The sequence below is a fragment of the Vigna unguiculata genome, chromosome 3 (assembly GCF_004118075.2).
Source record: "Vigna unguiculata cultivar IT97K-499-35 chromosome 3, ASM411807v1, whole genome shotgun sequence".
NCBI classification, from domain to species: Eukaryota; Viridiplantae; Streptophyta; class Magnoliopsida; order Fabales; family Fabaceae; genus Vigna; species Vigna unguiculata.
Window position 1 is genome coordinate 49,101,734 of NC_040281.1, and position 72,089 is coordinate 49,173,822.

At 30.4% G+C, this 72,089-nt stretch overlaps 6 protein-coding genes and 1 pseudogene across 13 annotated transcripts; 4 read left to right on the forward strand and 3 right to left on the reverse strand.

The window, feature by feature from the left end:
* The first annotated feature begins 1,023 nt into the window (after nucleotides 1-1,023).
* LOC114176869 (E3 ubiquitin ligase PQT3-like) lies at nucleotides 1,024-9,008 on the forward strand. Of its 3 annotated transcripts, none has more exons than XM_028062049.1 (16): nucleotides 1,024-1,790; nucleotides 1,908-2,092; nucleotides 2,555-2,651; nucleotides 2,839-2,920; nucleotides 3,000-3,166; nucleotides 3,799-3,875; nucleotides 3,980-4,045; nucleotides 4,148-4,304; nucleotides 4,382-4,530; nucleotides 4,731-4,895; nucleotides 4,989-5,288; nucleotides 5,374-5,415; nucleotides 5,555-5,801; nucleotides 6,145-6,264; nucleotides 6,627-6,702; nucleotides 8,149-9,008. In XM_028062049.1, exons 2-16 carry the CDS (start codon nucleotides 1,927-1,929, stop codon nucleotides 8,749-8,751), a joined length of 2,514 nt encoding a protein of 837 aa, XP_027917850.1. In that variant the 5' UTR covers nucleotides 1,024-1,790; nucleotides 1,908-1,926; the 3' UTR covers nucleotides 8,752-9,008. The 3 variants fall into 3 exon arrangements, with proteins under 3 accessions (XP_027917850.1, XP_027917851.1, XP_027917852.1); XM_028062050.1 differs by having other exon boundaries at nucleotides 1,024-1,753; XM_028062051.1 differs by having other exon boundaries at nucleotides 1,024-2,092; nucleotides 3,989-4,045; nucleotides 8,149-8,751.
* Nucleotides 9,009-12,515: 3,507 nt separating this feature from the next.
* LOC114179705 (60S ribosomal protein L15-1) lies at nucleotides 12,516-14,768 on the forward strand. The gene is made up of 4 exons (XM_028066122.1): nucleotides 12,516-12,624; nucleotides 13,201-13,367; nucleotides 14,014-14,211; nucleotides 14,302-14,768. The coding sequence occupies exons 1-4, from the start codon at nucleotides 12,621-12,623 to the stop codon at nucleotides 14,545-14,547; spliced, it is 615 nt and encodes a 204-aa protein (XP_027921923.1). The 5' UTR covers nucleotides 12,516-12,620; the 3' UTR covers nucleotides 14,548-14,768.
* A 1,394-nt stretch (nucleotides 14,769-16,162) lies between these two features.
* LOC114176350 (inositol 2-dehydrogenase) lies at nucleotides 16,163-18,835 on the reverse strand. The gene is made up of 7 exons (XM_028061370.1): nucleotides 18,514-18,835; nucleotides 17,730-17,900; nucleotides 17,449-17,613; nucleotides 17,206-17,370; nucleotides 16,873-17,007; nucleotides 16,661-16,758; nucleotides 16,163-16,547 (listed from the first exon to the last, which is right to left on the reverse strand). The coding sequence occupies exons 1-7, from the start codon at nucleotides 18,691-18,693 to the stop codon at nucleotides 16,340-16,342; spliced, it is 1,122 nt and encodes a 373-aa protein (XP_027917171.1). The 5' UTR covers nucleotides 18,694-18,835; the 3' UTR covers nucleotides 16,163-16,339.
* A 5,915-nt stretch (nucleotides 18,836-24,750) lies between these two features.
* LOC114179030 lies at nucleotides 24,751-25,616 on the reverse strand. 4 transcript variants are annotated; one of them, XR_003603420.1, is made up of 3 exons: nucleotides 25,463-25,616; nucleotides 25,220-25,368; nucleotides 24,751-25,042 (listed from the first exon to the last, which is right to left on the reverse strand). XR_003603420.1 is itself a non-coding variant. In XM_028065219.1 (2 exons), the coding sequence occupies exons 1-2, from the start codon at nucleotides 25,372-25,374 to the stop codon at nucleotides 25,024-25,026; spliced, it is 174 nt and encodes a 57-aa protein (XP_027921020.1). In that variant the 3' UTR covers nucleotides 24,751-25,023. The 4 variants fall into 4 exon arrangements, 2 of the variants coding, with proteins under 2 accessions (XP_027921020.1, XP_027921021.1); XR_003603421.1 differs by having other exon boundaries at nucleotides 25,216-25,368; XM_028065219.1 differs by lacking the exon at nucleotides 25,463-25,616 and having other exon boundaries at nucleotides 25,220-25,374.
* Nucleotides 25,617-33,079: 7,463 nt separating this feature from the next.
* On the forward strand, nucleotides 33,080-36,052 carry LOC114177287 (VAN3-binding protein-like). 2 transcript variants are annotated; one of them, XM_028062566.1, is made up of 6 exons: nucleotides 33,080-34,101; nucleotides 34,377-34,755; nucleotides 34,983-35,162; nucleotides 35,300-35,349; nucleotides 35,426-35,509; nucleotides 35,693-36,052. In XM_028062566.1, the coding sequence occupies exons 1-6, from the start codon at nucleotides 33,829-33,831 to the stop codon at nucleotides 35,798-35,800; spliced, it is 1,074 nt and encodes a 357-aa protein (XP_027918367.1). In that variant the 5' UTR covers nucleotides 33,080-33,828; the 3' UTR covers nucleotides 35,801-36,052. The 2 variants fall into 2 exon arrangements, with proteins under 2 accessions (XP_027918367.1, XP_027918366.1); XM_028062565.1 differs by having other exon boundaries at nucleotides 33,082-34,101; nucleotides 35,452-35,509.
* A 983-nt stretch (nucleotides 36,053-37,035) lies between these two features.
* On the reverse strand, nucleotides 37,036-40,668 carry LOC114175659 (formyltetrahydrofolate deformylase 1, mitochondrial-like). 2 transcript variants are annotated; one of them, XM_028060433.1, is made up of 8 exons: nucleotides 40,381-40,665; nucleotides 40,169-40,281; nucleotides 39,352-39,502; nucleotides 39,192-39,265; nucleotides 38,936-39,095; nucleotides 38,598-38,696; nucleotides 38,394-38,480; nucleotides 37,036-37,465 (listed from the first exon to the last, which is right to left on the reverse strand). In XM_028060433.1, the coding sequence occupies exons 1-8, from the start codon at nucleotides 40,501-40,503 to the stop codon at nucleotides 37,319-37,321; spliced, it is 954 nt and encodes a 317-aa protein (XP_027916234.1). In that variant the 5' UTR covers nucleotides 40,504-40,665; the 3' UTR covers nucleotides 37,036-37,318. The 2 variants fall into 2 exon arrangements, with proteins under 2 accessions (XP_027916234.1, XP_027916235.1); XM_028060434.1 differs by lacking the exon at nucleotides 38,394-38,480 and having other exon boundaries at nucleotides 40,381-40,668.
* A 4,394-nt stretch (nucleotides 40,669-45,062) lies between these two features.
* On the forward strand, nucleotides 45,063-52,385 carry LOC114176391 (annotated as a pseudogene).
* The last annotated feature ends 19,704 nt before the right edge of the window (nucleotides 52,386-72,089 follow it).

The following is a 72,089-nucleotide window of genomic DNA, read 5'->3' on the forward strand; positions in this document are numbered from 1 at the left end:
TAATATATACATCAAATCGTTTCACCTAAATACTTAAATTATTTTATTTTTTACATTTTTTACCTTTGTAATTTTTTACACATGAAATCTTTTACACTTGTAAAAAATAAAATAATTTGAATATTTAGATGTATTGATTTGATATATAAATTCAAAACAATTATCTTAACATATATATATATATATATATATATATATATATATATATATATATAAATTATAATTAAACTTAGTTACTAATTTGGTTTCAAATTGGAAATGACGAAATTAGATCATTTTAAAAAATTGGAGTATTAAATTGAACCAAAAATTTAAATAGGGGACTAAATTGAAAACAACTATTACCACTGCCATGTGTCATATGGTAATCTGCCACGTGGTGGCACGATGGTAAATTGACACGTGATAGTTTTTAATTTTTCTTAAAAAAATTATATATATTTTTTAAATATTAAAAATAATTAAAAATTTCATGGCTTATATGACCATATTGAATCTTTTTATATAATTGATATACTAAATTGAATAAACAAAAAATACGAGGACCAAATTAAACTTAACCAAAAAATTGAATACCAAATCAGTAATTATATCTTATTTTTTTAAAATAAATCTAATAATTTTTTTTAATTAGAAGATAAAAAGAACCATGTCATAAACTAAATATCTTAAAATCACATGATAAATTTGTAATGAGTTAATTTAGATAAACATTAGATAGATTACATAAGGTTATATATATATATATATATATATATATATATATATATATATAATATGATCTTCTTGTTAATCAAATCAATAAAGTATGTTTTAATTAATACGACTTTGAACTGAAAGATTTTAGACTAATTAATATATCTTGATTTCAAAGATTTTGGCTAATTTAAAAAAAAAAATGATAACAGTAAAACTATTAACGAGTGGAAATATTTGAAAAAAAGGACGGGTAAGAGTGCTAATTATGCAAATCCAAGGGAATCAATTCATGGTTTGATTTGATTCATTAAAGTTATAAAAACCAGGCATTATTTCTAGGTTTGTTTGTCTGTAAAATCCCCAAAATCTCAAACCCGCATCCAATCCAAACCACACCACAATCGCACCCCCATTCCTTTTTCTCTTGCTCCTTTTCCCACTCCCCGCTTCTCACATCAACCCAACCCTAGCCACATCCTGCACCTCCAATCGCTCTAAACTTATCTCCCTCTCTCTACAGTCGATCTTCGATCCACTTCGTCGTTCTCCCAAATCGCTCCAGATTATCGGCTGATTCAATCGTCGCGAGGAGGAGGAGGAGGAGTTCTTAGCGATTCGCACTCGAAGCTTCCGACGGCTCATCGGAGAGATTCGGTACGAATCTCAACGCGCTTTCTTCGACTCGAGCCGTCCACCGAAGGAACGAATCTTCTTGTTCATCTTCTTCGTTGGATTGCACTTTTATGCCCTAGCTGTTGCTGCGGCTTCTTCGGATTTCTGATTTTGGAGGGGTTTGGTTCACCGGATTCGGATTCGTCTGATTCGCAGCCTCGATCGTTTGATAACGATCTTGTTGCTCTGGTTCCGAACCTTTGGACGGAATTTTGTTTCTCTGGATTCCGAGTGCGGTCGATTTTTATGACGAAGTGAAGATTCGCCATCCGGTTGCTCGTGAAGAATTCTGGAAGTGAAAGTGAAATCTCCTTGTTGTGGTGGTTCGATTTGTTCGATTTTAACCTTAGTAATCTGCAAGTTGAGGGGGAAAATTGAAAAAGTAAAGAGAAGAGAAAGAAAAAGAGCTTTGTTATATTGTACTGTTTTATTTTCATTTTAGTTTTAATACGAGGGCCATTTTTCATATTATTTCAGAGGCCTTTTTGATTATCCTCCTTTGTTATTGTTGGTTCTAAGATTAATTTTTTTTATAGATAGAAAGAGAAATATACCATGGCGGTGTATTATAAATTTAAGAGTGCAAGAGATTATGATTCAATTCCCATGGACGGTCCTTTCATCTCTGTTGGTACATTGAAAGAAAAAATATTTGAATCCAAGCATTTAGGGAGGGGTACTGATTTCGACCTTGTGGTCACCAACGCCCAGACCAATGAAGGTTGGTTCTGATTTTGATTAAACTATTCTCTTTTAACTAGTGTTTTGGGGGCGATAATGAGTGTGGGTTTTAGTCTTTTATTTTAATTCGGGGCTTAATTATAAATTTAATCAATGAATGTGTTGCATATTCTTTAGCTTTGAGGAGGGCTCTCTTTGGATAAACTCGCAGTATTTATCCACTGCCTCTCCGATGACAATTTACTAGTTCTATAACCTTATCTGTCAACAAAACTGAAATAAGTTTGAGCTGAAATTTACCTCACTCTCCTACAAAGAATAACAATAAAAATAAAACTGCTTAAAATTGAAAGGGAATGGGGTGTTGATCTGGGTATTAGGATGAAGTTAGGCTGCAATTACAGGTGTCCAACTTTGCGAAATCAGTATGGTAGTTCATATAGTAGGCTTTTGTTGAATGACATTTTTACAGTATTTTATAGTTGTCTGTTTGGAATTTCAGAATATCTTGATGAAGAAATGTTGATTCCTAAAAATACCTCAGTCTTAATTCGCCGAGTTCCAGGACGGCCACGTTTACCAATTGTTACTGAAATAGAGTACTACCCCAAACCTTAAATCTTATTACTGTTGTTGAATTTTTCACAATTAATCAGTCATGGTGTCTGTCAATTTTTTAAAACTCCCAGTCATCAATTTGTATATAGTGCCACAGTCAGAAACTACATTGTTATTTTGAGATGATTTATTTTCGTGTGTTGCAACTATCTTTTTGTTCTTTTGCAGACAAAAGGTGGAAAGTAAGGTTGTGGAATCTGAGTCTGGAAACAGAAGCTTACCAGCTGAAGATGTATCTGCCATGAAATATGTCAGTTCCTTTCCTTTTTGCTTTTTATGAACAATTCAACGCAATCCCTTTGAAATTGACCTCTTCATACACTTGGCAGCCTGAAGATTCAGACTGGGATGAATTTGGCAATGATTTGTATACAATTCCTGATCAAGTGCCTGTTCAACCAAGCAACATAATTCCAGAGGCTCCGCCACCGAACAAGGCTGATGAAGACAGTAAGATTAAAGCCTTTGTTGATACTCCAGCTCTCGATTGGCAACGGTTAGTACAGTATTTTCCTTTCGTTGGCTGTGTTGTTTGACGTATGGAGTCATTGCAAGGTGGAAAGAATTGTAATGATAATAGTTATTTCCATTTCTTCAAGAGGAAATGGGGATTCCTTAACTCTGAATGACTTATATCGGAATAGTTATTCTATGTTTTTTCCTTCCAAACTAATATCATGTTAGGATATCTAACGATGGGGAGAATAAAAAGAGTGGGAATGGACATAATAGAATAAATTGAATGTTGAAAGTTTTCATTTTATTGTTCAAGGAATCATAATTGAATGGAAATTGTAAGAAGATCAGTACCAATATGTTAAGTGCATATCATACCTTAAAAATTAGGGGATTGAGGGAAGATAAAATAAAGGTGGATAATGGAATGGGATGGAATAATCTAGATCAGGTTCCATTCTATTTCACCCTTTTTCTTAACACAAGACAAATCGATGGCAACTAATGTCATTCCAGATCCCACCGTTCTAAGAATTCTAATATAGCCTTAGGTATTCCCATTCCGTTTGGAGATATTTTTCCATGCAACCAAATGTGCTCTTGTTTTTGTGAAAACATTTTCATTTTGGCTTTATGATATTTTTGTTTATTCATTTTAATTTTGGCATGCAGTCAAGGTTCAGACTTTGGTACTGGTAGAAGCTTTGGAAGGGGTTCAGGTGGTCGGATGGGGGGTGGACGTGGTTTTGGTGATTCTCTTTGCCTATTCTATATCCATATACTTCCTAGTTATTTGCTGCTTATGATACAAAACTTAATATGCTGATCAACTAATGCTCATTTAATTGCTGAGGTATGGCAGGGATGGAGCGGAAAACACCTCCACAAGGCTATGTGTGTCACAGATGCAAGGTGCCTGGTATGTTGATGCTTCTGAACTTTCTAGTCACCCTCTGCTAGTGAATTTCTGCACAACAATGTCAGTTTTCTCTGCTTACTTTTTTAACCCACTTTTGTCTAGGACACTTTATTCAGCATTGCCCTACTAATGGTGACCCAAATTATGACATGAGGAAAGTCAAACAACCTACTGGTATTCCAAGATCCATGCTAATGGTAAATCCACAAGGCTCCTACGCTTTACCAAATGGCTCAGTAGCTGTCTTGAAACCAAATGAGTAAGTTCATCGTGATTATCCTTGTCCAATTTGTCATATGTAATCATGAAATTCAATTTGATATTCGTTGCAAACAGGGCTGCTTTTGAGAAAGAAATAGAAGGGTTGCCATCAACACGTTCAATTGGGGACCTACCACCTGAGCTCCACTGTCCCTTGTGTAATAATGTTATGAAAGATGCTGTACTGACAAGCAAGTGTTGCTTTAAAAGCTTTTGTGACAGATGTAGGTTTTTCATTCATCTGTTGTATTTATTGTTTTCAGAATTTTAATATTATGGTAATGTTTCACTAGTTTATAGTTCTTCCTCATTATCCAAGTATGGAATAGTTTACATAGTGTTTTCTCTGTTCTTTCTTTCTCTGAAGCTATTGCGTAAAAATCCTTTCTTGAAGTTATGTAATGTTATTCCAAAAATTCTTCAGGTATTAGGGACTATATTATCTCCAAATCTGTGTGCGTATGTGGTGCAACAAATATTCTTGCTGATGACCTCTTACCAAATAAGACACTAAGAGATACTATCAATCGGATATTAGAGTCTGGCAACAGCAGTGCTGAAAATGCTGGGAGCACTTTTCAAGTTCAAGGTTATTGAAACTATCATGATGTCTCTTGAACTATTTATCAACTATCATTGTGCTGGTATTTATATTTTTTTGTTTTTAACTTTGAGTTTTCAGATATGGAGTCTGCTCGATGTCCACAGCCTAAGATTCCATCCCCAACCTCATCTGCTGCGTCCAAGGGAGAACTAAAGGTTTCGCCTATTAATGAGAAAACAACAAATATACTTGAAACAGCTGATGATAAAAAGGCCGTTACTGCTCCTCAGCAGACCTCGGAGCAAGTTAGGAACCTCAGAGTTGCTGATGTATCTGAAGCTACTCATGAGTCTATGAGTGTGAAAGAACCAGCCTCACAAGGGAGTACTCAGCAGGTTGAGGAAGAAGTGCAGCAGAAATTGGTTCCTGCCGATGCTGGTATATATTGTTGAAACCTATTTTTATCGAGTATGGTTTAGATGGGAAAATATTCTCACTCGTATTTGTATTTTAAACTTCTCAGGAAAGAAAAAGAAGAAGAAGAAAGTCCGTTTGCCTCCAAATGGTAAATCTACAGTTCTGTGACATGAATATCTGTATTAGCAAATGTTTTTCCTGGACTCAGTGACATGACAACATTTAGTGGTTGAGGGGCATACCGACTGTTTCTAATAATTTGAAACATTTTTTTATATATGTTGCAGATTTGCAGTGGAAAACTCCGCATGACTTTGGGGTTGAGAACTACATGATGCCAATGGGTCCACCTCCAGGCTATAATTCATACTGGAATGGCATGCAACCAATGGATGGATTCATGGCACCATATGGGGGTCCAATGCAAATGATGGGCTATGGTCTTGGCCCCTTGGACATGCCATTTGCGGGTGGGATGCCACAAGACCCATTTGGCATGCAAGGTTACATGATGCCTGTTGTTCCGCCTCATAGGTACATATTTTTAAAACTGAAATTCAGCACTTTCCTGCTCTCATGGTCACAACAGAAACATGTCCTGGACATTATGGACCTTTTTTGCGAACTTATTCACAAGTAATTGCAAGATAGAAAAATATGAAGGAAGAAATAAGTTTTTCCGGAAGTAAATTTGTTGAAGCTATCTCTTTTTCTTCTCTTAAGAGATGATTTTTCATTCAAACATAAGTTTATTTGTTTATTTGAGAGTTGTAGGTTGAATTTTTCTGTTGAATTTGGTTGTGTTTGTCCAATCCAATGTCGATACATTGTTATTTAGAATGTCTAATTGTAATATAATAATTTATGACTTATTCAGGGATCTTGCTGACTTTGGTATGGGAATGAATGTTCCACCCCCAGTTATGAGTAGAGAGGAGTTTGAGGCCCGTAAAGCAGATATGAGGCGGAAGCGCGAAAATGAGAGACGGGCTGAAAGGTATGTAACCTCTTTTTGATGGCTGGCTTCCATGTTCTGATATATATTGTTAAGAAGTTTGATTCACCTTTATTTGTCCAACTAGTAGAAATAACATTTTTATTCCAGCAAATATTTAACACATCATCAGTGTTTCACATTAGCAGAGTTTTCGATATTGTTTCTTGACTGAGGAGATTAGATTGATTTTAGCCTTTTTTATAATTCTAGAGTGAATTTATGATTACTGTCAAGTCCCTACCGCCTAAAATAAAGAAATCATGTTTTATCGTTTCTTAAAATATTTAAAGTAGTTCTCTCGACTCATCCCCAAATTTTGTTCGTCATTGTTTTTTAATGAGTTTATTTTCTTCATTGAACAGGGACTTCTCCAAAGATCGAGACTTTGGTAGGGAAGTGAGCAGTGTTGGGGATGTTTCTTCAATGAAATCAAAAACTGTATGTGCTTTTTATTGTCTTAATTTTGCTCTTTTTCTACGGACTTTTATGTGCCATTTACTTTCCTGGGTTTTTCTACCGGAACTTTGGCCAGAAACCTCAAGCCTGCAAAAGCGCACTGATTGCACAGATAATCTCACTTGTTATCATACTAAACTTTGGAAGTTAATTGTTTTTTCTTGATTTATTGATAAAAGATTTATTCAAGTGACACTCTGGTTGATCATAAAATGATTGAGTGAACAAACGCTCACGCGTCTCACCATAATCCTGTGGTCAAGACAACCATACTTATGGTCATGATTTTAACCCTAAAATAGATTAAAATAATTTAAGCCATAATTTTATCTTTGCAATTGAAGTTTTTTCTTTAGGCTGTTGGGTGGGCCTGTCAATGATAATAGCTGTTTTCTTTTTCTGTATTTGGCATTCCTATTTGGTAACGATGCTTACTGAGGCTGATGCAAAAAATTGGATCATAAAATTGGGCTTTCTATATTTGGATATTTGATTTTGAATCTGTAGGTTGCATAGAATGTGTCCAATATGTATATGTATGTAATGTAATATGGACTTTTCAAGTAAGTCTTTTCTTTTAATACTAAATGGGCTAAACCATGGGTGTATGGTTCCAGCGGGAGTTAACACTACATTCTCATTCAAGGATTTGTGGCGCATTAATTTCTGGCGATGTTTCGCCGTATTAGGGGCCACGTTTATATATTTTGGGTAGGTGGTTAACGTCATGTGGCGATGGATCAGCTGGGCCCTGCGAATTATTTTAGATAATGATCCTTGTAATGTTTAGTTGAACATTTTTTTTTTTACTTTTTGAAATACTTTTTGGTTCGAAGTTGCTAAAAAAGCTATAAAGTTAATTATAATTACGGTTGAGAGGAACACGTTTATGGAAGCTGGACAATTTATTTGGTGTGGATTACCATGATGCATAAGTGGGCTTGGGTTGGGCCACTTGACCAAAAATAGAATGAACCCTTAGTTATGAGGCTTTAACGTTTTATTTATGACTGACAACGAACGAACCTTGGTGTTGTCATGGCTATCTTTTATAGGTGTACTTTGCTTATTTATTTGGTTGTTTTTATGATTTCCCAATAAAGTTATTGTAAATTGTTAAGATAAATTTAATTACTACTTTTGGGTGCTCCAAAAACTACAGTAAAAATGTTGGGTACTTAGCGTGCATTAGCTTTTGAAAATAAAAGAAATTATTTTTCTTTTAAAATCGCATACTGTTGATAATTTTAAAGCTGTCCTTTTGGAATAAATGCATTTTATTTTACTCTTTTTTATGTGTTATTTTATTATTGGGTCTAGTTGCTAGTCTCTAGTGATGTGTTTGTCATTTTTTATTTACTCTTTTAGTCAGTCAAATGTAACTGAACAAGATGGTCCTAATATTTCGGCGTTTTTATTATGGTGCAGAAATCAATTCCACCTTCCTCCGGTAGCGATTACCATCATCATCGTTTCCGTTCGGAGAGACTGTCACCAGAACGATCTCCGCGGGAGCTCGAACCTCCGCGTCCTGCCAAAAGAAAGTCTGACCACCCAGATCGTGAACGCGAAGATAGGGATCGCGACTACGAGCACGACCGTCACCATCATCACCGCCATCACCGGTCAGAATCCTCGTCTAGAAGGTCATCGGAACCAGTGACCAAAGCTCCTTCCAACGCGGCATTAGCAGCAGCTGATCGCAAGCAGAAGGCCAGCGTGTTCTCCCGCATAAGTTTCCCGGCTGAGGAGGAACCCCCTAAGAAGAGAAAGGTCAGCTCTTCTTCGACAGCAGAACCGGCCGCCGCGGCCGCCGCTCCCGGTGGGTCTTCGGCACACCTGAAGGCAGTGTCGAACGGGTATTACGAAGGAAGGAAGAGCAGCGCCGCTGCGGATTACGAGTCGAGCGACGATGAGCGGCATTTTAAACGGAGGCCTTCAAGGTACGAGCCGTCTCCTCCGCCTCAGGCGATGGAGTGGGAGGAGGAAGGAAGGCATTCGAGAGGTTCGAGAGAGCGCAAACATAGGTGACATTTTTGATGCAGTTGTGCCGGCAACCATTAGCCTACGACGAAGTAAACAGACACTTTTAACTGCTAGCGCTGTGCTGTGCCTGTGCTCGCTGAGAGTCGATTGTTATCAACTTCTCTCTTCCAAACCTTGAAATAAGCTTCCTTTTGGAAGGAATTTATTTCATTGTAACTTTGCTTCCCGTCAATTTTCAATAATTTCGCCGTGTAAAATTATCACTTTTTATTCAAATCTAATGAAATGGATTTCTTTATCAATTGCTTTGGGTATATAGATGGTTTATATTTCATTTTTACCCTATTCAGTGGAGTGAGACGGATAAGAAATTAAACTTAAATTTCTCGACTTTTAGCTGCACTACCAATTTTACAATATCAACAATACGAAATGATTAGTTATTATGTCCTTTAATATTAGTAACAGACTACTTTAAGAATACATCTTATCCATTTCCCTTTCTCTCCATTTTATTTTCTTATCAAATCTGTAGTGGTCACATATTTAATATATACATCAATTCACTTATCTCCTTGATGTTTCCTTCTTATGGAAATGAAGAAAGCCATGAAACATATAAATGGCAGAAAGGTTAAAAATATATGTAATGAAAAAAAAAGTGTTTGAGAATAAATACTTTGTATTTTTAAGAAAGTCAAAAAAATAAAAGAAACAAAAAATAACAAAAATCATTATTATAATATTTTAACTACTTTCTTTCTATTATAATATCATTTTAAATATGATATTAAAGTAATAAAAATAATAATATCAAAATAAAAAAAGTTATCCTACTTTTCATTCATTTTTTTTAAAATCAAACAAACTTACATTTTTTTCTCTTTTACTCACAAATAGTTTCCTAAACTAAAACAAGAATCAAGTGATTATTCAATTCTATGAATACTTTTTTCTTACACAAAAGAAAAAAAGTTATGTGGAAGATAGTTGAGATAATGACACATATTTTAAAACAATTATCTTAATTTAACTTTTATATATAATATTTGTTGTGAGATTTTTTTTGTCATGTAATTACACAAAAATACAAGAGTGGTTAGATGTATTTATGTTTCTAAATGCAACATTACAATAATATAACAAGCACAAAATATAAATTTTTCATTATACAATGTCATTGAAACACATTTTTGCACAAATACCTTGTACTTGCATTATATTACATATTATTGAACTAATGACCCTTCCAACATATTCATACCTTTAAAAAATTACACATCGGTATACCCTGCACATTGTTCTCCTACAACACCATAACTTTTTACGTAATGATAATGTTTAATTATTTGGATGGTTTTCACTTTGACAAGGTATGTCAATTTGGTCTTCGTTGGTATTAAAATGTCAATTGTATTCTAATTTTTGAAAAAGTGTCTTAACTGAGTCTTTCAGATAAAAATTACTAAGGTCGTTAACGACATGCCACGTGACAATAAGTGGTTTTTGTATCATTTTTTTATTTATTGTAATTTTTTTTTTTGCAAAAAAATAAATAAATCTTGTCACGTGTTAGGTTCCTGGTGTGACCTGTGATATTGTCAATGCCACGTGGTAAGATTATGCTACGTATCAGTGTCACTTTCACGGTTAAATGTTATTGTTTTGATTTCAATTTAGTCCTCATATGTTTCCTTAATTCAATTTAGCCCCTACTTATGTTTCTTTAATTAAATTTTATCCCATTTATTTAATAATTAAAATATTTTTTTAATCCATTTTTTATAAAATTAAAATTAATTAGCATAAATATTTGTACAAAATTAATTAATATAAATTCGTAGGCAATTGTTGCTTTCACATTACTGTCTCTAGAGCTACTTGCACAACATGGTTGTTGAAAAAATTTCATTCAGGTATTGGAAAACTTACACCAATGATTAATAAACCATTTATACATTTTGTTGTAACATTGACAAGATACCAAAGTCAGGTCAACTATTTAGTGATATTTTTATTTTACTTTTGTTTAATTCATTTCATATTCTATTGTATTGTATTTAGGGATGTTAACAGGATGAGTAGAGTACGGGTAGTAGCTCCTACATACCTTATTTGATGGATAAATATTTGTCCCGTACTCGTATCTGTCGGATATCCGTTATATGGGTATCTGTCTAATTTTTTTATATCTGCAAGTATCCACGGGTATCCGCGAATATTTACAAAATTATTTAAAAAATATATATTTAATCATAAATTCAAGTAAAATATATCATTGTCATAAATTTTAAATAAAGTTCAAACAAATTCAAGTCCATACAAGTCCAAATAATTATAAAAATATATATATAATTACGTTCAACACAATGGAAATTCTTTAACTAGTCAAGCTCACTTTCTCCGTTTGATTTCTGAAAAATAATCAAATAATAAACCTCAACTGCCATGTGCCAAGTATTCTTATTTTGATTCCATCATTTGACAACAAGCATACCATAAATGTCATTGTCTATATAGTGTTTGATGTATATGCCCAATTTCAAAAAAGGGTAAGAGAAGAATGTCAAGGGGTATACTTGGAAGAAAACAACGTACTAATTCTTGAATATGAAAGAATGAAGACAAAAGACAAGACGAGATGTGCAACTTAGTAAAAATTAGGTCAGAATGTATTTTACTAATATATATATATATATATATATATATATATATATATATATATATATATATATATAGGTATTTTTATGAATTAAAGTTTAACAGGTACGAGTATCCACGAGTACGGATACTATGATACTCGTACCCGCCCCATTAACATGCGGATATAAAAAATACTCGTACCCGCGGGTAGCGGGTATTTATTATTAATATCAGTTTCCTACCCATTGCGAGAATTATCCGCAGATACCCACAAATACGAATATTTTTGACATCCTAATTGTATCTTATTTGTTTTATTGTTCTAATCACTCACGAACAATTTTTTGTTGCAAAAGATGATTTCCCAACATCATGAAACCTTTCACGATGGTTTTCTGAAGAATTTCCACATATATAAAAAATCACTTATAAAAATATACAAATATAATAATAGTATGCTAAGCTACAATAAGTTGTGATTAAACAAAAGAGGATAAGAGCCATGTTAAAGTAAAAAAATATGAGAACACATTGATAATAATTAAACAATGGAACGTAAATTAAAAATAAAGGAATAATGTTAAAAAGGATTCAACATAAGAGAAAATGTAGATAATACTAAAATAATATTTTTTAATGCTTTTAAAAGAAAAGTGGTGCAATAAAGCATATGTAAATTACATAAATTATTCAACCATTTATAATTAAATTTAAGGTTTATTGGCATTCACAGTGTAAGCAGAGATTTATATCTATTTAAATCGTTTGATTAATTATTTAATTAAAAGAAATATATTTTTCAAGGTATATTATAAGATGAATTATTCAATTAGATATATATTTTTATACAATTTAACATACCAACAATATATTGTTAAAATTCAACGATTATATTAATTTAAATCACATTCTATATAAAGTTATTGAATAATGTAGTAATAATTATTATTTATATTAATAATTAAAAAAATACGCAATTCAGTAATGTTTTAACATATTAGAATAATACTATTTTTCAAAATATATATTAAAATGTGAATCTTCATATATAAGAAAAAGGGGGTGAAGAAAGAATAAATAGATGACGATAGAAGCCCTTTTCAGTGGTCCAATTTTGCGGGCTCGACCCGTTCTAATGCACTTAGGTCATAAAAATTTAACGGACGGCTGAGATCTATCGCCTTGGCTTAAGCAGGGTGTGGTGTCTATAAAAGTTAAAAGAGGAACCCAAACCCTAGCACTTTGCTACTGCGACTGCGCGTTTCCGCACGATGGGTATTTTTTTCTGTCTATCTCTTTTCTTCCTTCGTTACTACCTTTCGGATTGGTTTTCTGATGAATGTATACGTTCGATGTTCTATTTTCCAATGAGAAGCTCTGTTTATAATTTTCACCGTGACGTCGTGTATGTGAAAGTGAAAATGGTCACTGTCTCATTCCTTCTTGGAAGTTTTTCGAATTTTATAGCAAGATTTAAGAAACCGTAACTACTGGAAATTCGCTCTAGGAATATGCTTTTTGTTTTTGGTTATGAATGCTTGTGTTTCCTCTTCATTTTTGGTTTGGTGTTGATATAATTTTGATTCATTGGACTGACTGGATTTTAAATTGACAATTTTAGGCCTAACTTTTCCTTTATCAACCTCAATGGAATGAATGAATGATAATGTATGTTTTGTTCATTTTTTTGAGTGGCGGCGTTTTGCTTTCTGTTCTTCTTATTTGGTTTTAAGGCTTATGTTTATAGGTTATGCTGGATTAGTTTGTCATCATAGCAGTTATTTATTATACAACTGCGTTTCGGATTTAGTTTGTTTTAATTGTTGAGCTGTGTTGATTTATGTGCAATAGGTGCTTACAAGTATGTCTCGGAGCTCTGGCGCAAGAAGCAGTCCGATGTTATGAGATTCTTGCAGCGGGTGAGGTGTTGGGAATACCGCCAGCTGCCATCAATTGTTCGTCTGACAAGGCCTACTCGCCCAGACAAGGCTCGCCGCTTGGGTTACAAAGCTAAGCAGGTGGGGAATTTTGTTTATGTTAGATGCGATATTTTAGTTGTTTATTTCTTTGCGTCGTTCAACCTTCTGCGTTCACTTTTTTCACGGGGAAAGAATTGTTTATCAATAAACAAATGACTTTTTTATCTGGATGATTGCAAAACAGTGTGACTTCTATGTAATTCCATGATGTCCTTATCTAATTTAGATGTCCTTGGAAAGTGTGAATGACATAGTTATGTGTAGTTTTAGGTTAGTTAAATTTCGAACTGTGATGAAACAAACATTTTGAAAAATAGATAGCAGTATTTGGTAAATTTCGAAGAAATTAAAGAACCATTATATTGAAAAAATTGTCCGGATGAATTTGTATTTTTTGTTGTAGAACTTCCATATTTACGAATGATTGGATGCATTTCTAGACGAGCTATAGTAAAATTACCAATTGTTGGTCATGTGACGCAGTTGTTTATCTTCTTGCCAACTGTGCTTTTCTAACAGTCAAAGGAGTTTTCATTGGCAAATATAGATTTGTTACTACCTTGCTAGTTTTCATTGGCATAGACCTTTTTTCATTACTATGAAACCTGTCCAGTCCTTGTAGTGGACCTGTCTGAACTTGGTTCACTTGAATCGGGATCGTGATTATATTATTGTGTTATTTCAGGGTTACGTGGTTTACCGTGTGCGTGTCAGGAGGGGTGGCAGGAAGAGACCAGTTCCCAAAGGTATTGTTTACGGTAAGCCAACCAACCAAGGTGTTACTCAATTGAAGTTTCAGCGCAGCAAGAGGTCCGTTGCTGAAGAGCGAGCTGGAAGGAAGTTGGGTGGCCTTAGGGTCCTCAATTCTTACTGGGTGAATGAGGTTAGTTAACATGTTATATCATTCGTTGAAGGTGGAACCTGCTTATAGATTGCTTATTGGTTGTTGTGATGCTATTGCTGTGTGTTACAGGACTCAACCTACAAATATTTTGAGGTCATTCTGGTGGATGTTGCTCACAGTGCTATAAGAAATGATCCAAGAATCAACTGGCTCTGTAACCCAGTCCATAAGCACAGGGAACTTCGTGGCCTTACTTCTGCTGGGAAAAGTAACAGGGGTTTACGTGGCAGAGGACATCTCTACCACAAAAATCGCCCATCACGCAGGGCAACCTGGAAGAGAAACAACACACTTTCTCTTCGTCGTTACCGCTGATTTTATTACTGTTATGGTATCTTGCTTCATTTTCTGAAAATTTGGAGTGCATTATATGTAAGACTATAGGAAATTATCAGTTTTGAACGCCTGAATCATCTTTTTTTTTCACCCCGAACCCCGTTTTAGAAGTAAAACTTGAGAGATTAATCATTGTAAGATTTTTGCTATTTGTTGGTATTGTTTGTTATTGATTTTATCGTACTACCTCATCTTTGCGATTCTCGTGCTATGATTCTTTTGGAGTCCGTTTATATTTGTTTGGCGTTGGATGTTTTACTGTGAGCTAAGAGTGAGTGAAAAAAAATCATAACCGTGTTGCGATAGTTAATTTGTAAAAGCCTTTTTTTTATTGTTTAATTCCTTTTTGAATTATAAATTATTAATAATATCATTAAAGTATGTTTTAGGGTTTCCCTTTCGAATATAGCTTCGGAATATATTTAGTGTAAATTTTAATTTTAATAGGAGTGTCTATAATGCTTGTAATTTCAGATTAAATACTTTGTATCTTTACTCCAATTTTAATTATGTTTGAGATTTTTCTTAAACGATCGTCTTCGTTTAACTAACCGATTTATACTAAATTTACATTAGGGGATAATTGTGGTTGTGGGCAGTAAAGTTACAACAGGACGAATCATAGTCATATCTTCATTTTAAAAATATATTTATATGTCTAAGAGACATTGATATTTTTAAATATTTTAATAGATTTTATTTTATGTTTTTCATTAAGTTCTATTAATTTTTCTTATCTTATTCAAAATGTATTTTATTTTATTTTTTAAAAATTATATTTATAGTTTTACTTTTTTTATTAGTATATTCATATTTCTTTTTATGATTTTAGTAAATTACATGTCTTTTTTTGTACTTCAGTAAAATGGCTTTTGTTTCTTATTTATAAATATCATATTTACAATAATATAAGCAAAAAGTTATGAAATTAGAAGATGAAATTTTAAAAGTAAATGTTTTTCCATAAATAAAAATTTGAATTTATAAATAATATAAGAATCGTTAATATGATTTTATTAAAATTATAAAAAAGGTGAAGCTCTTAAAAGACCTTGGAGTATATGTTGTTTAGTATATAATCTAGTAATTATTGACGCATTTATTGACATATAATTTAACAATATTCTAAATATTATATTACACTAGAGTGGAGTGGTCCATGTGAATATGATTTAAAATAAATTGTGGTCTGGTCTCCATCTTGGATTATGTTCAGTACTAACGTCAAGGAACTGCACTTCATTACTAGCAATGTGTTTTTTCTAAGTGTTACATATGTTTTTTTGGAAGAAACCTGATGTGGATGCCCAAGTCCTTTTACAAATACCTCTTCACAGTTTGCATACATTCCCTGACGTGAAGGAGGCATATGCTATATTTTGATACTTTGACAGTTTTTGTTAATGACAAACTCTTCACCAAACCTTTCTTTCATTTTTCCAAATCATGATAAATTATTAAAAAGAAAAAATATCGATCCAATTGAATGTTGTCATGTGAACATTGTTAAAATTTTGTCAAAAAAAGTTTGTCAAAAAATCTTTTTCCATATTAATTGTAGAAGAGAGAGTTGGATTTTCTTTACCACATGGACAATGAAATGACCATTACCTTTAATTGTTCTTTTCTTCATCATACCGACAACATTACAAAAGCACTTGTTTGGTTAATACATCAGAGTGTCGATTTAAAAATGTAATTGTTTATTTGGCCATAGCTTTCAGCTTTCACTCATTACATTCTATTTCAGATTACAACGGCAGAAACGCCATTACTTCACTTCCAAGTGTTCATTCATAACTTCCTGAATAGTAACAAATCGACCATATTCTATAGAGAGCTGTGCTGCAACTCCTATAGCAACAGATACTAATCCATCTTGGAGATCTACACTTGGACCCTTTTCTCCTCTGCCTCTGATTGCAGACAAGAAGCTAAGGTGTTCTAGATAGCTAGATCCATGGTGTAACCCATCATATCTGTACAGTCCACAACACCAAAATGAAAATTTAAATCACTTTCATTTCATTTCACCATCTCAACAAAGCTTAGCTCATTTATGACATTTAACAGATAGAAGGAAGCTACCCACTTTATTCTCTGATCCTCAGCTTTCAAAGTCTGGACACCATTTCGCCCCCCCTCTCGTGTACCAAACCGCACAACACTCTCAGGAACAAAGGCTTCTCCCTGTCAACAAACAAACTCATGCACCTATTGTTGAAATAATAACTCACCAAACTTAATTCTATCTTAATCAACAAGCCACGGCAAGAAATACAATTGATAGAGACAGAGTTTTACCTTTCCAATATCTCCTACAACAGATATTTCTTGCTCATTTTTACTTCCTTCGGCAAACATACAAAGGTCAAGCATTCCTCGAGAACCATTGTCAAATTCAACAATAACATACGCATTGTCAATGATATCGGGCACCTGCCCAACAAACCAGTGAATAGCAGTAACAATATGAAAGCTTAGAGGAAAACTTTGCGCCAATTAAGGCTGCTACACAGAAGAACATATATGAAAAAGTCATAATCTTTATTTCTTCATCAGATATGAAAATCTCGGCTATCTCTTATTGTAACTCAAAGATTATTGTTTCAAGCTTGGTTATTGTAACTCAAGTACCTTTCCATCATATATTTCATCCTTGTGATTAACATCGATAGCTCCAGAAGCCATCACACGAACAGGATTTGAACCTACAAACAGTCTCATCAGATCAAAGAAGTGGCAACACTTCTCTACCAGGGTACCACCTGAGTTAATATTGAACCGATTCCAATTGTTCACCTGTGACCAGTATCACTTTTCAGCTAGCTCACTAAGAGAACACAGAAACATGTAATTTCAAATTGCATAAAATCTAACCTTAACCAAAAATGGAAACCGATGCTCCCGAATTGATACCATTCTGATTCGTCCGAGGTTTCCTCCCTGAACTATTTCTATCAGCTTTGCAACAGGTGGCATGTATCTATATTCCAATCCAACTTGTACCAAAATATCTGGTCTCTTTCTAGCAGCATCGACAACCTAATCCAACGTATACACAACAACATCAAATTAGTTATTAGTTCATCATCATTAAAATTACATTCTAACAGTTAAGCCCATAATAAGCAACCGATTATATGAAAGGAAAGAGAGACCTCTTTGCAGTGAGAGATTGTGGTGCACAAGGGTTTTTCTACCAGTACGTGATGGGGTTTGGAATGATTGATTATGTCCATAAGAATCCTGTGATGGGTCATGTTAGGACTGGATACCACCAGAACATCACAAAGTCCACTGTCCAACAGCTCCTGGTGACCTGAAAAAACCTTCACAACTTTTCAACTCATCATGCTCATTCATTCATTCAATTTAATTCAACAATTCAACACTATACAGAGTTGCCAACTTAATTAAACAAAAAAAATCTCCAATTCCAACCTTGAAGTACTATTACCTTCTCTCCTATATGATACTTAAAAAAAAATAGCTATATCGGTAATCTCTAATCCCTCAAATATTAGAAGTAATGCCAAGAACTTTCCAAGTAGCGATAAACCCTTCAAATTACTCACGGGATCACCTATATAGAGAATTTGGGTTCTCTGGTGACTTTTTCTGTACTGGTTCTCTGCAATGTCCTCGGTGTCTTCGGCATAAATTCACGGTTACAGATTTTAAAGATTTAAAACATATTAAAAAGATTTTTAAATAGAGAAAGAATAATCCTTGGAATCCCAAATTGTTGGTTTATTATTCTTAATTAAACTATCAGCTTAGTACAAGTACTGCCAAGATAATTGCAGATCAAACTATATGTTTCCTAATGAAGCCTGATAAATAGCACTTCTAGATTCAAGTCACAATTATGAAACAACGATATATCCAGAAAAAATTGTTATATTAAACAGAAAGTAAAGAGCAGAGTGATAGTGATAATACCTTGAGAGGCCAACTGAAGGAGTGTCCCAATTGAAGAGCGAGTTGTTGCGAGGGAATATGAGGGTCAGCAAAAGCGACAACCGCCACGCCTTCAGTGCGAAGATGGTACAAATTCACGAGATGCTCTCTACCCATCATTCCAACTCCTATGATTCCGTACTTCAAAACACCACTTCCCATGGATTCTCAATTCTGATTCTTCAACACTATCTAACACGGTTCTTTTGTTTCTACCAAAATCTGGTATTTAGAGTTATACAACACATTTCATCCATTCATTATCCCACAAAATCATCCATGTCACTTCACATCTTTTTGCCATTGGATTTTCTTTTTCTTAATTTCATTCTTTATTTTGTTTCACTTTTGGACATAATTAATTACAATACAACTTTCCTCATTCTAATCCGTTCGCAAATATCGATTTTAAAAAATAGATTCCAAGTAGACGATATTGTAAAAGTTTTTTTTTTTTATTAATATTTACTATAAACTCAAAGAACTTCGCATTTAGAAAATAATTTTAATTTTTTTTTCTATCACATACAAAGTCACAAATCAATAATATTTAACATAAATTTTAATTCCAAGGTATGACGTACGAGTTGTACACGTTTTCAAATTAACAATTTTGTAGCAATTTTAATTTTTAAAATCATTCAACTATATCACCCATTTATATTTTTTATGTAGTAACAAGTTTATAATTTGTTTGCTATTATTATAAAATCTCGTAAGAGTGAAAAATACAAATAAATAACATGATCTTTATTATTAGTTAAAATGTATTAAAAAAATGGAAATGAAAAATTAGAATAGTGATATTAAAAGGGAGATCTATTTGATTTAACTACTAAAAAAAATCATAATTTCTTTTTTTTTGAATTTCTTAGAAAATATTTATAAATTTTGTTATGAAATTTTTTTTACAAAAAATTACTAATTTTTTTTGTAAAATAATTTTATAAAACAATTTTTATAATAAATTTTATAAGAAATACTTATAAATTTTATAATTTTGTAAAAAATAATTATTAATAAAGGAATTATCTGTCAATTAAATTTTTTAGACAAAAAGGTAGAAAAAAAGTATTTTCTTGCAAATTTTTTAACAAATTTACAAAAAAAATATCATGTTAGTATGAGAATTTCTAGTAGTGTTTATTATTTTCAATACATTTTTACCAATGGAAGTATTTTTTTTAAAATAAAAAAAATATGTTAGCACTTTCCAAAAATAATGTCCTCTGTTTGCGCATTAAAATGCACAGTAATTTTTTTGTTTCTTTGGAAATAATTCCATGCCATTGCAAAAACTTTGGACAGTTGAGGAAGAGTTACAAAATATCTTCTTTTATATCATGCCTTTCTTCATTCCATTATGTATAAATTGTGAAAAAAAAAATGATATTGTAATTGGTAATTTTTCTTTAAAAGTTACGTAATAAAAATATCAAGGAAATAATCAATACACAATAATATTGGTTAAATAGTTAAACTAAAATAGTTAAGTAACATTAACTAATAAATGGATTTAGAGTGGCCAATTCAGCTGCCAATGCATTTGTCATCCTATGCTTTATTTTAAGGAGGAAAAAACTCATTCAATGTAACTGAATCTCTAGTGTTAGAGTCAGAGGTTATGAAAGTTTCAAAGCTTTGGATCATAAAAATAAAAAAAAACAAAAACTTTGTTAAACATATATTTTTGTCAACAAATAAATAAATAATTAAAATGAATCTTATGATTGTCTTCCATTAAACTTAAGAAAATATTAACACTAATATAGCTAAGTAAACACGATAGAAAGTAACTAAATTAAGATCTCATTGCAGTAGAGTTTAAATAAGGCAGCGTAATAAATTATTAACGTTCATGAAGTTGAACCCTTTTCACACAATATTTACGAAAGGTGAAGCTTGAATGATTTACAATTATTCGGATTGCACAAAAAGAAATAATTCAGAATTATTTAAACTTACAAATAATCGGTAATAAAATGATAACAACCATTTCTCTAACTGCTAATGAGAGCAGATAATCATACTGACTTTTACGAGAGAAAATAACTTTATTTTTTCAAATAATATTAACAATTAACTCTCTACCATAAAGAATTTCAATGACATGAAGAGACAAAGCTTTGCTTCCTACAAATCATTAGGTTTTGTTAAGAGACTGCATAAGATTGGATTGAAATGGGATAGAAAAGAAAAGAAAAGAAAAAATGAATTTGTTTGAATTGAAAAAAGAAAATAAAAATGAATGAAAAATTGTAATTTATTTCATTGTAATATACAATTATATAATGTTGCATATAAATTTAAATTAAAAGATAAATACTTATAAAGTAATTAATGTATAAAATAAAAATAATATTAAAAACTATTTAATTTTGAAATTGAATATATATAAATAATAAATAATCAACTATAAACGATGGTAATTTTTTTTTCTCACAGGTAAAAATGTAATACAAGAAATTCTACAATATATAATTAGATTTACACATTAATTTTAAACATATAAAAAATAATACCACGGCAAGAATTTAATAAAGTAAATTTTAACAAGGCACACAAAGTTAGTTAATTATGTTCATTACAATAACCAAAATAAAATAATAAATTACACAAACAAAATAATAATAATAACAATGCAATAAAAACAAAATCACTCAATATTTTCCATCATAGTTAAACACGTTTTTTTGAAATTTTCCATCAATTTTTTGATAAACACGTTTCACACCATAACATGCATGCAAGGACGTTCCATACCTTGTTGCAGTCTATGAATACCACTTCATATTTAGTTTAACATATTATCATTCATAAAAGATGAAGTTGTTGTCCTTGACCCCCACATCTTCATCTACGCCCCCAGGATTTTCTTCATCACGGTCACAGTTTATATCGACTAAAGTTGTCTTATTTAGGAATTTTTACCACTCTAAACGCATATCAGTTTTTACCATTAGATGATCATAAAGAAGAAGCATGTCGTTCCTCTTGCATTTTCACATATGTTGAAGGAGATGGTGTCACCAATAAATGGGAATATTATGTTTCATGGCTCGTATTACTAAGAAATCATCTTGTAGGACCTGTGCATAGTTACTATCCCGAGAACTTAGAATAAGATTGTAAATGTAATGCAATAATCTATCTTCGACATTCGTCGTACCAAAATTCCTACACATTGTATGTGAAGGCCCGATTTGATCATTTCAGCCAAAGCGACATCCATCCTTGACATAGTTAACTCTTCAAGGATGTTGGTAAGATCAAATCCCTACCTCTCATATTTCAAGTTGGTCACATTAACCCAATTATTAGGTTTAATTCTAATTTTCTACTGCAAAACCTCAATCACTAACTCTTTTGTGCCAAGGAGTTTAAGATTTTCATTTTCCATGTACCTAGCTCGAAAGATACACAAAAGAGTAAATGACTGAGGTGTTTGTAGAAAAAGAATATAATCAAACTTGATTATTGGATCAATGTCTAGAACTTGAAAAATGAGGGACAAAAGTTTGATGTGACAGACATCCCCGGAGAGCTTAACTATGGCCGGGATATCAGCTGAAATTATGACATTGGGACCTCATGAACATCCTTGTAGGAATGCCAATAATCCCACGTCGTGCTAGATGATGTCTTCATGATATGAAAACATAATATTCCCATTAATTGACCACACCATACCATTTAACATACGCCAAAATACAAGTACAATAACCTATCCCTACCTTATGGTCTTCTAATAACTTAGTATTTTCTTGCATACCACTTCATGTGTGTTTAGAGAGTGGAACTACCCTACGGTAGTTATATCTCCTAAATTAGAGATGTCTCAAAAAATTAAATGTGACCAACGTGAACTATGTTTGGCAGGGGTATCCATGGCGAACAACATATCCCTAATAAAGAAAAATCTGAAAGCGGAAATGAAGATTCAATAACAACCATCTCCTTTTTCTCAAGATGCTAATATATTAAATCATATATAGATCGATATCTAAGGAATGGAGAAGGTATGTCAATTAGGTTTAAACACCTTATCCCAAAATCTTCATCATGGTATAAAACATATCTATCAAAGCATTAATGGAGCCAAAGATAAGGTTCAAGAACTTAAAAATTTGATGCACTTTTTTCCTTGCGATATTTGTAATAAACATAATTAATTTTCATGTCTTATTAAATTAGTTGTTGGTATGTTAAATACATTGTCATAATATTACTTTATTTTTCATATGTTTAAATTTAATATGATAATGCAAGTCTCATTTTTTATTTTAAAAGTTTTTTATTACACTTTTTTCCTTTTTAAATTTGCATGTGAGAAAAAAATTTGAACATTATTTGCAATTAATTTTTTATAAATATTCAATTTAAAAAATAAATAATTTTATAATATTATTTCGATTTCATAAATTAATTACTTCATATTAAAATTCAACCAATAGTATTTTTGTAATTGTATATATTACACAAATACTTTTTTTGTCACAACACTCTCTCCCTCCCTCCTTTTGAAAAATTTCCGTTTCCACTGTCTTTCCTTTTTTTTTTATTACCTCCACCCCAACCCAAACACAAAGGATTACAGTGCCTTGTTTGATCAAACAAGGGTACAAATACCCTAGTTAGCGGGTCAAAAGTCCACAAAATGTTCCAGAAAATTTTATCTAAACCTTTACTAGTTCTAAATTCTAACGCTGTTGGGGATAACAGGGATAGAGCAGTTGGCCGCATGAGTGGCTCCAAGGGTTCTTTCAGATAGGGTAAGGAAGAATAGATACCCTCATACTATTTTACATCTCGGGAAAGAGAAATAAATATAAATAGTATAAATAGTATAAGGTCAAGAGAAAAAAAGAAATAAAAAGTGTCAAACAGGTATTTGTATTTAGGTCTCAACAAAATGTTAACCCTTCCCAGTATAATATTATGAAGTCATTGGCCAATGGAGAAGAAGTTATTTTTTTCAGAGTAAGCACCACATTTTTTGTACATGGTTCTTATTACTAATTTAAATTTATTTGAAATTATAAGTTACTAACCACGAGTGTTAATCTGGTTGGATCATTTTAGACAAGGTTTATTGCCATCGGCAGACACCAATAATCCTTTCAATAATTCTTTAGTCAATGAGGGCTTCCTTTCCGTATTTGTTTACCGTATAATATTGATATATAACATATGATGATAGCCTATATTAATTCATTACACTGTCCTGAACTTTTCCAAATTTCTTTGTCAAATAGTCTACAGTACGTCATGAATTATTTTTGCGGAAAATTTTTTCAAAAAAGTTCTTGACTTCATGTTGATAATCAAGATGCGCCCACAATACAAAAATCGTGGCAACGCTTCTTAGGTACCATATGCACACAGCAAGATGTTTTAGCTGTTGGGGGGAGTGGGATGGTTCTGTTTCAGAGCTCCCACATTAGGAGTGGTCTCCCTACAAGAGACATCTATGCTATTAGTGAAATAATTCTCGAAGGGGGAAATGTTCATAAACTATTGAGCTAGGGTACTTACTAAAGGTTTAAACCTCTTGCAAAAGTTCTCTATTATCACCTCGAAAGCCAAGACCCAAGAGGCACATTGCTTTCCACTTTCATGTCTTTTACAGCTTCTCAATGCAATGTATGGGTTTTATCAGGGGGGATTTGATCAATTTAGATGAGAGCAGCATAACCCATATAAAACATGATCCTACTAAAATTATCATAACTATTCTTGTTATGCCAGACACACTGCAATAGTGGTCTCTACATAAATAAAAAGATTACTGGCCGTATCAAACTTATATATGTTACTAACATTTCTAACCAGATACACCAGTAAATATTTCAACTAACAAGAGTTACCATTATATGAAATCAAGCAAAGAGTGAAAGCCAGTCACTAATGCCATGTTTGGATAAGCATCAATTGATCTGGAATTCACATCAAATAACAAAATGACGCAGAAGCTAATACTACTACTAGCTGCTTCTATTTTGACAGGAATCGAATGCTGTCAAATGAGAAACCAAAGATACATGAAAGGATTCACACATTTGAAACATGACAGCCTAACTTCAAGTTCCTAAATCCCCTAACCAACATAAACTCACAAAACTCGAGTATCCTCACGGAACAAGATCAAAAAAACAAAAATACCCAAAGCCAGCATCAACAATCCCGTCTTTCTTTCCGCTTAAAAGGAACACAAATAGATAAATAAATGAAAGAAAAACAAGTTCATTGAAATTTTGTTGAGCTACAATATTGAATACAAGATAGAGTATCTTAACGGAAAGACAAGCAGCATGTATTAGAGTTCAGAATCAAGTGAACAAACACTTAGAAGATTAGGATGACAAAATGCATTTACAACAGAACAGATGGTAGATCTGTTGAAGCCTCTAAGTTAAATCAATCACCCCCTCCAAACAAATTCAAATCCACTAAACCGGAGGCTTCTCACATCATAACCACCATTTCTCTATATCAAATCAAAACCTTGTTCCTGAAATACCAATCATGATTGATTAGTTCCCACCAAAACCTGTTTCCTACACTTGCAAAATTCAACCCCCACTTTTACATCTAACTGACCACATTGTAACGGATTAACGAACTCTATAGTGAGAGAGGAAATAAGAATATGAGTGGGAGGAATTGAAAAAAGAAAGGGCACACCTACGTCTGTTTGGAGTAGGAGGAAGAGGAGGGAACGCGCTTGTTACGGAACATCATGTAACCGACGGGTAACACCACTCCGATCATCATAACGGCGGCGCCGATCAAGTATCTGAGTGGGCTTGGTGACTCCACCTCTACCAAGCTCCTAATCTGCATCGCAACGTTACGATCCCAATCCGATTCAAACTTCACAACCCCAATTAATTAATAATTAACTAATTAATAAAGATTTACATCTACTTACAGGCATCTCTACCAAACGCAAAATCTTCACACTCGCTGTTCTGTCGTTTGCTCCACTGTCAATCCACAACCTTCTCGTCTGTAACGGAATAAATGAACCATCAATTTTATTTTACACGCGCTCTTTCCGTATATTATTATTAACAAACCTCGATACATACGGATTCGGATCCGAATACATCACGTATACAAATTTTGTATTGGGCCTTACTTTCCCAAACCCAAATGTATAGCATCATGATTTGTGCAGCCCATTAAGAACTTGGGCTACAGTGGCGGGGTTTCAGCCCAAGATTATGTTACACTTTACCATTTTCTTCTCCATCTCCAATTCATTTCGAAATACATTTTTTCTTTTTCAATTTTGAAAAGTTCATTTTGATGTAATAACCTTTTACTGCTCGAAAATGTAATTGCTAGTCAAATACGTATCTAATTTGTCCCTAAAAGTGAAGTAACATCTTCATTTTTAAACTTCAATGCTTAATTACTTCATCTTCAAAAATATAAATGTTTTTCCTCAAAATCTGTGTACAAGTTTTACATAAAGTGATATAGAATACATTCCATATAGAATTTTGACAAATAATATGCAAACAAAAATAAGTATAAATAAAGAGGAGAAAAAGAAAAGAGTGTTTATGCATTCCCGAGTTTTTCAAAAATTATCAAAAAAATTTTTGACTTTTATCCCGCTCACCAACCTCCACTTTTAAGGCTGTTTCTATGATAAGATGGATTTGGGAGATAGTCTGAAGATGGATTTAAAGGAGATAAATATGTATGTTTTTTTGAGTAGATTTAAAAAGTAAAGTGAATGAATTTGAAGATAAATTTTATGAAAGTTAGTTAATGATTTGATTGATATAATAGATTAAATAAAAGTTATAATAGATAAAATTTAAAATTTACTAAAATACCCTTCATAATAAAAATTTAATAAAATTACAATTTATTGAATTAAAAAAAATTAAAATTTAAAAATATTTTAATTTATTTTTATATATATATACATATATATATATATAAATTAATAATAATAACTACATATATTATTAGTTTTTAACAATATTATAATTATTATTAATTATTATATACTTTTATTAATTAATAATAATAATAATCATTTTATATATATATATATTATTAGTTATTATATATTAATATATTAATTATTATATTTTAAATAATATTTTTAATTATTAATGATTATTATATATTACTGATTATATATATTATTTATTATTATAATTTATTATATATATATATATATATATATATATATATGTATTATGATGATATAATATGAGGATAAAAAAGTAAAAATTGATGTATCGGTCCAAATCCTTGCATTTGCGAGAAGATTTATTTATGAAGTATTTTCTTGAATCCGTCTGTGCTTTTCCATTCTTATTTAGTGATACGAACACGATTTTATAAACAATATATCTCTTCTAATTGGTCCGAATAGTACAATCCGCAAAAACGAACACTGCCTAAAACAAAAGATACCAAATTTCAAAATTCGGAAATTATCTAACTGGATTTTGAGACTCGGTTAAAAGTATTATCGAATTTCGAAATCTGATAAAAAAATATCATATTTAAAAATCCCATATATATAATTATAAAATTTCAATAAATATATATATAATTTTTTTGTTTTTTTAATTTTATTTTTATATGTATACGTATAGTTGAAATTCAATATATATAATTATGAAATTTCAAATATATATATATTAGCGTACATACAGACGTTATCGCGTCTATGTATACTTATCTTAGTAAATAATAATAGTGTAATGTTATTAAGTTAATATATAAAATAAATTTATATTTATTAAAAATGAAGTAAAAATGTTAAAAATAAAGTCAAATAAATAGAAAAATTAATTTTTGATGAATAAAAAAAAGAAAAAAATTTAGAAAATAGGTAAAAATAACCATTAATTTTAAAAATTTTAATAAATAATTATATTGTAAAGGATATATATTATAAAATGTGGACAAAATAGAGGCAATACTCTTTATATATTGTTATAGATATTTGAAATCTAGTGTATATATCATTTTTTTTGTTTTTTAATTTTATTTTTATATGTATTAAAAATAAATAAAATTCAAAAATAATTAAATAAAACTATAAATTAACTATAATTAAAAAATAATTAAACATTAAATATAAAAAAATAAGTAAAAAGAAAAAAAGGTAATATATATATATATATATATATATATATTTATATTCTTTTTTCTAAAATTTTTCTTTAGTTTAGTTCTTGATTTTTATTATTGTTAATTTTATTTTTTCGAGTCTTTAATTGTATTTAATTTTTCTAATATATTAGATATGAATTAAATTTAAAAAATATAATTATTTTTTTTATTCTGTTTTAATTTTATGTAAATGTTAATTTTTTTAATTCTAACTGTTATTTTCTTTAGTTTATTTATTTATTATTTTTTTAACGTAATATCTTTTATTTATTTTTTTATATTTTTAAATTTGTTTATTTTTTTTTAATATATATTTAAAATAATGTATATATATATATATATATATATATATATATATATATATATAAGATAAATAATTAAATATGTTAAGACCATTATATTTTATTAGTCAATTTGTTAAAGTAATTTGATTAATTATATCCGGGGCTAAAACCATACAGTTGTCATGAAAATATTAATAGGATAGATGCCAACAATATTCTAATTTGTAATTTGATGAATGAGACAAATTAAGAATATTAACTTTTGAAAAATAGTAATCCACAAAGCTTACACAAAAAGGTTATGGTTCATTTGACATCACACTTATTCCTTTCTCTTATTCTCCATCACGAGAGAGAATCAAGAGGAAAAAATCAGGGTGCTCTGTAGTGGGTAGATCAAATACCAAAATTATGATCTAGTGTTCCCGATGCTCAATTCAAGAACGCTTCCGCATCTAATTCTTTGGGGTATTGAAAATTGCTTAATAATGCTGAAAGTTTATTGCTCTATTATGTTTTCATAAACCAAAAATTGGTGTCAGAGCACATGTTCTTGAGGATCTTAAGTTTGTTCTTGAGGTTCTAAATTTGCTTCATAAAAAGCATTTGTATGAATTGGATTTGAAATTGTCAACGATTCTTCCTCGAAGATGAAGTCTCTAACCGTAGTCTTCCCTCCAAAAGTCTTCCATGAGCATGTTGCTCATATGAGTATTTTAAGTTTTGAGGAATCTTTGGTTTAGTGAGAGTTAGTCATTTTTGTGTTTTATGTTTTATGTTCATTTTTATGTTTGCATACATTGTCTTTTGGACACATTTGGTTCAATAAATATATGGTTTATATTCAGAAACTACACTCTATATATTAAGGTTATTATATTAATCTTATAATTGAAATAAAGTAAGGACTAGTTGAGAATAAACATGTACAGTTCACCTTCATGTAATATTTCATGCTACATCTCTCATGATGAGTCCATGTTGATGATCATTTGGTTATGTCAGCATTAGTGGTCATTGCTAGGTTTATTTGCAATTAATGCAATATTTTGGTTCTATATAGGAATGTAATCAATGAACGTGATCTTTTGAATATACTCAAGGTATATAATGATATTTTTGAGCTCATAAAGTCTAACACATAAATAAATATTATATATATATATATATATATATATTCTTAATTTGATGAAGGGGACAAATTAGAAATATTGACTCTTGGAAGATAGTAAACGACAGAGGTTACATAAAGGGTTATGGTCCCCATCTGAGAGCATGTACAATTTCTGTTTTGTTTCTCATAAGAGAGAAAGAAAAAAACTTAGGGTGCTCTAAAGTTGGTAGACCAAATACCAAAATTACCATTTGTTCCCAATGGCTAATCTAGGTCCACTTCCGCATTTAGTTCTTTAGGGTATTGAGAGAGCTTAATAATGTTGAAGGGTTTATTGCTCTTTTATGTTTTCATAAACCAACACTCATTATTTTGTAAATTTTCTTGAAGATGTTTTAAGGAGTGATTTGTATATCTTATTTAGTTACATAGGTATTTTTTGTAATTGAATAATTTAAGATTATAGTAAAAATTCAAACTCAAGTTACCCATATTAACTCTATGTAGATTTGAAAAGAATCAAACTAGTATAAAAATTCCTATGTACCCATAAATTTTATTTTTTTCTTCTTATCTTAAATCTTTATTATTTTTTAACCTCATTAACTACTACATTAAAATTCTCTATCATCAACAATTTTAAGCAAAATTTTCATTAAAAATCTCATATAGTACTTGTGTATACAAATCAATACGTAAAAACAAATGAGTTTTTAATACCTAAAAAATTTATGCAAACCCATTATAGTATTCATTATGACATTACCATTTTATATAAAATCGTATATTATTGTTCATTCATGACTTTTATTTTCTTTTATTTATAATTCTTTTTATTTTAATATGGTTTGTTATAATTATTCTTCAAAAACTTTAAAACGATGAGTTTGAGTCTTTATTCTTATATATTGTTTTACTTTTTCATTTTTAATCAATATAAAATTTACGTTTACAATTAGATTCTTAATGACATGTACGTATACAACTCATCTCCATCCATGATAATCGAAAAATCGGATCATTCTTATACAAATTCTCGTACCTCCAACTTAAAATCTTAATTTTTTTTGTATGTTACTTTTCTTATTTTTAAACGGTATAAAACTTAGACTGCTACTTAAATATTCAACGCAGTAACAGATACAATTTAGCAGAAATGAACAAGATATACTTTTTCCTAGAATAGTTGCTATATATATACATGCACCAGTTGTGATTTGGTTGAAAGAAAAAGGTGAGATGATATAAGTAATTTGTTCCACCCGATTGGTTTATTGAGATGGAAGCAGGGCGAGGATTGAAAGTTTTGCCCCAGATGAGTATAATTTGTAGCATCAGATCTATACATGCATGCGTCAAATCATGGCGAATTCCTTAGTCTGGTTGAATAATGCATGGGGCCTCTTCTGCTTTTTTGTTATGTCAGAAATGGAAAGTGGGGATGTCTTGATATGATGAGGTTGAAGTTTGTGGAGGGATGCGAGTGTGTATGGTTGGTTATGAGTAACCTTCAAATTTTGGTATGAGATATGTGTCGTCGACATGTAACTGTTCCCATTACATAGACACACTCACATGATCAATTATGTATCTGCCTAACTCCTCTCTTCTGCAACACTCACCAACACCTCTATATATCTCACTCCAGGTTACTCTTGCCTCACTGCAATCATTTTTAATGCCATACGTAGCTACTTTCAGGGATGCGTCATGTTAAAAGATTAAGACCACACTTTTTATTATCATGTATATACCTCAAAATTTAGTAGTAAAAGAGAACAACGATTTATATTCTTGGATGGGTATTCATCAAAGTTCCACATCGAGTAATATAAAGAAAAAAGTAGTAGAAAAATATTATAAAAGTAAAGCGCTAAATAGTTGTGTGTCATTTTTACAATTTTTGCCAAAAAAATTACACTATGAAAGATTTACAATTTTGGTCCATAAAAAATTATAAAAAGATTTACAGGAAAATTGCACTTGCCTGTGTATTATTATTTTTAGTGCGTGATTTCTCGACAATTTCCAACTTAAGGTTTTAATATATTAGATTTCTGGATATTTTTACCTACATATTTCATCCTAGTAACTTTTATTTAACCCATGTTATTGAATTATTAAGAGAATGTATAACACTGTGATTTAGATTCATGTTAAGAAAATCAGTGTACATCTTAGAATGGTTTTTGCCTTATAGAGTGGAGTGAAAACTCATAAATTGAGTTAAATTAGATGACAATTTTTTTATTTAAATTTATATTTATCATTCTTGATCCGATTTATTTGAGAATTAATTTATTTTATAAAATAATTATTATATTGTAAGAAAATAGACAAATATTTTTGTCATAAAAATGTGTATATTTATTTATAATTATATTAAGATAATTAGAATTAACTATATTAATATAATTAAAATTAAAAGCATATATTTTATTTAGAATTAGACTCGTCAATCGGTTTTAGAGAAAATTATCTAAACATTTGCAGCTAGCATGCAGCTAACATGGTACTCTTATCTATTTCTAGAAAGTGCCTTTTCTTATCTCCATTTCTTCGTGATTTAGCCATTGCAACATATATATTGATCATAGCCCCTCTAATCATCGAATGGATGCTTCACATGAATATAAAACAATTGATGGTGGTGGTAGGTAGGGAATCCAAGATGAAGTTTTACATTTTAGATAAAAATGAAAAAGTTAAATATAGATGAAAATCCACAAACTGATCATCGTTGAAGACTTTTTAATTGAAAGTAGTGTTAATAACTTATGTGAATTGAGCTTAAGTCTCATTGATGTTGTATTTTCTCAATGAATTTTTTTTTTCTCTTACGAACTCAAAGGAAATGTACCAATGCGGTACTGACCCTTAAGGGAGATTATTGAGAATTCACATTTGAATCTCATTCATATAAGAAGGAAAACCCATAAATTTATTGTCTTATAAGATTTTTGAGATTATTGAGAATTCACATCGGTTTGGACTATTACTAAGAAACAATATCCATTAGAAGCTCTCTAGAGGATCATAGGCTCAAAATCTCTAGTTTACTTTACGCTCTTTATATTTTATTTTTTTTATCTCTCGTTTACTTTATCCTCTTTATATTTTATTTTTCTTAGGTACATTATTTGTAACTTATTGAAGTTTAATTGTTAGAGAAATTTATAATTTAATTTTATTGTGAATATGTAATTACCTTGGGTAAAACTAAACTCAAATCACTTAAATAGAATCTCATAGTTATAAGGAAACATCTTATTATAAAAATAGTTAGTCTAGATTTTCAACAAACACTACTCACATTAATACATAAAACGTTAATATGAAAATGAAAAATCTTACACAACCAAGAGAGTAGAAAGAGATAACATAGTACAAAATGAAAGAAGTATAATCTTTGAAGGAGAGATTAATCTAAAAATTATTACATATATGGTCCGGGGTGGACCACCTATCCATAGACTTCATCTTAAAAAGATTTCTGGAAAGAGCTTTTTCTCTCATTTATAGTCTTACATGTGCATGTGGAAAATTAAATATCTGGTACAATTCAAAAAATGGGCAGTGACCTAATTTATAAATGTCTTTTTCTTTATTTTGTACACTGCTCCCTTACCTTAATAATAATGGAAAGGAATACTTTTAGAGTGAAAAATAAATGTGGGAATAATCTAAAAATAGAAATGTGGACATATGATATGATATTAATATTGAAAGTAATTTCATCTGCTGCGTAGTCTATGGCAAAGGTTACTGTGAAGCCCCACCCACCGCCGTCTAGTCTAAGGTCCATGGAGTGTCATCATATTCATAGACTCTGCTCCTGCGCTGCAACCACTTTATTCCTATTTTCAACGACACATCTTAATATTCCTTCCATCACGAAATCTTATGTAACCATACTTTAAAATAATAATAATAATAATAATAATAATAATAATATTACCAATCAAAATGTGTCTCTCATCGACAACAGGGTTGTGCATGGCTCTCCTACGAACCAATGCCCGGTTATTCGGGAATATGTCTTGTTAAATTTATAGTATGCTTTGTTTTTGAGCTTCGTGAATACCGGTTTGTCCCCGATTATTTAATCAACTTCAACCTGAATTCATGCTGGTACAAAGCACAAGACTCGGATTAGTGTTCATGTAATCTATTCAGACTCAACTTGGTCGCAAAAGCTTGGTCAAAACTCAAAAGCTGCTGTTAAGGTTGCAACCTCTGTAAAGCGGGTGGTTATTTTTTTAAATTACTTTAACAAATCGGATTATTATATATTCCGGGTTCAGGCTTTTGAAGTTTCGGAGGGACTTAATTGGGTTTTCTTTTTCGTTTCGTGTCTTCCAAAGTTTGAAGTTTGCTAGAATGTTTGTTGTGGTCTTTAATGTATTTTGGTTGATCAATATTCAGTGAGGGGTTTGGAACATCAGGCACGGTCTGCAAAGGATGTTGGAAGTACTTATCTGCTGCTGTTGTGCACAAACACTGAAACTCTGAAACAGCGGTCGTTTCCATAAGCAAGTTCTTTCAAATCACACCAAACTTTTACCTTTACCTTTTTCAGCTCTCAGGGAACCCGAATATACGTGTGTCAATCACAAGTTCGAACTAACCTTCTTTTATGTGCTTTTTGGGTCGTGTGTTAGTTAGTTATCTGCGAATATAATCCAAGTTCTTGAGTTGGTCATTCAGAATCTAAAGGTAGATTGATAAAAAAAAAAGGTAGAAACTAGAATGGATGGTGGTTACTTTCCACCTTGCAAAATTGGTTCATGGCATGGGTTAGAATTAGAGGATGTGCAAGAAAATGATGAACTCAAACTGGTCCCATCGTTACCCTCCATACCTCAGCCACCTACCCCACATGAGCCTATGGAGTTCTTATCCAGGTCTTGGAGTCTCTCTGCTGCAGAAATTTCAAAGGCTCTTCTGGAAAAACAGAAGCACACATTCCATGACCAGAATCAACCCACCTTGCCAGAAGCTTTTTCCGCACCTCAATTAGTAGTAAGTCATATTTCTTCACATGCATCATGCTATGCACATTTTGCATTAATTCTTGATGAATCTCATAATCTCACAAAACTCTGAAAGATAATTGCTTAACAAAAAATTATGTTTTCAAAAGTACCTACTGGTCTCTAATTACAAGTTCACATACATACACCGAGAACATGTGGATCAATCAGTGGAAGAGAATTTTGTCGCTCCTAACAATTTATTGGATTGTGGTTTGGCCTAAGCTCTACAAGCTCTAATTTTTTCTGCTCTTACTTTTGCAGACAGGTAAGATCATAGCTTCTCCTAGAAAGATGGGAACCATAGGAAAATGGTTTCATCAGAGACATCATGGGAACACTAGTGTTGCTGTAAAGAAGAAAGATCGGGCACGGTTAGAAAATGCACGTTTGCATTCTGCTGTGTCCATTGCTGGGTTAGCTTCGGCCTTGGCTGCTGTTGCTGCAGCAGAAAACACTAATGGCTCTCACTCAAAGTTGAACCTTGCTCTGGCTTCAGCCACACAACTCATGGCATCACATTGCATTGAAATGGCTGAACAAGCTGGAGCTGAACATGATCATGTGGCTTCTACTGTAAAATCTGCTGTTGATATTCAAACCCCTGGTGATCTTATGACTCTTACAGCTGCAGCTGCAACAGGTATTTGCTAAAACTTATTTTGAAAAAGTACTTTTCTTTTTAAATTTTATCAGCCTTATGAGAAATTTTAGTGAGAAATCTGAGTCTTCCAGTGTTTATCAAACGGTTCTGATCTTTGAATATGTGAAAATATGGACAGTCTCTGAATCACCCCCAACATTGGGGGTGTTCATCTTTGTTCTTAACAATTTTGGAAAGTGATTTTTAAGACCAGCTTTTTTTTTCAGCTTTGAGAGGAGAAGCAGCTCTGAGAGCAAGAATGCCAAACGAAGCAAAGAGGAATGCATCTATAAGTCCCTATGATAGAGTACTTCTACCACAACCTCAATGGTTTCATGCTTTTGATGGTCAAATGTGTGATCATCATCTTCCTTGTGAGGGAGATTTGTTGCAGCTCTCACGGAAAGGTGATAACAACAAAGACACTCTCCATTATAGTCAAGTTCTGATTCTAAAGAGCAAAAAGTTCAAACATACATGACCAATAAATAATAGGAATTTTGCTTACCACTATTTTTAAGCCTGCATTGATTAACTTTTTCAGGTGTGTTACGATGGAAGCGTGTTTCTGTCTACATCAACAAGAAATGTCAGGTATACCAAATCAAAATTCGAACTTAAATATTCATGTGATGAAGTTTTCGGACACAATACTGTACTGATAATAAAGACGGGATTTTTAATTCTTTTACTCAGGTCAAAATCAAGATCAAGAGCAAGCACGTTGGAGGAGCCTTCTCCAAAAAGAATAAATGTAAGCATTGGTTAAAAACTCTGGCATGTGCATACCCACCACCTTAATCCAAACATCTATTGGCATTGCTAAACTTCTTTACTTTTTGTATTCTATTTGGACATAAAAATTCTATTTTTTACGCAGTTGTCTCTGTTTTTGAAGTTAGGTAGTCTAACTTTGATTGCATAAATTATTATATAGGTGTGGTTTATGGAATGTGTGACAAAGATGGGGCGTGGCCTTACAGAAAAGAAAGGAGAAACTCAGAAGAGTTCTACTTTGGCCTCAAAACTGCACAAGGTCTTCTAGAGTTTAAGTGTGACGGTAAACTCCACAAGAAAAAATGGGTTGATGGGATTGGGTGTCTGCTTCGTCGAGTTAACTCTGTTGAGACAACAAAACTTTCTTTAGATCTTTTAAGTATTAACAGCGACACGTGACTAGTTTGAATTGTATTGTATCACTCTCCGGTGAAAGAGAAAATTTTAAGTGTTGAAAAATAATTGAGAAGACATTTTTTTTTAAATCAAAAGTAATGCATGAATTCACCTAAGTTTTGAAGACACGTAGAGCGGTAAAGAAAAGGATTGGAAGGGCATTTCAAAAAGATATTAGTAGAAACCAAGGTTGTAAAATAATTTCTTTGATGTGTAATCGTAATATGTATGGGCGAAAGAAGAAAAACCTTAAAGGGGAACTTAATTCGAAACTCAAGAAATAATCATTAGTTTAGATGCAGAGCATTATCGTTCAAGAGTTTGCATAATTGCTTAAATGGTAATGTTATTTGTTCAAGTCGTGACTTAATGTTTTAGGTGGGAAAACTATCATATTAATTCTTTCTTTTTTAAAATGTTTATTAATAAGGTTTAGAAGATGTTTTAGTATGAACAATGAGTCTTATCACTTAAGCACTTAAGTGATAACGGACATAAAGTGTCACTAAAGAAATAAAGTCTTAACTTAAGCAATGCAGAGGTCATTATTTTTTTTCTATTTATAAATGTCGTTCAATTAATCAATAAAAGCAACATTAGAGTAATTTTTTATATATGTTTTAGATATGTACATGCTGATAAAAAAAAATAAAGATATTTACATGTAATAATGTTTAATGATGTAATTGTTTAAAATTGAAATTTACATTTTAAATATGTGAATGAAATGAGTTAAGTACTTAACATAATATGTTCCATGTTTTCTAGTATTAAATGCATAAAGTAATAGAAAATACATTTACTTCACCACTAGTTTAAATAATAAAATTAAGATAGATATTAGATGGTGGAAAGTCAAGTGAGATTTTTACACCACTTTTACTCAATAAATTCAAAATATTAATAAGATACTTTGAACGTAAATAATAAAATTATTTCAAAGTATAATATGTGTTATTATTATAAACATTATATATATATATATATGTACGTATATTATTTAAATAATTGTATATTAAATAATTAAATTATATAAAGCCTTAAACATATAATAATTATAAATAAGAATAAGAATAAAAATATATAACTTTGATTACCGCATAATGGTTGCAAATGAAAGCTGTTTTCTTCCCTTTAACGTTAGCATGTCGTGAGAAAGCATTCAGTCATTACAAATGACGATCAGGGTAACCAAGCCCAGCAAGTTGCAGAATTCATTTCACAGAATTAGCAAAGCTACAAGGACCCAAAGAATCAAGTTCAATCTTCTTCTTAAGCTCATATTTTACAACTAAAGAGGGAAATTGATTGAATTTTCCAAGTGATTGAATAGAAATACAAAAGCACCCCATTTTGGTGCGCACCATATTTTGGTGATTTGCTGTTTTCTTTAAAATACAACAGTCTTCTTTTCTTCATAAGGTAACACTCGAAGTTCACAATAAGATCTGATAGCCTTGGAAAGGCATTGCTTCTCTAGGTTTTCTGATTTCTGCACAAAGCTCTGCAAGTTATCTCTATGGGAAACCCTCTCAACCTGCAATTAAATTAAACCATTTTACCCACAGATAAATAGTATCGACCGTACTTGAGGCTGCGCATTAAATATATGTTGAACTATACTTGTGCGCAGTTAAAGCATGCTTGATTTACAGTCTGGCAGATGACACAGAAAAATAGATACAGTGAAAAGTAAGACTCAGATGTATCTGGGAAATTTGGCCTGCCCATAAAGTAACTGAAACAGGAACCTAAAGAATTTCATGCCGCTAGCATTCTTCTGCGGCGGTATCAATTTCTATTTTATCCAAGGGAGGGGTGCTAATGAATCTTAGCACAGCAAATGTAATCTACAGCATTGTAATAGTTATAAAAACTTATCAATATTGGGACAGATTTCAACCATTGATGCAATATCTTCCCACCATTAGTTCCGTTTTTTAACTGCATTGAAATTGGAATAACTAACCACAAATTGGACCCTTCAAAAGTGGGGGTGCCCTGGTTGCTATTATTTTAGAACACAAGAAAACAACAGAAATGTCGATTAAAATCTAAGGAAATTCACCCTCAAAAAACACAAATCTTGCATGGTAACTGGAGTTAGCCTCGCAATTTGATCACCTTATTAATGTCACATATACCATGCTAATTGCACCTACGATTTTGTCCATTCTATGTTATTGTCTCATCTAACTCTAGGAGGCTCCAGACTGGGGTCTCATGGACGATGGATCTGAATTTCAGAAAGCAGATGCAGAAATATTGTAACTGTGTAATGATAAGTCTCCAGCACAAAGTGTAACAAAAAAAAAAACACCATAAATAAATGGCTCTAAACGTGATAATGTTGTTTATTGTCACAAATAGTCAATTCAGATCAACATTAGTGTTCAAATATTATTGTAAAGGAAGCAATCAAATGTGAACTGTAGCGAAACAAGTATGAAAGATTGTATGTTCACCATTTGTTCAATTATAGGTCCAGCATCAAGTTCTTCAGTTACAAAGTGACTTGTTGCACCAATTAATTTAACACCTGCCTCAAAGGCCTGCCAAAATACTCTAGCCTATTAAACATGTATACAAATGAAGAAAAAAATAGAAAGAGCATAACTCATGGTTAAAAGTGGTAACAGTTTAACCTATAAAAGTGCAGGTAAACCAACCTGTTTAGATGGTCTGCCACCTTTGAACGATGGCAACAGGCCATGGTGAATGTTAATTACATCGTTCCCGTAGCTCCTTAAAAAGTTTCCAGACAATATCTTTGCATATAAATCAATGCTGTAAGTATTAATAGTTCAATACTATCAAATATGAACATTGGTTTACTATCCAAGATAATATAAACTACTCTCAGATTTCATAACAAGCATACGCAGAGAAGAGCCAGTTCTTCCCAGAAGAACCCAAATTTCAAGAATAAGCCCAATCATTAAAATCTCTATCAAATAATAGAAATATAATAGATACACTGAGAACATGAATTGTGTACAATATGTACCTGCATATATCTCGCAAGTACTAAAAAATCAGTATTCTGAACCAGCTGCAACATCTCCCCTTCTCTTTTATTTTCATTCGTTGTGCATAAATAATGATAAGGAATATCATGCCTTTCAAGAAAACGAATCACATGGGTGTTTGAACCTCTATAATGGTTACTGGTGATTGCATCAGGGAAGAAAATAAATAAATAAAAATATAAGACAGAGAAAGAAATATAAATCAATATAGTGGTGAAATTACTGAAATTTCACCTTATTACACAAGTAATATCTACTGGAAATCTTCCGTCCTGCCATCCATGTAATAAGTCAACAAGGCAGTGGTCCTACAGAAAAATAACAATATTCACTATTGTATAGATCTCTTTTGAAAACTAAAGGGGAAAAAGATAACAAGAGTGATAATGCCCACCTGCTTTGATGCCAGAACTGCTATCTTATATTTAGGATCCAGGGCTGGCACTCTTACAACAGATCTTACTGCATTGAATGTTTGTGAAAGCTTTAGGAAGTCCTCCTCCATTTGCACACGTGGCCATTTAACAGGATCAAAAACAAAATCACTGCAATAATTAACACAAGTTATTGAAGCTGCAATCATTGTATTGTTTCCATATACCCATTTCCTTCCCGCCATCCCTCTAAAACCATAGTTCCGATGCTTCTTCACATGCACTGGGTTATGGAGCTCAAACACACAAACTGGACATCAGTACATGATAAACCATACATACATGGTATTAATATTTGTTAAGAACTGTCCCTAAGGAGAAGGCTACGAAATTCCTTCATATAAGTGTTAGCACTTAGCAAGATAGAGAGATTCCTTTTATCCTAAAAGCTTAAAGATAGAAATAATATTGGCAAGGATAAACCTTAGATGCTTTTAGTGTTGTTCTCCAACCAAAATTGGCATTGCGTCCTATTAACCATTGCTTTCATCTAAAATTGTCAAGGTTTACTGAATTTGATTAGAGACAATGACTATTGAAGTATATTTAAGTTTTGTTTTATCAGTGACCCAATGAATCAATGCATGCAAATCATAGTCAACTCACAGGACAACATGGGTTATACTTTTCTTTGGTTTTATACAGGTATGCTCCTTCAAAGGCAAAATCTTATTCGATATACGGTTAGACATCAAATATGAAGACATGTATAAGAAAGGATTCGAACACTGTTATGTGTGTGTTAAAAGCATCATGCAAATTAGAGAAGAAGTGTACCTTCTCGAGTAGAAGACCTGTTTATTTTCCGGAACAAAAACATCAGCAGCGAGAATGTTTCCCCCTCTAGAAGCAATACATTCCGATAGTTTGGCAACAATTCCAACCGCATCCTATTCACAAAAACCAATTTCAATTTCCCTTCGAATGATAACACAGTCAAAAATTCACATACCAAAGCATAACCTAAAAAACCATAGAAGGTTGGTTACAGGGCAATGAAAGATGTGGATTCCATGGGTGAGGGAGGAAGGGGGATCCAAAGATTTGAAGGAGATATTTCTGTTCCTGCACATTTTGGCCAATCCCATAACGCGAGGGAATCTTCGGGCCATTGGCTACCCTCTGTCTGAATCGCTAACTCGAGAATCAAGCATCAACCACCAACTTTCCACATCTTCAACCAACACCGCACTCTCTCAATCCACCACTAACCTTTCGCTTGTCGTCTCATATGTTCGTTTAAACGACATGCCGTTTCGTCGTTTTTTTACGCGGTCTGCAAATCGGAAGAATCTTTTGAATATATAATTTATAACCATATATAATACAACTATTCTTCGATGTGCACAATTTACCAATTAGTTACTATTCTATTCTTAATCATAATTAAATGATGTAATGCGGGAAGTGAAATATTGAGTTTATTTATAAAAAATAAAATAAAATAATTGATGAAATAATGCATCTTCTTGTGTTAGTGACTATATAATGATTTTATGTTGATAATATTTCTAGCACCAAGTAACACACACCTTAATTTAGTGTTTGACTTTTCTTATATTATTGTGATATGGTATTGTGAGGTATAGTTAATTTCTTGCTCTAAAGAAGATGGGTGTACTTGGAGTCAAAGGGTTGACCAAAGGATTGGAAGTGTTTTTTGTGTGTTGTAAAGATTTGTACATAGTGATTATTCTCTAACGACTTTGTTATCTGTAGTTGGATCTTCAACAAGTGGTATCAAGAGTTATGGTTCAGTATGATTGTTTCTTAGTATGCATTGTGGTTGCAACTTAGTATGGTCTTCTCCATTAGAAAATATTAATTCCTTGTTTGTTGAAGTTGCAATGAGAAATTTAATGGAAATATCACTGGCAGCAACGTGTTGGCGCGACGAATTTGCAGTCATGTTCTGATAAGTGTCTCCATAACATCAAGATATCAAATTAGGCAACCATCGGTTCTTTTACAAAAATGGGTGGCTTTGACCTATTTATCAGTTTACTAATTAATTACATGGTAAGGTCAGTTTCTTAATGATTTAACTAGTTTTTTTACAAAATTGGGTAATTTTGATTTATTTATTACAAAAATGGGTCAGTTTACTAATTAATTATATCGCATATTTGACAAAGATTTTTTAATAATTTGATTAAAAATATTTTAAATAAAATTTTATGATTGTAAATTTTATAATAAAATGAAACAATAAATTTAAAATATAAGTTTTAAAATATCAAAATTTTTATAAAATTTTATTTAAAATATTTTTAATCAAATTTTATTATTGTAAATTTTATAATAAAATGTAATAATAAAATCTAAAATATTAATTTTTAAAATATCAAAATTTTAATATATTTTTTTAAATATTTTTAATCAAATTTTATAATAAAATGTAATAATAAAATTTAAAATATCAAAATTTTAATAAAATTTTATTTAAAATATTTTTAATCAAATTGTTAAAAATTTATTTTTTAAAAAATATATAAAACTTTAGAAATTATATAAAAGTTAAAAATAAATAAAGAGAAGTCAAATCATTAATAAACTGACCCTGTCATGTAATTAATTAGTAAAATGACCCATTTTTGTAAAGGAACCGGGCACCCATCAAAGGCTTAAACTATTTTTATCAAGGAAAAAAAATGAGAAAAGTGAAAAAAGCAAACACTATGCTGAGCTACTGTTGAAGGAACTCAGCCATGATAGTTGAGAATACAAAACAGGTATAGGAATTCCTTGGCTAAGCAAAAAAGTGTTGTTGAGCTACAAACATGAGTTTGAACCAGTTATGAAGTGCAATACATGGAACACACAATGAAGTGATACCTCAAGCATCAAACTAATAATGTTGAACACAAATAACAGAAAAACTCAAAAAAGAAGTTAATATGGCTAAACCCAAAAAACTTGGTTGAACATCGCTCACATCAATCTATAAAATATGACTTTCCTCTTTGGGTCGATCATCAAATTCATAGAGAATAAGCCTCCTCCCTTTGTGTAAATCTTTAGAAAATTTGTTTAGGGATAGAAAGAGGGGAGAGAGAGTGGATTCGTGTGTATTAGCGGGATTAATCTCCATCATGTGTGGCTAATTTCAAAGTGCAAGGTTGGATGTAATTGAACTGACCCTTTTATGTTCATGATTAATGTTATGATGTATTTATTGCTATTATGATTCATTAGATTGTGAATATAGCTGTGTTTTTTTAAGTTTAAAACTAAAAAATAATTTATCATAATTTAATAAAAAATGAGAAGTAGTTATTAAAAGAAAAATATATGATAATCAAGTCACAATTAAAAATCAGTTATGGGAGAACACATAATACAATATTTTTTCTTCTATATTTATATAAAATAAATATACAAAAGCTCATGAAATAAAAAATAAGACTAACCATTAAACTGATATCTAATATTCAGTGAGACAAAAATTGTTATATTTTTTTCAAAATGGAAAAAAAAACAAATAAAAAATGAGAAAAAAAAATTGTGTTTAACTTCCATGTTTTCTTTATAAACAAAAAGGAAACAGGAGATGAGTGTAGAAAATAAATACAATCCATAAAGAATTAAAAAGACAATAAAAAGGAAAATCTAAATAAATATTTTGATTTTTATTGTATTTAGTTTTATATTTTGTTATTTTATTAATATAAAATATTGTGCTTTGTGAAAAAAATATAAAGATACCAATTTTAGTTTTCATCCATTTTTAATATACACTATATACAATTTAAAAGCATTCAATAGAAAAATAAAATTTTAATATATATATATATATAGTTTTAAAAAAAAAATTGGGGACCATCTCCAGTCCTTCAAATATCGGCCTCTGATTACAGATATGAGATCATGTTTTTGGAGTAGCCTATGTTAGATATGAATCACTAAGGACTGCACTAAACTGCAATTCCTTTATTATCTCCACTGGTTGGATAATTAAGATATGTTGGGTGGTATAGGGTGAGACCCAACTGGAGGAGGAAGCTATGTTGGGTGGTATAGGGTGAGAAACCTGCTACTCCTGGAAATGATTCCACTGGATCATAGCCATTTCAATTTCACTCACAACACTCCTATTCATAGATATTGCAAACTAGGTTTGGTAACAAAGCTTCTTCATCTTAATATTCAACTATATCTTCTCTCATTCCCACACCCAAGACTTATGCAATTATAATTCTCTTTTGAAGTTTCTAAATCATTAAATTATTGCATATATCTTATCCACAAAACACATCCATAATAATAATTGTGAATTAAATATTTCATATTTATTCCAATTAAATTTGTTGTTTCATACATCTATATTTTACCTATTATACATATATTATCTTAAATCAACAAAAAAATACTTTTATAAATATTTATTAAATAAATAAATGTATACATAAATATAAAAAATAATTAATTAATAACTAAAACATAAAATACGACGATAGTTAACATTTACATTACCAACCATGAAAATGCAAATGTTTGAATTCAATATATGGACAAATTTATCTCAAATTTTAACATTCGTAGCTAAAACTATATTGATTTATTTTTTGGAGAATTGATATATTTTAATTCGAATTATAATCAACTTAATTTAATAGAAATAGGAGTTGATTTAATTTTACTCATTAATTCAAAAAATGAAAATAACCTACTTAAAAATATTCGGTAATAAAAGGACAAAATTGATATTAATTTATCTCTTTACCAACATTTTATTTTAATATATAAAGTGAGAAATTATGGGTAAACAATTTTCTTCCAGAAAAGACTAAGATTACTTTTGAAAATACACGTTAAATAAACAAATAAAATACTAAAGATAAATAATTAGTAATGGAAAAATGAGCGTCTTATATTGAAAAGTTTATTACTACTATTTGGTCTTTATATTTTATATATGTAAAATCGACATTGATTATATTTAAAAGATGTTAGGTGTGAAAATATAAAAGATGTCAGATGAGTTTCGATAAACATTTTCAAATTGCATATCAATTTATTGAAATAACAAATTAACTTTATTTAAAAAATATTCAAACTCAACTAAAAAATATATACTAACAAAAAAATTATAAACTTAAATATAAAAATTAAATTATTAATTAAGCCAAGTAAAAATTAAAATAAAAGGAACAATATAGCAATTATGACACTCAGATATGAAAATTTAAAATTGAAAAGTATAAAATTTTAAAAATCAACAAAAAATTATATTGAAATAACTAAATTGATAAGGGACCTGAAACTTAAACTAAAAAACTTAACTAAACATTTCATTAATAAAGCAACCAAATTAAATAACAATAATTAAGTGGATTTATAATTATAAAAATAAGAATGAAAACAGAAAGTTCGAGAAAATTATTTCGCGGGAGTTTTTCGGCCGAGTCCATCTCTCTCCGTGCAAATCCTCCTGCTGTGTCTCCAGCTGGATTTTTTCTACAGAAGAACCTGTGAGGCTATTGATCACATTCTCTCATCGTCAACTACCACTGAATCAACTAATGAATGGTCCAGATTTACAGTACCGTGACCGTAAATAAAATTGACTTTAGAGGATCAAGTACGAGTCGTATTGTCTACGTTTTCAGTTTAAACTTTAAACTATCGTAGCGGGTAAGTGCCAACACAGTAACACACATTGCCGTGAATCAATAAAGTATGATGCATTGATTGAACGATTCAACCCCAAAATCGGAAGCAAAACTCAACCGAAACCGAGTCAAACCAACACTCACTCACTCGTTCGTGTGCTTCAAGTCACTGTGGAGGTTGATCAACGATCATTGAATGCGCTCAACCACCCAAACACCTTCCAATTCAATACCGGGGACACAACCTATCTTGTCTCGTTGCCGCACTGATTCGGTAACCTATCTCACCATTTTTATTTCACACTTCGCATTCACATTCACGTTCTTCTCTTTTTTCAGATTTCATTCAATTCAATTATTCTTCCTGTGGAACCTTCCTCTCTTCCCATTCAATTCACCCAGGCCCACACACTTTCTTTCTTCCACTACTGCGCCTTTGATATTTGTGCTTCTCATTTATGATTTTGCATCCGCTTCAAACTTCGCCTCTTCATACAACATCACATACCACTCTCCAAACCAACAACTCTGCATGCGCATTCTCACAATTAATAATGACCGAGTTCCGCTTTCCAAAACAGAGCCACGCACAAGCGTGCGGACGCGAGGATCACGGAGATTATCGCTACGGCGGAACTCGACACAAACGATCTAAGAGGTGCTTTTCCTTCTTCTTTTTTAATTATTTGTTGCGATATGAATAATAACGGCATTGCCAAATACTAATTTGTTTCTTTCAGTGCTTTGAGTAATTTGTGGATGTCAGTGTAAAATTTTGTCGGTGGAAATTTACGGTTTGCTTTCGTTTCAAATGTAAAAACAACGTGTAAAAAATGAAGAGTGCCAGAGGAGAGTTTTGCAATGTTTAAAGAAGTGATTTGGACATTGAGAGCTGCATTTCCTCGTAAATGTGTTTTTATGAGAAAGCTGAGATCGAGATTTTTTGTTTTTTGGTCTTCGATTTGCCTCGTTTGTATTACTTGCATTGTTACTTTTTCTTCCTTTAAAGTAACTGGTTTGGTTTTGCTAATGAAATTTTAGTTTGCATTGTTGGATGGTTGGCTCGGGTTCAATGTGTTGATGAAATTTATAGTTTTCCTGAGAATTGGAAAGTATGGTGTGAGCTGGATTATGTCATGGAAAAATGTTGGTCTTGTTTCTTTAGATACACTATGTTATACTTGTTGACTTATTGTCTTCGGCTGATTCATTTTGCACGGTTTTTTTTTTTTTTTTGCTTTACTTTTTTTCAGTGCTTCTGAAAGGAATCTGAAAAACGAAAGAGGTGGAGCCTCGCATCCAGTTGAGAAGGACCGCAAGGAATCCTTTGTGAGACTGAAATTTTATTTGACGTTTAAACTTTCAAATCGTATTATTCGTCTGAACAAACAATTATTGCATTACAGTTGTTCAGTATAGTCGTTTTGTACCTTGATTTTGAATTTGACTGGGAAGACAATTCACTGGATTTACCATGATTTGAACAGGTTTCGCCACCTTCTGTGAGTGCTTCTCGCTTACGGAGTCCTTCGCATGACAATCTCTCTTCTGTAAACAATAATACATTTTCAAATCATAGAGCAAACCTAGAAAAAGATGTAAGCTCTTCTCTCCTATTTTTCCGTATATCTGGACCTGTAGGTTCTTAACCTTATTTTCAACCATTCTATCTGGTTGTGTAATCTGATTTTTTTTTTCCTCTTTTAGTCAATACGCATAACAAGTTCAAATTGAGAAGTGGGGAAAAAGGAATAAAGGGGTCAAAGCCAATCCACTGGATGTAGAGCTCGGGAGCCATCTTTAAGACGGCGAAAAAAAATCATTATGGAACTTATTGAAAAAAAAAATTATTTCTAGAATAAATTTAGCATAATTTTTTCAGTTCAAAGGGAAAAAAAAAAAAAAAACTATCGAAGTCCTTTGTTGTGGAATTACATACGCAAGTAGGTTTTTGGAATCATCTTGTGTCCAAGAATATACAACGGAAAACGAACGCTATAAGTGCGTATATGAAGATAGACAAAGTTTGAGTCCCGCATTCTAATGATTTGCAGGTTGAGCAACTACAGTTACGCCTACAACAGGAGAGGTCTATCCGCATTTTGCTTGACAGGGCGATGGGTCGAGCCTCGAGCACTCTATCTCCTGGACACAGGCACTTTACTGCCCAGGTAATTTGACGTTAATGACTTATGTTCAGGTGGCTTTTCAAGATTTATTCAGTAGGTTGCTTTCCTTTAGCTTTTTAACTTCAAATGTGACTAGTGATCATGTCAAGGATTCATATAACTTGGATGATATCCAAACTGCGTTATGAGCAATCCTGATGATCTCTGTAAAAGATATCATACATGAACCTGGCCGCTTTCTAAATTCTAAAAACTTTCCTTATTATACCATAAATTGTTTCGTAACTCCCTCCTCGGCTTAACTACTTTAAAGATGCAACTCAATTTTATGCCTCTACCTAACACATTAAGCTTTCAGGATGATTTTGCGTTTAACATATTAGGAATTCTATACCAAATGATCAGAAATTTTATAATTGCTCTGTCCATCTTCTAATCTATTAAATTATGAATTAGTATAAGATTTTATTGGTCCTGTGCTTTGCGTACAGTTTAAAATATAAAGTTCAGTCACGGCGTGTACAGATAAAACATTTCTTGGTCATGATCTTCTACTTAACTGGTCTAACTTTCGGGAGACCAAGGTATGCAGTTTTTCTGTATGTTATATCCTTTGAGAAATCTGACGCGCAGCTTATATACTTATGTTCAATGGATAGAATTTCTGTGAAATGAGCCTCGTCGAAGGGTTATTTATAAGAATACTTTGAGTGGGTTGACTTCTTCTCCCCAATACTTCCACTCACAAAATAGATGAGAGAAATTGGTTCTCGTATAAAGGATCATAGTTAGATAACTAAAATGGAATCAGTGGACTATTCACTTTCACTTAATGGGTATTTTTAAATTTATTTTTTACTTTTTGATATGACTCATCTAACACATATCTACAAGTGTATGTTTAACGGAATATAAATAACTATTTTTCCATTTTCCCTCCTTTTCCTTAGACAAAAGACTTGATTGCTGAAATTGAGTTACTTGAAGAAGAGGTTACAAGCCGAGAGCAGCAAGTACTTTCCCTTTACAGAAGTATTTTTGAGCAGTGTGTTAGCCGGCCACCTTCTGAACAAAGTTCTGCTGTTGCTTCACCTGCTCATATAAGGCAAGGATCTAGGAAGCATCCGAGTATAATTTCAAGTGCATTCTGTTCATCTCCCTCTACGACCACTCCAAGCTCTAGTTTCCAGCAACGACTTGAGGAATAGAATCTTTGGATCTAATCACACTCCTTTATCACGTGGTAAAGACAACAATTATTTTAAAAAGACTAGTTCTGATTCCATCAAGGTATGATACGTTGATATTGATTTTCAGTTATTCATATGCACTTTGATTGTTGTCTTTGCTTTTGCCATTAATAATATGCCATTTGTCTCAAATGTAATTTCTTTTCTTGTTAAAAGATGTTTGGTGCAAGTAGCAATGTTTACTGAACCAGAAAGTACACCGATACGGCGTTCAGAGTTATCGGTTTGTTTGGCATTGAATAATGATCAAACTGAAATTTTAAAATCAATATTTTGAAGAGAAAACTGTTTAAGAATGTGTTTTTATTCTCTTTCAGTTTTCTTTGCCTTATTTTCATGGTTTCAGTTGCTGTATAGTATTTTTAAATTGTCACATACCTTGAAAATGGTTATTTCTTTGTTTTTTTTTTATCATCCATATTGAACTTTATCTCTTATTGGAAAACATAATTTTTTTCTTAATCTATGTTTAAAAATTAATTCTAAGATCACCTTTTACATCTATAAAGTGTTTACGATTTGGTAATGTTAAGATATGGCATTATTTAGAAGTATAACATATTTAAAACTATTATTGTAAAGTACAAGTGGTTATTGCTCTAGTCTCTTATTAGGAGTTGAATTTATACAGTAGAAGCTCAATTCTGGATGACAAAAGGGATTGATATGTTTCCAGCTTTCTAGGTCACCTCCACTGGCATAGCTCGTTAATTAAATGCCAGAATTGGCATCAAGGTTATGTGGCATATTCATAAGGTCCCACGACATCTCTGCTGGGACATGTACTGGCCTGGTTCTCTAATTTATTGCCAGAACTGAGTCATTTAGTCCATTTCATACTGGTTTATGTAAAAAAACTGTTTTCAGTAGAGAATTGAATTCACGTACTGGTCCAATCCCAATGTCCAGTTCTAATGACCCCGAATTTAGAAACCTGAAGGAATCAGCCATTTCTTTACACTTTATAAGTTTGGTATGTTTGGTTATATGATTATAAACCCAATGTTTTAGTAACCAAAGCACTACAGTACATTTTGCCCAATCAAATCCCGAACGAAGAAGTCTAACCTAAGGAAAAATAATTCCCATGTGGATTCATGCATTCAAATTATTTTGTACTGAACATTCTCATTTAAATCGTTTAAATCATTTGTCAGGCACAGGAAAAGTTTTCTTCAATTGAGAAAACTACAATTTTTCGTACTTTGAAAGACCATCTGTATCAGTGTCCAAGCAAGCTATCTGAGGAAATGGTGAGATGCATGGCCACTGTATATTGCTGGCTTCGTAGTGCAACCTCTGTAAATGATGAAAATGGTAGATCGCCATTATTGTCAAGGTCATCCACTAATGCTATACAGCCTCGACATGGTATTGGAGACGATCGTGACTGGTCTTGCAAATCATCAGTTGAAATTTCATGGATATCTACTCACAAACGTCATTCTTCTCACGCTTCTTATGCCATCAGTAATTACAGGTTGATTCCATAAGTATGACAATTTCAATTGAAATATAAAATGGCAGTAAATAATTTTAAGGCCGTTATGAACCTTCAACTTATTTCCTTGCTTGGAAATTCATGAATTAGGCGTTCTTAGATAATTATAGCAGGAGTTATTAACAATTAACATATCTTTATTGGGAATCTGGGATGTGTGTACATTTTTAAAACACGATTAATTAGGTACCTTAGTTGTTTATTTATACTATAATACTATGTTCTTGCACTGAATTTCTTATTGAATTGGTGATGTGACTTGTTTTTTCCCCTCCCCGTTTATATTCAGAGTTCTAGTTGAACAACTAGAAAAAGTCAAACTCAGTCAACTGGATGGCGATGCACAAATTGCGTTTTGGATCAATGTGCACAATGCGCTTGTTATGCATGTAATATTCATATGACGAAACAATGTTTTTTGTTTAAAAATATTTCAAGCTTACGTAACTTTTATTCTGGAAGTCAGCATGCATAACTCTGATCTCCTGTTGTCAGGCATATTTAGCATACGGAATTCCCCAGGGCTCTCTCAGGAGGCTAGCCTTGTTTCACAAGGTAGCTCACTTTTTTTATTTAATTTTATTTGTTGTTCAGTTAGAAGCACGTTGTATTTATGAGTTCAGGGAGAATATTTTTCAGAGAGCATCGTTAACGAAGATTTGGAAGGTTTGTGTTTTCTTCAAATTATTCTTCTAGCGAAGCTCAGGCCAGTAACAACCAAATAACTTGTTTATTTCTCATCACCAATTTGGGAAATCAAAATAAGTAGAAAGTCTTTAATTGCGTTCAAAATAGCATTGGTATATGAATTTTGTTCGCTGACAATGACAACATATTCTTTTGATTTACTATAAATCATACTCGTTGTCAATTGATGAGTACAATTGTATAGTGCAGGCTGCTTACAACATTGGCGGTCATATCGTAAGTGCAAATGCCATAGAACAAATGATATTTTGCTTCCGGACGCCTAGGATTGGACGGGTACTCTCCTTAACGCCATCTTTGAATTTAAAAAGCTCTTAATATATATTATTTTGGTATGTTTAAGGATTAATCCTGTCAAACGTGTCCGACTATTAAACCTCCTCCCTATCCAGTAGAGGTTTACAAATCATTGACTCTTTGTAAGATTTGCATCCGCTGCCTCCAGTCCTATGTTATTTTAGAAAGGCATCAATGTTTTTAATTTTGAATCTCTGTGGCATCTAAATTGGTAAGCACAGCTATGATTCAATAGTCAACCATGTCCTTGTAAACTTGTCTAGATTTTTCTTTTTCACTGGAATGAGAATAATGCAAGACATTAATCAACTTCATTCTTTTTCGCAAGCATGATATGCTTAGGCAGTTTTTTAACCTTTATATTGTTTTGTTATGTTGAAAGTTTTATATTAATTATAAATAAGACAGTTTCATAGTATATAAATAGGTACAAACCTCTTCTTAGAAGTTGGTGTTGTGGGGTTGACTTGGACTTAAAATCATTTCTTAACACTTATTTTCCAAAAGCAAATTTTAAAATAAAATTTTCTAACACCTAAATTGACTCCTAGTTAGGACAAAATAAAAATTTTCACGCAATTATTCTTTTTTGTCTGTTGTTTTATCAATTACAGTGGCTTGAAAGCATTGTGTCTGCTGCCCTGAGGAAGAAAAGTGGTGAAGAAAGACAACTTCTCAGTTCCAAATTGTGTCTTACTAAATCCCAACCCCTTGTCTGCTTTGCCCTTTGTACTGGCGCTTTGTCAGATCCTGTGGTAATTTTTCTCTGCTAACTAATTGAACTTCTAGTTTTTGGCTTATGAAGAATGTAATTGATCATCTTCTACACTAATGATGCAGGACTCTGATAGTAGTTTCACTCTTCATCTATAATACTACTTGCACTCTCTGTTACCCTGATTTTAAAGAGTTGATTAAGAATTTTATATTTAAAAATTACAATGTTGCAGTTAAAGGTTTATTCAGCAACAAATATAAGTGAAGAACTAAATATTGCCAAGAGGGAGTTTCTCCAAGCAAATGTAATTGTGAAAAGGTCAAGAAAAGTATTTCTGCCAAAATTGTTGGAAAGATTTTCTAGAGAAGCATCAATAAGCATAGATGATCTGTTTGGATGGGTCATGGAGAGTGTTGACAAGAAGCTGCGTGATTCAATGCAGAAGTGCCTTGATCCTAAATCCATCAAAAAGCCATCTCAGATAATAGAATGGTTACCTTTTAGTTCAAGGTTTCGGTACGTGTTCTCCAAGGATGTCATAGACAAGCCTTGGTGGGTATGACAACTAACTGCTTTTTAAAGATTATTATTGTATGATTAGTGGAGCCTAATTGGTTTGACAGAGTGAGAAATTTCACCTTAGGTGCTTGAAATTTTGTGCACACTCTTAGATACCGTTTTCTTACAAGAATATTGTAAATTCTGATAGAATTACTCGAATACTTTCTAACAGGTGTACAACTTCTAAACACTAATCATAATAATCGTTTTAAACAAAATTTACAATGATTCTGTTGTATCATGGTTATTGGCAAGGTGAGAACTCTCTTATTTTTACACAGGCATGTCTAAAAGATATATTTATACTTCTATTAAAAAACAATACATATATTTCACGTGTTTGTTAGATGCAAATATTAATGGATCTCACGTGTTTGTTAGAGGCAAAACAAACGTGTTAGAAATCAGACACAACAAAAATAAACAACGTAGAAGCACGAACACAGCACAAATTTAACTTGAAATACTGTGACGAAAAGAAAAAAAGGGAGATGGATGAAATGTAATTCGTTATATCAAAAATTGGTATAAGAAAGATACAAATATATCACTATAGCATTATTATATTTGTTAATAAAATATTCAATAAAGTCTAATAAGATTGGTAGGTATGTGGTAAGATGTTTAAATCTTTATAATGAAGAAAACTTTGTACTCTCACTTGGTAGCTTTTAACCCAGTGTTTTGTTTTGGGTAATTTCCTGATAAAGACGATGCATTTGAAAGAAAGTGCAAAAAATAGAAGTAGAATAGGGAAAACTAAACAAATATTAAAATAATAATAATGAGTATTATAAATAATAATAATAATGAGTAGAATAAAAACATTAAAATAATAAATAAATTTAAATCATCTCGTATTTTATTAATATATATGTTTATACTATAATAAAATAAGAATATTAAAATTAAAATAGTAAAAAAATTAGAATAATTACTCTAAATTTTGATATTTTCTAAAATAATTTATTTTAATATATTGCTTTTTGAATTTTTTTTTTGAATTTTTTTATAATACATTTTAAAGTCACATACAACAACAGACCATCTTTTTGACCAAGGGGAGTCACGACTCCTCATAATTTTTAATTTGAATTTTTATATATATTTATACGTATTTTTTAAATTCATATTTATATATTACATTTATTAAATTATATATATATATATATATATATATATATATATAATTTATATATTTAAAAATAAAATAAAATTAATTTGATGGACCTTGAATAATAAAGAATTAAAATTTTGTGTATGGTCATAATTTTTTTTACAGTAAACCATTAATAAACTGTATAAATAAAAAGAAAGACATATTAAGAAATGAAGATTGGAGAACAGAGAGATTGAATAACGCATACTCACAAGATCTCTGGAATCAGTATCGTATTATGATCTATGTAAGGTTAGATTTATGGTTCTCTCATTATAATATTTCTCTTAAATTAAGTTTTCCTTAAATTAGTATGAAAATTAACTTGACTTTAGGGATTTTTTTATGAGATTGACATGAATCCTAATTATACTTTTCTCAAATTAGTATAAACTTACATTATAAAATGTTGGAATTTTATGTTTTCACCACATACAATGAATTGGTTGAATAATCTTGAATTGGAATATAAATTAGAATACCCATTTTTACGTGAATTCAATCAATTAGAAAGATTAAAAATTGAAAAGTGTGAATTGCGGAATAAAAATTATTTAAATAAAAAAATAAAAAGTTTTTTAATTAATAAATTATATATAAAAAATTTAAATTGACACTCATAGATTTTTTGTCCAAATTCCGCCACTGATCACATAGATTATGGAAAAATGTATTCCCATTGTGAAAAAAACTAATCCATAATATACTTTCAGGGTGATAATGCATAACCCAAATTTTTGTTTTCATTCCTCTTTTAATTCAAACAAATTTAAATTAAATAATTTGTGAGAGAGAAGAAAATGTGAAAGATAAGATAAAGAGTGAAATTGTTTAGTTGAAGTTTAAGGAAAATGAATGGAAAATGTAAATAATCGTGTGTTTGGTTTGAAAAAATAGTGAGAGAAATGGAAAGAGAGGGATAATGTGATAAATAAATTATAAATTTGGTCTTATATTTATTTTTGTTCTGAAAAAATAAAAAAATTGGATTGAGCATGGAACCAATGACCACTGGAGATCAAAGTTATGCATAGTGGATAAAGGAAAAATAGTAAGCCATTATGCAAGAAAATTGAGGTTTTTTATCATTATGGTGTAGTTTGTAACGTCCCAATTTAGTTGAATAATTCAAATAAATAGAACACCGCATGTTTATAGTATAAAATAGGGCACCGACATAAAGTATATTACAATTAACCTTTTTCAGTTATCCCACATTATACTGGAATGGAAACCCAAAGACACAGCACAATGCCCTGAATAAAATCTAAACACAAATTATATTAAATTGGAAATTTGCTCAAAGAGCAAGAAACTACAAGATAATAGTACACAAGAAGAAAGACTCAACAATGAGCAATAAAGGATTTAGGAAGCCTAACTACATCGCAGCCTCCCGCCAACATCACGATCACCAAGAGTCTCCACATCTGCTCCCACCAATGATTTAGTGATCATCGCAAAAGGAAAAAGCCAAAGAAGAGAACAGACACAAAGAGAAAGGTAAGCTAGAGTGAAATATTTAACATGTTATTGAGCAAGTAGATTATAAAACAGGTTGTAGACAAGCAAAGCAATAATCACCCAAAACATGTGAAAACAAACAATTAAAGGACTCTCTAACTCAATATCTGGATCATACTATTGATATAGAATTCTAAAGAAAGTATGCACATGTGCTGGTTTCTAAACTCTGCAGAGTCTAGATGCAAAGGGTTATCACCCAACCACACACAGGGTTAATCCTCTAATGTCTTGGGCCCAATATGTCCCAAGACTAGGACCTCATGCCACTCTCACCACATAAATCATTCTGCTCTATGTGAGCATGAACGATTATTAGAGTTCAGGATACCTTCCTTTATCTAGACATCTTCTATATCAAGGTATACACTAACCCATCACCAAGATTTTCCCTTGAAACTTTTTTACCAATAATTTCCACATGTCATCTCAATCATTCAAGTCTCATGTCAATCCATCACCAACCAAACAAGTCATGTTTTCCATTTCATACTCAACATAATAAGATTTCATTTAATCTCATACTTTATAAATGCATACCATGACATATATATATCACAAAATAATATTCATCCCAAATAAGTGAGTGTCAACATTTAAGTACCTGCAATTCCATTAAATCAAGCACAACACACAACCATAATGCTTACACCATAATTCTTATACCAAAATTCCTAAGAAAATTTATTATCACAAAACCAAAATCGTTGCAGTAATGCGTGACACATTTCTCAAGCTACAAACATCTAATCGACGATCCAACCGGTCAAACCACAAAATAGCATGTTATGAACCACATGTCCAAATTTGAGCTCAATCCAACGGTTAATGAGTCGAGAAAGTCAATTTTACTAAAACTGCGCATATAAGAAAAAGACATAGTTGCCCAGCGACAAGGCACTCGCCCAACGACCACTCGACGCTTCCAGAATACGAAAAATAACGTCAAATATCACAGTTTCATGAATATTTGAACCCCCTAACTTGGAAATACACAAAAAATTAACGTTTTCCCCAATCTTGTCTCATATTCCACAAAACATTAATCAAACTCGGCCAAACGAAACAGGAACAAGCAAAACAACTTAAAAAAAAGTGAAACCCTAGCTTCCCTTACCTGAGAAAAAGAGGGCTAAAGGAAACGAGAGCCCTAACAGCAGCTCACACAACACCACGATAGATTAAGAAGCTGTAACGTATATGGGGTACACGAAAAAAAAAAACTATTAGAGCAAGCCCAAGTTGGACGACCAACACTACTAAGCAGAAAATGAAGGGGACAAATACAAAGCTCAAGTGTTTTACTTACTTGGAGAGGACTTTAGACTAGCTCCGAAGAACACTCTAGTTGTGTCCTAGTAGAGCTGCTGCTCAAAAGTTGGAGGAGGGAGGGGGACTATTTTCTGTAAAATTAGACAAAATGAAGAGTGAGGGACTGTGAGGGGGTTTTGGGGTCCAAAGTGGGCTGGTCTTGGGCCATCGAAAAGGCCAGGCCCAACCCCTACTTAAGACAGAGTGTGAAATAAAAAAAGGGGTCTTACATAGTTATACTTGATAATTATTGAAATGGACAAATTTTCAAAAAATTATCAATTTGGGGAAGTCATATAAGATTTATACAATTTTAAAAAACAAGTCTTATGACACCAGTACGCCTTTATTAAGTCATACACAACAAATCTGACTTCAGCCTGATATTAATTTTAACATAGCAGAGTATTTTATTGTTTATTACAAAAATAAAGTCATGTGTAAATCAGATGACTTGGGATAGGAAGTCGTAATTTTCATTGACATTTTTTTATATAAACCGTGGTTGTGGTATACGACTCCTTTGAAATAAAGTATACAACTTCAATGTTTTATATATTTTTATTTTTTAGTTAAAATAATAGATTTAGTTTTTATTGTGACTTATGCCTAATTTTTTTATACTTAATAAGTTATATTAAAATAATATAAAATAAATAATGAAAGATATATCATTAAAAATTATAAAAAATATTATTTGAAAAAAAGAAAAAATATTATTAGAGAAAATAATAAAATATATTATAAACGATCATTTCTCAACTTATTGTAGAACTTTAAAATTATTATGATCATTTATAATATATTTTAACATTTTCTCTTTAATATTTCTTTCTTTTTCTCTAATAATATTTTCCTTCTTTCTTCAATTTTTAGTAAAATGTCTTCCACTATTTATTTTGTTATTTTAATACAATTTATTAAATATAAAAAAATAGACATCAGTTATAAAAAAATTAAATTTATCATTTTAACTAAAAAATAAAAATAAAAAATATTGAAGTTGTAGACTTCATTCTGAATAAGTCGTACTTGATAATCTCAATTTATATGTTCAAGGACTCGTTGAATTGTAACTTTCTGTCCGAGTCGTCCAATTTACATACAATTTTATTTTTTTAATAAAAATAAAATATTTCGCTCTATTAATATTAATTAATATTAATATAAAACTGAAATCATATGTATTGTGACTTGATAAAATCATATTTGTGACATACAATTTGTTATTTTCAAATTGTATAAGTCTGATACCCTTTTTTCGTATTGATAATTTTTTTTAAAATTATCCATTTTAATAATTATCAAATATAAATTATACGATAAGGGTAAAAAAACGGAAAATTGAACTCAAATGTATATGTTAGTTGATAATGCATATGCATAATCGATTATTAAATACAAACGTAAGCGTATGTGGGAACCAAACTCCAAAGTGTACTAACTTTTCTGGATCATATCTATCTATGATCACCCAACAGCTAAGGTAGGGACCACCACCATTTACTGCATATCCATTTTTCTCCCCAATTTAGCTTCAAGTTGACTTTTACGAGAAATAAAAAAGAGCAAAAACTGAGTCAGATTATAGAGTCTGCAACTTTTATTACTTTACATAATTGTTTTTTTTTCTTTGGTTATTGTAACATACATAACCAGCAACAACCTCGAGTAACATTTCTTCCCCTTGGAGAAGATCAAATCTAGTTATCATTGATAATGGATAAGTATTTTGAGCAGATTTAGTTGAAGATACGAAATAAATATGATATGAGTTTAACTTTTTTATTTTTATATAATTTAAAGTTTAAGATTTAGGTTGTGGTTGTATATTGAGATTGATTTGGAATAGAATGTGAAGATGAATGTGTGTGGATGAATATGTGTATTTTTATGTAGATTTAAAAGATAAAATGAGTGGATTTAGAGATAAATTTTATGAAAGTTAATAAATGATTTAAGTAGTGTGATACATAAAATAACAAAATTGTAATAGATAAAATTTAAAATTTACTAAAATAACTTTTATAGTAAAAATGTAAAATAATTATTGAATTACTTAAAAATATTAAATTTTAAAAATTATTATTTAATAAATTTTAATAAAAAATTAATTATTATTATTTTATAATAAAAAACTATTATTAATAATTAATATTATTGTTATTAATTATTATATATATTATTTTTATAATTTGTTATAATATTTAATTACTATTATTATTTATTATCACTGCTAATTACTCTGGCATCTCATCTAATAAATAAAGTATCACAAAATTATAATAATATAGAGCAACAACAAGAAGTACATAAGAATCAACTATTACATGTATCCAAAATATACTGAACTAGAAGGACAAATCAAAGGCACAGAACAATGTCATAAATGTTATTCATAAAGTAAAATAGTCAAGCAAAAAGGACTGCTCAACTGAGTCAGGAAATTACAAAATAAACAGTTCATCAAAAGATCAATAATTAATACGTTTAAACTAGATAACAACATCACTACCATCTGAACGATCTCCAAATCAACACCATTTGAGCAATCTCCAAGAATCTCACATCTACTCACACCAACATCGGTGATCATTGCAAAAAAGAAAACCAAACAAAAAAAACAGAAACAAAGAGAAAAAGGATAAGCTAGTAAAACATAATTTTTAACATATAAATGAGCAAGCAATTCATTAAACAAATTATAAACAAACTAGGGATGGCAACGGGGCGGGGCGGGGACGGGTTTCGCTATCCCATACCCATCCCCGCATAAAAAATTCATCCCCATCCCATACCCAAACCCAACGGGTATCAAACTTTTGTCCCATCCCCATCCCCACCGGGTAACGGGTATAATCTCGTACCCATACCCGTACCCGTGTTCTAACTATTTCAATATTAATTTTTATAAAAGAAAAAAAATTATGGTAAAGAAAACATAATATTATCAAATATTCAATATTAGGAGGATGATTGTTTCTTCCACATCAAATACTTTGAAATAAATTATAATTGTCTACATTTTTAGATTAGAATACCGAATAAAATTTCATGAGAACCAAAACATTTATTAAATTTGCAAACTGCAACATTGATGAAACTTAGTTGATAAAATTAAAAAATATTTCAAAAAAATATAAAAGGAAAACAAATATTCAAATTAAAATATATTTTAAATGTTTGTTTACTTCAATTTTTTAAATTCTAATGAATCTCTTTTTTATACACTAATAAAAGTTATAATACATCACTTGATCAAAATGACACAAAGAACAAATAATAAACATAATAATAAAATTTTGACATAGATTTTGTATCTTTTGAACTTCAATATATGTTGGATAGTGACAAATAAATATTCATAGCAATTACATTAAATTTTTATATTGTAGTAAATAAAAGTTATTTATACAATTAAAGTGAATAAATTACAGTATATTAATAATGAGTTATAAAATAACAAATAATTAGATAGAATATATCGAAATATTATTCTACATGATGAAAATAAACAATAAATATTAAAAAACTAACAAATGTGTGTTTTATAAATAATTTGAGAGACTATTGAAAGAAATTGCACAAAGAAATCAAATGTATAATTAATGTATGATAAGATGAAAAATACCTTAAAGAACTAATTATTAAATTATGTTTGAAGTGGTTAAATATCATTAGTGACCAAAAAAGTTGTCACTAAATTACAAATAAATTAGTAATTAAATTGGTCACTAAATCAAGTACCGATTCGATCATTGAATCGGTCACTAATCTAATCACTGATTCAGACAATAAATCAACTACTACCACAAATGACGAAAAATAGTGACTGATATGGGTCAATGACTAAATCAGTCACTATTTCATGTTTTTCTTATAATGAATTATCATATACTATTCATAAATATCATTATAGTGACAAAGTTACAGTATGATTAATAATGATTTATAAAATAAAAAATAATTAGATAGAATATATCAAAATCTTTTTCTACATGATGAAAATAAACAATAAATAAAAATATTAAAAAAATAACAAATGTGTGTTTTAGAAATAATTTGAGAGACTTTTGAAAGAAATCGCACAAAGGAAATCAAATGTATAATTAAGGTATGATAAGATGAAAAATATCTTAGAGAACTAAGAAAACTTTTCAAATATCAACATATATACTCAATGGTTGAAAAATAACGAAAATTATTTTAATGAAACAAAAGAGTTCTTCAAATTAAACAAAAATTAATAATAATGATAATAATAAGTAAATAATTTTTGTTATATTACCTTAAATCGAGAGTATAAACATTCTCATATGAAAAAAATATATATAATAAATAAAAAGATTAAAAATAAATAAAAATATTCAAATGTGAGACATGAAATTTTTTAATTAACATACATCATTTTAACATAATTACATAAATGTTATGATAAGATAAAAAATATATTGGAGATGCGAATGAATTTCATGACAAACTAAATAATTAAAAGAAATAAAAAATAGAATATATATATATATATAGGGTTATTTAATTAACTGTGAATATTTTTATAATTTAAACGAGAATTGAGATATGGCGGGGACGGGTATTATGGCGGGGATATGTACATCCCCATACCTATCCCCATACCCAATTGAAAAAGTCGGGGATTCTCCATACCCATACCCATACCCAGTCAATGCGGGGATTCCCCGTCAAAATGGGGACGGGTTCGGACAATACCCACGGGGACGGGTTTATTTGCCATCTCTAATGGCAACGGGGCGATGCGGGGACGGGTTTCGCTATTCCGTACCCATCCCCGTAACAAAAATTCATCCCCATCCCCATACCCAAACCCAATGGATATCAAACTTTTGTTCCATCCCCATCCCCATCGGGTAACGAGTATAATCTCGTACCCATATTCGTACCCGTTTTCTTACTACTTTAATATTAATTTTGAATAATTTTTATAAAATAATAAAAAATTACGGTAAAGGAAACATAATATTATCAAATATTCAATATTAGGAGGATAGTTGTTTCTTCGATATCAAATACTTTGAAATAAATTATAATTGTTTATATTTTATATTAGAATACCAAATAAAATTTCATGAGAACCAAAACATTAATGAAACCTAGTTGATAAATTTTAAAAATATTTTTTTAAAAAAATATAAAAAGAAAAAAAATATTCAAATTAAAATATATTTTATTTTAAATGTTTGTTTACTTCAATGTCTTAAATTATAATGAATCATTTTTTTATACACTAATAAAAGTTAAAATACATCATTTGATCAAAATGACGTAAAAAACAAATAATAAACATTAATAAACATAATAAAATTTTAACATAGATCTTGTATCTTTTGAACTCCAATATATGTTAGATGGTGATAAAAAAAATATTCATAGCAATTACATTAAATTTTTATATTGTAGTAAGTAAAAATTATTTATACAATTATAGTGAAAAACTTAAAGTATAATGATAATGAGTTAGAAAATAAAAAATAGGTTTAGTTATGCCTTTGGTCCCCATTTTTATAACAAAATCTCAATTTGGTCCCTCTATTTTTTTTTTATCTCATTTTGGTCTCTGTTTTAGGAAATTTGATCTCAATTTAGTCCTTTCTGTTACTGGTACAGTAACAACGTTAATTGAGGTGCCACGTGTCAGTTCTTGGATTTTTTGAATTTTTTTTTGATTTTTTTTTTTGAATTTTTTATTTATTTATTTTTTTGATTTTTTTTAAATTGTCACGTGTCAAACGGTTGTCGTGCCACGTGGCAGTGACAGAGTGATGTGGCAGTGATAATGCCACATGTCAATATTATGCTAGGTGTCATTTCCTCCATCTCAAATTGGTCTTTGTATTCTATTTTTTTTTTCTCAATTTAGTTCCTATTTTTGTAAAAATAGTCCAATTTTCTCTCTCTCCACATTGAAACAAAAATTAATTTTTATATAAATGTTATACAAATATTTTTATTAAATTTGATATTTTTATTCAAATTGATATTTTTATTATATATTTTTAACATAACTAAGTTTATTTAAATTTGTGTTTGACATTCAACTTTACTTAAAATTGTTTTCAAATTTCAAATTTATATGTTTTTATTATTACATGAATTAGTTAAAATTATTTTTAAAATTTTTATAATTGTTATTTTTACATCAATTCAAACATTTGTGTACAAATTATTGAACTTTACACATTTTAAAATTATACAATTATTTGAAATATAAATTCAAATAAAAAAATAATATTAAAGTATGATGTAATAAAATATCACTATAATTTATGATTTTTTTTATTAACATTATTGTCTATTAACAACTTTAAAACAATTTTAAATAAAGTTCAATGTAAAATATTAATTAAATAAACTTAATTTTGTTAAAAATATTTACTTGAAATATCAATTTTATAGAAATATTTGTGTACATTTATATAAAAATTAAATTTGATTTCAGTTTGAAGAGGGACAAAGTTGCTCAATTTTTACAAAAATAAAATTAAATTGAGACAAAAATTAAAATATAGGGACCAAATTGAGAAAGTGGAAATGACATCTGTCATATAAGTGACATGTGTCATTGTCACTGTCACATCACTTTGTCACTACCACGTGGCACGACGACACGACAGCTTGACATGTGACAATTTTTTAAAAATAAATTCAAAAAAAAAGAATAAAAAAATTCAAAAAATCCAGAAAATGACACATGACACTCCTTTAACGGTGTTACTGTACTACTAACGGAAGGGACCAAATTGATACAAAAACAAATATAGGGACCAAATTGAGATTTTGCTACGAAAATGGGGACCAAAGGTATAATTAAACCTAAAAAATAATTAGATAAAATATATCAAAATAGTATTCTACATGATGAAAATAAACAAAAAATAAAAATATTAAAAAATTAACAAATGTGTCTTATAAACAATTGGGAGACTATTGAAAGGAATTGCACAAAGAAAAACAAATGTATAATTAAGGGTATAATAAGATGAAAAATATCTTAGAGATCTAAGAAAAATTTTCAAATATCAATATATATACTCAATGTTTGAGAAATAACAAAAATTATTTTAGCGAAACAAAAAAGTTTTTCAAATGAAACAAAAATTAATAATAATAATAAGTAATTTTTTTTTGTATTACCTAGTAAATGAAATGTTTATGAGATTAAACACTTAAATTGAGAGTATTAAACATTCTTATGTGAAAGAAAAATATACAGTAAATAAAAATATTAAAAAATAATAGAAATATTCAAATGTTAGAAATACAATTGTTTTTATTGACATACATCATTTTAACATAATTACATAAAGGTTATGATAAGATAAAAAATATATTGGAGATGCGAATGAGTTTTATAACAAACCAAATAATTAAAAGAAATAAAAAATGGAAAGTATATATATATATATATATATATATATATATATATATATATATATATATATATGGTTACTTAATTAATTTTGAATATTTTAATAATTTAAATGAGGATAGAGATATGGCGGGGACGGGTATTATGGCGGGGATATGTATATCCCCATCCCCATACCCATACCCAATTAAAAAAATTGGAGATTCTCCATACCCATACCCATACCCAGTCAATGCGGGGATTCCCTGTCAAAACGGGGACAAGTTCAGGCAATACCCACGGGGACGGGTTTATTTGCCATATCTAAAACAAACAACCAATCAGTAAACACACAAAGCATGTCATAGCTAACAATAAAAGACCTTCTAACTCAATTATTCAAATACATGTAATGAGATCGGATTCACTAGTTGCTTGCACTTGTGGTGCCTCTACTGCTCTGCATAGTCATTACTAATGGGTTTCACCCTACCACACACAAGGTTAGTCCATGATCATCTAGGGTCATTATCCTACCAAAGATTAGAACATCCTTCTACTCTCACCACATGAACCAGTCTATTCTACGTAAGTCTAACTAATTTGTTAGAGTGTCAAGATGCAACCTTACATGAATCCTTATTTCATTACATACACTACAAAAACACCACCACAAAGTTGCCCCAAGAGACTCATGAAATTACGTCAAGCTCATACCATATATATACTCTCACACATCCATTATCATTTCATACAAAGCACACCAATTTTAGTCTCATTATAGCACATAAAACATACATGACATCATTCATTGTACTTTAAAAAGTAAATAAACATAAACCAGTTATGGAACCAATTCAGTAATTATTGTTTTCCCTGCACAAGTCTCGCTAAAGCTTAAAGTCCTCACTCAGGCGAAAGGGGTTCTTTCGCTCAAGCAAGCCCTTCTCATCTGGGTGGGGGTTCGAACAGTGAGCATTGTAAGGTTTTGCGAGTTCTCGCTTGAGCGAGATTACTCTTCGCTCAAAACTGCAAAACTAAACCTCTTCGTCCCTGAGCGACAACTAGAACATAAATCTGCTGGGTGAGTTTTCTGCTATTCTTGCTCAGGCGAGGGTTATTCGCTTGAGCGAAAATAACAGATTCAGATTTCACCCTTGCTCGCGTATGCAAACCAAAAATTTTAGTTCAAACAACATACAATCAATTTCATTACATGCAATCATCAATCTATTACAATTCAACATCCAATCTCAGGCAAAAACCATAAAGATCACTTTAAACGCTTTTGAGTTCTAACTTCCCTTACTTCGAAACTGAAAAAAAAACTTGCGGGAAGGGAGGCCTAACGAAAGTACCACAATTGCTCCAGAAACGACTAAGGAGCTGAAAACATAAGCACAAGGACAAGAATAAGGCTCTAAAGAAGAACCTAAGACAAAACCAATGCAACTGAACTGGAAAATAAGGAAAACACAGAGTTTTGGTGTTCAACTTACGTGGAGGGAGCGTTGGGCGAGCTCGAAGGGGTTCTGGCAGTGCCCTAGCTCAGCTTCTGTTTCAAAGAAGATGAGAGAGTTGAAACTGTTTTAAATGCATTAGGAAAAAAAAGAGTGAAAAACTGAGTGAATAACAAGTAGGGAGGCCTTGGGCCTTTTACCAAAGTTGGATCCAAAACTTTAAAACAACGAAAATGGACATTATAATTTGTTTTAAAACATCAGTTTTTTTCTTTCTTTTTTTACTTTTCAACTTTGTTAATTTGTTTTAAAAAATATAAATTTTTAAAATTTGTTTATATATATATATATATATGCATATAAATTAATATTAAAAGAATATTTAATCAAATAAAATATTTTTTAAGCTTTTAATTGATTAGTTAATATTTTTAATTAAATAAATTAAAATAACTATTACATTTATATATTAAATTACTCAATTATAACTAGTAATTGAGACTTAACTTGTATGTGTTAATGATTTAAATTACAACACTATTATATATTTACACATTTAAAAAATAATATAAAAAATTAAACTTTTAATTATTTTTATTTTATTTTATTTTTTAAAAAGGGGTCAATGGGTCAAGACAGACTAACCCGTACTTTGGCCCGACAAGTTGACGGGTTGGACGACAAAATGAACGGGCTGACAGGTTGAGATCTCCAACCCAACCCGTCCATTTATCATGGGCTGATGGACTAGCTCATTAAGCCTAGTCCATTTTACCATCCCTATATAATAGTGTTGTTACCTAGTTTAACATAAAAATTAAACTATAAATACTTAATTAAAAATATCAATTTGAGTACTAAATAAACCAAGAAAATTTTACATGGACTCAATAAAAAAAATACTCTAATTTATTAAGGACTTACTTAACTAAGTCCTAAAGTATTAAATATATTTTTTGTATCAAAAGATGGTTAAATGTTCTTCGTGAATATTAAATATATATATATATTTTATGAAACTATTTGATTCTCAACCTGAGTAAAGTGTAGGACTTAACAAGGTTAACGATTTTCACAAAAATTGATATTTATGTTTTTTTTTTAGAAAAATTTATTCGAAAAAAACAAGTTTAGGTGTGTTATTCAATAAATCTTTGGCGTAGACACGTCTTTGCGAGATCCTTTTATAAGACAAAAAGCGACGAACCTTTGTTAGTAATTACTAACGAATTATGGTTGTCGGTCAAATCAACTGGTAAGTATTGCAAGTGAGTTTTCTTCTTCTTCCTCCTTTTGTTCTTCTTTTTCAATATTTTTCTTTTTCTTCATCTTCCTCCTCCTTTGACCGCCACCAGCGTCGACATCGCTACTGTCACCTCTGACTCCTTTTCATCCTCTTCCTCCACCTCTAATGGCCTCCACCACTTCTTCACCCGCATCGTTGTCGCTGTCACCAAGGTTTTGTCATCGAATCTACTATTTCTCCTTTTTCTTCTCCTATTCCCCTTCCTTCTTATTGCCTTGTCTTATTCTTCTCCACTCACTCACTTTATAAGCAAAATATTGTTACAGCATGTACATGGTGTATATTTGACAAAATGTTTGAAATTAATATTACTTATTAAATGTATGGTTAATTGAATTTTTTGATGGTTATATTTAGAATCATTATTTGTTTGTGTGACATTGTAAAAATTGTTATTATCTCGATGATTGAAAATTTGCCAAGCAAATCCCAACTCGAAAAAATAAGTTAATTTCTTATTTTAAATCTTATGTTATGTTGTACAAATGGATTTAACAATTGTGCTGATTCAGAACAGCAAATTTGAAGTACAAATCGTGTTTCAATGCACTAATTTGAGAATGAGGATAAAGATGGATTTATGAAATTCGCTCAAAATACCGTATCGCCAAACTTGTGAAGATATGTGAGGATAAATAATTATTTTACCATTATATTCTTCACGTGTCATCAAATTTAGTTTTATACGTGTGAGTGTGCAAAACAACTACCATGTGTGTCTGGTGCTTTTCTAGAATGTGTTGTGTAGAGTGTGTGGATGAGGAAATCAGTTATTGAACCGATTCCCACAAAGTGTGAGTTATTTGCATCGGGTGGGAGGGAAAGAATCAGGTACTAATGCGTTCCTTAGGTTTATATTAATAATAATAATAATATATATAATAATTAATAATAATATTATATATATATATATATAAAAATATGATAATAATAATATTATAATATACATAATAGTATGGGATGGAGAAAACCGGTTCTTGGATTTATGTTATAATAATAATATATTATAATATAATTAATAATATATATATATATATATATATATAATAATTATAATAAAAATACATAATAATAATAATAATAATATATTATAAATAATAATTATTATAATAAATAATAACAATATATTAATTTTAACTATAAGAGTAAAATTATAATGTTATATTTTTAATATTTTTTATTTATCATATGGATCAAATCACTTATAAACTTGATCTTAAAATTTATTTGCTTTTATCTTCAAATTCCTTAAAAGAAACACAAAAGATATTTACTCATATCTATACAAATTCATTTTCACACAAATTCATCTTTTCACATGAACACATGCTCAAAGTGAATGATACTCCATTTAATAAATTTGCTATATTTAAAAGTTATATATTTGGTTGAGTTGTATGAATTAAAATTATTAGATAACACTTATATATATAGAGAGAGAGAGTTGAAAATTCTTATCCCATATTAGAAGTGAAATGGTTGTTGTCTTTAGTTGATAGGGTAATTATCATGGATGATGAAAATGTGAAGATATAGAGGATGCAATTTTCAAGAATCATATGTTATCAAAATCGAGTTTTTTGAAATTCCATTTATTTAAAAATAAGGTTAAATTACTTTTTTGTCTCTCTATTTGTCAAGAAATTTCAATTTGGTTCTTAAGTTTTTCATTGTCTCAATTTGGTCCTCATTTTCTTAAAAATTATTTAATTTGGTCATCGCCGTTAATTTTGACCAATGTTAAAGTCAATGTCACGTGTCAATTTTTTTTTTTTTGAATTTTTTATTTTTTACACGTGTCACTTCACAATTGTGTCACGTGTCAAAATGACTCAATTTGGTCCTTATATTTGTGTTTAGTTTCAATTTAGTCTCAATTTTTGCAAAAATTAAGTAATATTGTCCTTCATTAGATTGACACTCAATTTAATTTTTGATACAACTTATGATGATATTCTTAATAAAATTTACATTTTTATTAAATATTTGTAGAAATATTTTTAAACAAGTTTTTTTTTAGTTTTATTATTAAACAAAGTTAAACCTCAAACTTAATTTCAAAACTTAACAATTTTGTCATCATATATAAAAGCATCAAGTGTACCATATTATACAAACTTAGTGAAGATTAAAAATCAAATGACTTGTCACACATAAGTTTAGGAACTAAATTTAAAGTTCAAAACAAAACCAAAGTCTAATGTTTTGTATAGAATGTAAAGTTAATTTAAAATATTTATAGAAATATTTAATAAAAACATTATTTTTAGTAAGAATATCACCATAAGATTTATAAAAAAAAGTAAAAATTTAGTGTCAATTTAAGAAAGGACAAATATTACTTCATATCTACAAAAATTGGGACTAAATTGAAACTAAAAACAAATACAGAGACCAAATTGAGTCACTTTGACACGTAACACAACTATGAAGTGACATGTGTAAAAAATTAAAAAAATAAAAAATTCAAAAAAACCATAAATTTACACGTGGGGTTGACTTTAACACCGTTTGGTCAAACTAACAATAAGGACCAAATTGAATCATTTTTTAGAAAATGAGGACCAAATTGAAAGAGCGAAAAATTTAAGGATCAAACTGAAATTTCTTGACAAACAGAGGGACCAAAAGAGTAATTTAACCTAAAAATAAATATAAAAAAATAATTGTTAAGATTTACACCTTATTTTAATCTTTATATTTCAAGATCTAAAAAGATTAAGTCAAATATCGATCATCTCTCAGACTTTTACCATTGTGAATTGTAGGGGTGTCAAAACGGGCCAGCCCGACCCGTTTTGACCCAGCCCATTTTTGGCCCGTTATAAATGGGCCGAGCCGGGCTGGCGCGTAAATGGAAACAAGTTCGTTAATTCAACCCGACCTGCGGGCTGGCCTGCGGGCCAACTTTGACTTTTTTCTTTTTCAAAAAAAAAATTGGAGGTCTAAAAATCTTTGTCTTATTTTTTATCAAATCAATTTTTTTCATCAATTTTTTTTGTTAACAATGTTGATTTTAATTAATGTAATGACAAAATTTGAGATAGTAATAAAGATAGACCTACATGCTTTTACATATGGAAATGTTTACCGCAAAAACAAAAAAAAAAGACTTGAAAATAGTTCTACCCAATATTTAATGTAGGAAAAATATTACAATCATTTAATAAATATGTAAAACTTAAGAAGATTCATACTTGCAAAACAAAAAGCAACGCAAAACAAAATTTTGTTATGATTGTTGGTTAGTGTAGATAAAATACTAAAAAACTTATAATTGAACTGAATGTTGTAGTTATGTACATATATAACTCTAAATGAAATGTGTTCCTTAATTTAATTGGCGTAAATGAATATTTATGACATTTTTTGCACTTTAGCAGAGGGTGTTATTTCTCAGTTTGAACCACATGTTGCATGTGAACTTTTTTTTTTTTTTAACTTAGAAGGCCTGTGGATTAGCTCATTTTGGCCCACGGGTTGGCCCACAAGTTGGCCCGTCAGGTTGACGGGCTAAACGGGCTGGGTTGGTACGAGTTGACAAGTTCTGTTTTCTAACCCGACCCGCTTTTTTTTACGGGCTAACGGGCTGACCCATCGGACCTGACCCGTTTTAACAACCCTAGTGAATTGTATATCTCCTCCACTGATATATTTTATTAGTAGCAATTATTTCATTTCCCACCTGATTAGTTAACTTCAATTAATTAATTAATCTATAATCTATAACTATATATAAAGGGGATTCCCTCTTTTGTGTCCACATTTCATAATTCCAACTTTACCCTTTATAATTTAATTATTTATTAAATTTTTAAAATTTAACGGTTACTTTTACAAGTTTTTATAAAATTATTTACTTATCTCCTTTTTCTTTTTTTCTCTTACTATTCATCAACAGTTATTTTTCTCTTATTTTCTCCGTACATTTTATTTTATTTTTTATAAATATACTTTTATTTTGTTATTTTGTTTATTAAATTAATAACATTACAATATCATCAATTATTAATATAATTCAAAAAATGTGTTTACACTAGTAATATATAAAGAAGATTCCTTCATTTTTGTCCACATTTTATAATACCAATTATATCCTTTACAATATAATTATTTATTAAATTTTTTAAAATTAATGGTTACTTTTACCTATTTTTTATAAAATTGTTTATTTTTTTTTCCTTTTTTTATTCATAAACAATTATTCTCTCTATTCATTTCATTTTATTTTTAATAAATATACATTTATTTTACATATTAACTTAATAACATTACACTATTATCACCTACTACTATAGTATCGTTCATATTTAAAAAAATGTATACACACAGGCGCGATAACGCATATATTTACGCTAGTTAATAATAATTAGACCACATATCAATGATTCTTTGCTTACTTATTTTATATATCGTTTAAATAGTATCTTTATTATAATTTTAATTATATCACACCTCTCACTAATTTATCTTTCTACTTTGTTAATTGTCTTGGCTTGTTGAATTTAATTTTGGAGGAGGGAATAAAAAGGAAGATTAAAGGTTGGATTGCAAGACTATAAAGATTTTTTTTTTCTCTTTTTGTTATTCATATTTTCTATATTTCGTAGACATATCCGCCAATAGTAACTGAATAAAATGTCTAAAATTATTTATTTATTTAAGAAAATTTTATTATAGTAAGCTTTATAAAGTTGAAAAAAAAAGTAAAATATTTTGTCTCTATTTAAATGAAAGTATATTTTTAAGCAGAAAATATACTGTAACTATTAATTAAAAGTAAGGGTTAATGTTATAATTTAAGGGTCACTTGAGATTAGTGTAAAGTTTGCATATTATTAAACCATAAAGTATTTTGTAATATGATTTTAAGATAAGTATTATCAAACTTAATAAATTTATTGAATACAATAGTTTTTGATTCTCCAATCACCAAAGATGATGACGATGGCGAATATTAAGGAAATAATGTGATTGGATGATAGATTTTTTATATTATCGGTCTAACCAAGTTAACTTTCGCTATATATATATATATATATATATATATATATATGTGTGTGTGTGTGTAATTTTTTTAATGGTTTGAAATTTTGTAATCTATAAACTTTTATATTAAATAATAATTGTGACAACCTAAAACATAATATTTTAGAATTGATAAAGGGTTTAAAATAATAAATACTTGATTATTTTAATATTAAAATGTTAACTTATAAGTAGAAATTTTATAATCAAGTTTTTAAAAAAAAAATTATCTATAACTCTTTCCATTCTCTCTATATTTCTCATTTTGGGTGTTCATCTGTTTAAAAATTAGAGACCGTTAGGGTAATTTTTGTGGCAAGTTCTCTAATTTTGTTCGATAATTTTTTTAAATTGAGTAAGTTGATTTTCTACCATTTTCTCTTGTTTGGTTTTGATTTATTTGCATGTGGGTAATCTTGAATCACATGTGTAATATGAGTTTCCTTGGTAAATTTCAACTTATCAGTGGTTTTGATGATGTTCACCGATCATGATTATGTTGTTCCTAAGGTGAGTTGTGACCTTTATACTTTGAAAGAGGTTTTGATACTCTTTTGAGTTTTTTGAGTTGTCTCACATGTAACAGAAGCTAATTTCATTGTTTTTAAGTTATAAATATGTTAGAATTATAGATTGTATAGTTGTATTGTGATTGGTTGTTGTACTTGAGATGTAGAATGATTTGTAATATGTGAAAGTTATGGAATCTAAGTGTTTAAAATTTGTTTGTATATAAATGTTGATGTTAGT

Coding starts and splice junctions, on each gene's coding strand:
- LOC114176869 (XM_028062049.1), top strand. CDS start 1,927: ATGGCGGTGTATTATAAATTTAAGAGTGCAAGAGATTATGATTCAATT. Junction 4,896..4,988: donor GAGCACTTTTCAAGTTCAAG/GTTATTGAAACT, acceptor TTGAGTTTTCAG/ATATGGAGTCTGCTCGATGT. Junction 5,289..5,373: donor ATTGGTTCCTGCCGATGCTG/GTATATATTGTT, acceptor TAAACTTCTCAG/GAAAGAAAAAGAAGAAGAAG.
- LOC114179705 (XM_028066122.1), top strand. Junction 13,368..14,013: donor TGGGTTACAAAGCTAAGCAG/GTGGGGAATTTT, acceptor GTGTTATTTCAG/GGTTACGTGGTTTACCGTGT. Junction 14,212..14,301: donor ATTCTTACTGGGTGAATGAG/GTTAGTTAACAT, acceptor TGTGTGTTACAG/GACTCAACCTACAAATATTT.
- LOC114176350 (XM_028061370.1), bottom strand. CDS start 18,693: ATGGGAAGTGGTGTTTTGAAGTACGGAATCATAGGAGTTGGAATGATG. Junction 17,901..18,513: donor CCTTCAGTTGGCCTCTCAAG/GTATTATCACTA, acceptor AAAGTTGTGAAG/GTTTTTTCAGGTCACCAGGA. Junction 16,548..16,660: donor GCTGAGGATCAGAGAATAAA/GTGGGTAGCTTC, acceptor TGGACTGTACAG/ATATGATGGGTTACACCATG.
- LOC114179030 (XM_028065219.1), bottom strand. CDS start 25,374: ATGCAGATTAGGAGCTTGGTAGAGGTGGAGTCACCAAGCCCACTCAGA.
- LOC114177287 (XM_028062565.1), top strand. CDS start 33,829: ATGGATGGTGGTTACTTTCCACCTTGCAAAATTGGTTCATGGCATGGG. Junction 34,102..34,376: donor TTTCCGCACCTCAATTAGTA/GTAAGTCATATT, acceptor TTACTTTTGCAG/ACAGGTAAGATCATAGCTTC. Junction 34,756..34,982: donor TACAGCTGCAGCTGCAACAG/GTATTTGCTAAA, acceptor TTTTTTTTTCAG/CTTTGAGAGGAGAAGCAGCT.
- LOC114175659 (XM_028060433.1), bottom strand. CDS start 40,503: ATGGCCCGAAGATTCCCTCGCGTTATGGGATTGGCCAAAATGTGCAGG. Junction 39,503..40,168: donor CAGGTCTTCTACTCGAGAAG/GTACACTTCTTC, acceptor TAATTATTGCAG/TGATTTTGTTTTTGATCCTG. Junction 39,266..39,351: donor CAGTTCTGGCATCAAAGCAG/GTGGGCATTATC, acceptor ATTTTTCTGTAG/GACCACTGCCTTGTTGACTT.